The following is a 72,089-nucleotide window of genomic DNA, read 5'->3' on the forward strand; positions in this document are numbered from 1 at the left end:
CAAAACAGAGAGCATCGTAACTTCCAAAGAGGTAGCAAAGTCTGATGTAGCAATAGTCTTGTGTCACCTTAATAGTCTTGTGTCACCTTAAAGACTAACAAATTTATTTATGGCAAGCGCTTTCATGGACTAGAGTTCGTTCCTCCAGATACATGAAGTGCTCTTTTCAGCTGGAAGGATTTTTTCCTTCCTCTTGTGGCCCATTGAGAATGTTTGGTTTCATTCCCATAAAAACTGAGCAAGCAGTAGCAATAATAAGCAACAGCTTATATGCAAAATTGATGGGCATCCTGAAGGAATTACTTTGAAGCCATGTCAAGAAATCTAAGCATTTAAACTTTCTATCATGCATCCTTTAAAATCAGTTGTGCACTTTTCCCCTACTTGGATGAATAAATTGTTTGCACACCTGTTACTCAAGGAGAAGTATTTGCTCTGACAATGTTGGTTTACGTGGCTATAAAGTGATGGGAATCACATCAAAGCAAGCTTGAAAGAGAATGTACTAGTTCTTAACTTGCTGTAAAAAAAGAAAGAAAATTGGCAGTTTAAATATCAAACAGTCAACATTACGTTAGATAGCATTATGATGTCTCCACACATGGGAGGAAAAGAGTTTTTCCTTTGTCAGGAAAAACTAAAATAAAAATCAGACTGGGGGCAATCCAAGATTACATAATTATATCTGTGTGGGAAAGTGGATAATTTTCCAGGCAAGATGGCAGCAATTTGATAGGTCTGTAGGGGGGTTTGAGGGGAAGGCAATCGAATTGCAAGCCCCAAAAGAAATAAGTCTCTCATCTAAAATAAAGTAGTAGGCAGGTCCTATGAAAGAGAACTTATATTGGCTACCCAACTTGAGCTTGGAAGAACATCTGTATTTGCACAGACCTGAATGCTATTGGTATGCACCCCTTGATGTGTGTGGGGGATAGAAGGCTGTTTCCAGGAGCAGATCGCTCTGGTTGAACTGGGGTGCATGAGGATGATTTGGAAGCCTTCAAAAAAGGACTGTCAAAGCAGCATTCACATACATGTCAGAATGTCTGTCTTTGTGTTCTAGCATTCATACAAGTTCACAACTTCAATATTTTGACCACTGGGGTGCTGGTGGCTCCAATTCCGGTGGGGCTGTTAATCCATTCCAGGTTTCAGCCAGAACTCTAAAGGAGCTATCCAAGGTGCTAAACACTGTCCTCAAAATAGGTTCAAAACCTTGGATAGCTCCTTTACAGTTCTGGCTGGTTCTGACTGAAACCCAGAATAGATCTACAGCCCCACAAAATCAGAGCCACCAGCCTTCACTGATTTTGACAGAACGGCTGCCCTGATTAATAGCATCCAGACAAATTTCAGATGGTTCACTGAGTCCTGGGCAATCATCCACCCATGTTTATTTTTGTTTTGATTTATTCTTGCTGCTGTTTGCTCGATTGCTTTCCGAGTTATTGTTCTTCTGTCTTCTCGTGTACCCTGTGAAATTATCCTGTTCTTCTGCCCATGTTTCCTCAGGTCATTTGACATACTCGGCTCTATTTTCTTCAAAGCCATTGTATAAACTGAAACTGGAAATAAGGGGAAAACACATGGAACAGATTAGATGACTGTCAGATTTAAGATTTCAGCAGAGCAAAAGCTGACTGACATATCCTAGCCTTCTTAAACAATTTTTGCAATTCTAGACCAAATTATTTCATTTCCTTTTTAGAGTGATGGACTTTTTCTGCCTGCCACATGTTGTTTATTGATAATACATGTACATATGATGGTTTACTTAAGCTTGTTTGCAGCCAGAAAATATCTAATGAAACGTTCTTAACAGGGGCTAAAGTAGTGTGTGCATATATTTTTCTCCTGTTCTTTTTTTTATTGCTCACTCCAAATAAAGTTCATGTGTGCCACTTGTGTGAAACATGAATGTAACATTCTTCTACATTAGTGCCATTAAATTCCAAGTTCTGAGGATTTTCTGCTGCTCTGTGTAAGCTTCTAAATGTCATGTATTGTGACTCTAAGCAACAATATGTACTCATATTTATGTATTTCGTTTTAAAGGTTGCCATTTAGGGTACAAAACCCTCCCAAGGTGACTCACAAGATAAAAATATTGCAACAATAATATCAGAATTAATAAAAGCCAGTGACAATAATAAAACAGACACCCCCCAAAAAAATAATGCAACCAAAAAAACAACTACATCAGCAAGTGTCATAAACACACACACACGCACACAACTCAGAAGAAGGGCATGAAAAGTAAATGAGTCTTGAGGGCTTTCCTGAAGGCCATATAGTAGTGATGGGGTTTGATGGGTTTCCATTGTTAGCACATTCCTGAGATACAGTATGTGGCCACTGCAGAAAAGGCCCTCTCTCTGTACCTACCAATCTGAGTGATCTCAGAGGTGGCCAGGTTAGAAGGTCTCTTAAGGTGCAGGCAGGCTGCGGTGAAGGCATTCTTTCAAGCACCTTGGTCCCACTGGGAGGCTGTGCAATGTAGGTGTTACATGAACTGACCACCTAGCCAGCCCTACCAATACTTGGATGGCCACATTGTGCACTAGCTGGAGTCAGTGAACCATCTTCAAAGGCAGCACCACACAGAGTGCATAACAACAGACCAACCTCAATATCATTTGTTTATGGGTTACAGAACCAAGGACCTGTTTATACACATGAAGAAAATGCACACGTGTGCTGCTGCAGCACCTACTACACATGTGTGCATTGCAATCACATACCAGTGCACAATTCAAAAATTTCCTTTAAAAAAATCCCTACTGCATAGCAAGGGGAATGGGTCGGCCACTGTATGTTCCACACTGTGGAAGGCCTCAGGGCAGTTTCTTCAGCTCCATCTGCACTAAGTGTCCAACCATATGCACGCATGCATGTGCATTTTTTCCAAAAATAGTCTGCTCTGGCAGAATTTATTGGCCCACCAAGAGAAATTTCCTGGATACAGGAAATTTAATTTGAATTTAATTTAATTTTAACTTGGTCCCAAGTAAATGTGCATAGGATTGCAGCCTTAGTGGTGCTTTATCAGAATCATCCTATAAACGGGGAGTTGCAGCCAAGCAAAACTCACCTATACAGTCCATTTGAAGGAGGAGTTAACACTGGATCTTTTTTGACTATTTTGTTTTTAAAACTACAGCTTCAACAAATCCAATAGAAAAGCTTTTTAAAAAAAAATCAGGAGCAACTAAATAAATAGATCTGGTGCAGATTTGTTTATTTGCTGTCCATGGTGCTGAATGTCTGTGTGCTTTGGATTGTATTTCTCCTAAATAAGAAGCAGAAAATAATTGATAGCGATTTTTGCAACTATTGGAAAACAAATAATCTTTTATTACATAAAGATAAAAATCTGTGTTTTACTGAATATATACTTACTCTGTTATAGGAGAGGTCTTCCATTCCAGAGCAGGGGAGGAGATGGGGGAAATGACTTGCCAAGCTGAGAAGAAAATCAGCCACAACTTTATTGCCAAGAAAGAACTTCACAAAACATAACAAAAAGATGAGGTCCAACAGTCATGAGACAGCAACAGACCTGCATGTCAGGATCAGGTCACCACCAAATCCCTACAAAGCAGAGGGGTCAAAGTGCAGGATGGGGAAACAGCAGCAGGACTGGATCCTTCTCTTGTCTGCACTTGACTTCCTCTGATGAAGCTATCTTTATTTAGCTAGCTTTTCTATCAGTGGGGCTCCATTTAATCCCATATCTTTTAAAAAGAGGCTTTAGGTGAGAAAATCATGGATAGGGGAGAGTTCAACCATACCTCCTCTCAACCACCCCCCAATGTTGGACCTTAAATCTCTCCACCACAAAACACTCTGTTGGGATTTGCCATCTCTCAGCTGCTAGGTGCCTGAGAGGAGAATGGTATGACACAGGTGCTGATGCATTGATGTTTAGTGCCCTTAACCAACCCTGGAGGCTTTCAACTCCTCCCTGCCAGAAGGCCATTTTGGCCATGGGGCTTCTGAAAGAGTTTCAACTGTGACTGCAAATTCCATCCACAGGGGTGGCCAACCTGCAGCCATATAGACCATGCTGGGCTCCAGCTCCCATCAGCCTCATTCAGCATGGCCAGTGGTCAGGGATGGTGCTAGTTGAAGTTCAACAGCTGGAAGGGCCTCAGGACACCCACCTCTCCCATACAGCAAAAAATTAACGTGAAAGACCTTGGCCACAAATGTTGCTTGGGGACGGGGGTGCTCTATTAATCAACAACCCATTTCAGTCCAAGCAGAAAAGGCTCTAGATACAGTTAACAGGAAAAAATGTGCGTGGAAAGATGCCCACTGGTCTGTCCAAAGGCCAGCGTTGCCTTCCTTCCATCTCCTGGAAGCAGTCCTGTGTGAGGCAGCTCTGGTTCAGATTTTCCCAGGTCATATCCTCCTCAACCTTCCCCTCAGCAGATACTATTCTCTACTTCCCCTCCTGTACATAGCACAATTATGTCCCTGAGCAATGGTATAAGGCAGATGTAGAACCTCTTGCCATCCAACTTCCACTTTGGAGACGCTCACGCGGGCTGCATTCCCATAGTGGGAAGAGCTGAAGGCAAGAGGCCAACCTACCAAAAAGACCAGCCTATTGTAGCTTAAAGTCTTGCTGCCAGGAACTAAGCTGTAGGAGAGGCATTTCAACCTTTTAGAATGGGGCAAAAACTGCACAAAGGCTGGGAAACTACCAGACAACTGGTGCTTGGGGAAAAGTGGCAGGGCCTTTTGGAGAACCCCAGAGGGCTGGATTTGGCCCTCAGGCCTGAGCTTCTGCATTCAAGGTATAAGGGGCTGTGGCCACATGGAATTGGGGAGGAGAGCGCAAGACCAGCTCATGGGAGCAGCTAATCCATCTTAACAAATGAAGCACTTCGAATAAGAACTTCAGCTCCACCTAACAGGCCAGTCTATATCCCATGTGGCCGCTGGCATACTTGGTTGACTTCAGCAAAAGTCCTTTGTCTTATTTATGGTTTGTAGATCATCACATTGGCTCTCCAGTTGCACAGATGTCCTGGGGGGAAATTGTCTTCTTTTTTATCCAAATGGTGGGGCAGTCTTTTCCTCAGCATGTGGTGCTAGCACCTTGCAAAAGAAAGTATGGACATTGCTGAGTAGTGGTGAGAGATTTACTGTCTGGATATTTGTAATCAGTCACATTTTTAATATATTTAATGGCCTGGATCCAAAGTTAGTGACATTGAATTTCCATGAAAATCAGTGTGTAAAGTTAGTAATGATGAGTGGAGGCAGGTGGCTCTGATTTTGGTGGGGCTGTGTATCAATTCTGGGTTTCAATTAGAACCAACCAGAACTCTAAAGGAGCTATACAAGGTACTGAACTGATTTGGGGCCCTGGGTAGCTCCTTTAGAGTTCTGGCTGGTTCTGACTGAAATCCGGAATGGATTCACAGCCCTACCAAAAACAGAGCCACCAGCCTCTATTGGTAATGACTTAAGTCCTATTGGGGAAGATCCCAGTCGGGAAGGCCTCTGTTGGATCCTGCCCATTGATCTGAATGGAAACCAGGTGCAACCAATGGGCACATAAGGATCAGGAAGAGAATGATGAGGCAGATGGACAGCTTCATCGGCAGCCCTGCCAGCTATGGTTTTCTTCTTCATTGTCTCCAGCAGAGTAGGGGAAGCAATGGAGGGGGGATTTCACCATGGCAGCTCCAGATCAGCATAGCTGAGGGGCCTGATCCTGGGGCCCCTTGAAAGATCTGTGAGTCTTTGGATCCAGCTCCCAAAACACTCTATTTCAGGGTCTTACACTTGCTACAGCTGGCAGGAGAACTGCCATTGGCAGCTTTCTGCCTGCAGACCTGTCTGGGGCAGCTGGTGGCTCTGATGTCAGTGGGGCTGTGAATCCGCTCCGGGTTTCAGCCAGAACCAGTCAGAACTCTGAAGGAGCTATCCCAAGTGCTGAATCCTAGCCCCAAAATAGTCAGAACTCTGAAGGAGCTATCCAAGGTACCAAACTCAGCCCCCAACATGGGTTCAGTTACTTGGATAGCTCCTCTAGAGTTTTGGCTGGTTTGGACTTAAATCCGAGTGGATTCACAGCCCCACTGCCATGGGAACCACCAGCCTCCACTGGTCTGGGGTGGACATAGCGTGCCCTGCTGGCAAAGTTCCTTTCTGCAGGCAGAGACCAGCAGAGGGCCTCCTCCACCTGCACCTAATCCCCTCTAGTGAGCTAACACACCAGGGGTTCAGATCACACTGTTAGTCTGGATCCAATATGATATATACAGTGGGTAGTATCCAAAGTTGTACTGTCGCTAGCACTAACAATGTTGCACCAGCACAAACTAATGTTATTGCATATGTATCTAATGCAGTGGGGAGAAAGAGTGATTTGCTGTGCTCTGAAGAAAAATCACGCCCTTTAGCTGCCCTGCTGCCAAATTTCAGCAGCAAATCAACACATTTCCCCACTGCAGTATTTAAGTTGTGCGAACATTAGTTTATGCTAGCACCACAAAGCCATTAATTCTAGTGCGGGTACAAAATTGGACACTACCCAGTATATATTTGCAACTTGTTCATTCCCGTTTCTCTTCTTTTGCAACTACTTTAGGGTCTGCCTGTTGTCATTTTGCTTTTTGTGTGTGTGTAATATAAGCTGTGATATCTTGAAAGGCCACATGTAGAAGTCCAATATTCAAGCATCTGTTTTTAATGGAAAGGCAACAATAAAACAATAAAATGAAACAAATGAAAACACAGATTCAGGACAATATTCCATAAATGTCCAGGACAATTGTCTACCAACTTGCAGCCTATGGACTGGATCCAGTCCCAAAGCAATTTTATCTGGCCCCTGGGACCCCTCCCAAATTCTGACCAAGGTGTGATTTTAAAAAATGCTGACTGGAAGAAATTTGATTTCAAAATTTGTAATACATACACATACTGTATTCCACATTTTCATGTTACATCTCCCTTTGGGCATTAGGCTGAAAACAGTGAAACCTTTATTAGATAAGATAAGATTGGATTACAGTGGATTAGATATTTGTGTGCTTCTTTTCCAGCAACAAAGTTGATCTCAAAGCAGCTCACAACAATAACAAAGCATCAAAATATAGAAATAAAAATTCGCTTGACATTTCCATAACAACATAAAACCAAAAGTGTAATAAAATATCAATAATACAAAAAACATAATGCAGAATACTAATCCAATAACACAAAATAATTCAAATACAGTTGAATACAAAAACATAACCATAATTCAAAAATAACTGCGCAAAAACTTAATATAATTATTAATTATATTTATTTTGTTATATAATGAGAACTTAATATAAACATTTCCAGTTAAATCACCCTGAAAACAAGAGATTCTAATAATCTGAGGGAGCAATCCTATGGCCACTAGACGCTGTCTAGACGGCCATAGGATATGCTCATTTCCGGGAGGTCGGTTCCCAGAAAACTGACCCCCCGCCCATCTGCACTGCCTCGGAGGCAGCGTGGAGAAGCCCTGTCCTCCATGCTCGGAAGAGGAGAGCAGAGCTACTGAAAAGGGGCATTCCGGGGGGCATTCCAGGGCAGGGAAAGCGGAGCTGCGTGTACAACACATCCAATGTCATACAGCAGCTTCCTCTCCTGGTCGGCCCACCTGCAGCCAGACAGCTGAAAACACCTGTCTAGTGAAAAATAGCAGGGCAAGAGAGGTGCAGAGGAAAAAATCCCCCCCCCCCCCGGTGCCTCTCCTGCCTTGCTTTGGATAGGCAGTTGCCTCCAAGTTCAGAGGCAGCCGCCTATCTTGATAGGATTGCGCCCTGAATATTGTAATTACAATATTCAACAAAAAGATACCAACATACAAAATAGAAAGTGTATGTACAGGTAAATGCAGAGGAACACAACAAAAATATTAACAGAGCTAGACAGTGGCTACTTTATTCTAAATCCTGATATACATCTGAAGCCCCTGGATCACAGTATGCAGAGCAAAATGGCTACCAAACATACTGCAAATGGCTACCTAAATGATCCTTGCCAGTTCCATGGAGCGCTTTCAGGGAGGGGCAAAAAAGAATATTTGTCCATAGAATATAAAATGAAAATTAAGTATCAGGAAACATCTGCAGTGTTTCTAGGACTAACCTTTCGGGTTATAATCTTGCTTCTGAATGAAGGAACAGCGCCAAGACCAGATTGAAGAAAGGCTTCTCCTAGGAGTGGAGCATAAACAACACACAAAAAGGAGAGAGCCATTGCTATGCAAAAAAACTGTATGAGAATCCTTGTGGTGGCTAGGGAACTTGCATTTATTTATTTGTTTACATGTTATACTTTTAATAACAAGTGTTCTCTGGGCAGATTACAAACAGTTAAAAGAACAAAATACAATACAAATAAATATATTATATATACACAATATTGCGTATATTGTGCATTCACATTATATACAATATTGTGCATTGTGTATGCACATTATACACAGTGTTGTGAACAATTTGTGTACACAATAAAGATGCCCATGACGTGAATCATGAATGGAGGAAGAAACCTGATTTGACTTTTACTTTGCTAAGTTTCCTTAAATATTAGCTGATATTAGCCTATCAAGTTCTCATAGGTTTTATGTCATCTATTTGAATCACACAAGATCCCCCCATCTTTTCTCATTAGGTCTAACAACTTTGTATGATGATTTAGCGTTCATAGTTTCTGTGTCTACCTAATAAATTATGAAACACTTCTGAAAGATGGTTTTCTAAAAAAAACAAAAAAAGATTACAGGGGAGAGAAAAAATCATACTGTTTCCATTTAATTTGTTTTCATTTACAAAAGCAGAAGCTGCAACAATTCCTGTATAATAAATCTGTAGCACCCTGGCAGTACTAAAAAGCCACTTTATGAAACTAGACTAATTTATTGCTTTTCTGCCTCACCTTTTTACGGGCACTTCTGTGCCTTTTAGTCGCTGTCTGAAACGAATGCAACTGTACAAGCTCCAGAAGCTGTGTGAATCAAGTCAAGAGCCAGTATTGCATACCCCTGTTACAGGGCCAGCCCAAGTCATTTTGCTTCCTGAAGGACAAGATGGCACCCCCATCAGCGGTCTATATTCAATGTCAGTACGTCATGAGCATTGATCAGCTGTCTACTTTTTATACAGTCAGATTCCCCTTACAACCAGATACCATCTAGAGCCAGTTCAATGTTTCACTCAGATATCGGTAATACAGAATTCTAGTTCTTAAGAAACGCTCTCTTAGACAAGATTTTGTCTTTTGTCTTTTACTTCAAAGTATTAGTATAACAATACTAAAATACAAGAGTTTATGCATGCATAAATTCAAACACATGAAAACATCTAACTGACATCATTCTTAAACAAGGCTTCTAAGCAGAGTCAAGTACATTTGCTAGCTCTCAACAATAATCAATGTCATGCTTACCAGGTTGATTCTACAGGCAACACGTTGGGGAAAGCTGTTCCTAAAGGATAGCTTCCACTGTTGCGTGTTCTGAGTCTCCTTTATATACTTTTTGGATGCTATAAAATATGTCTAAACTATTTTTACTACAGCTTATGTTTCTTATCCAAGAATTCCAAAGATAACCTTTCTACTCTAAATCTTCATATGTCTAAATAAAAGTATCAAATTTTGAAGCTTCTTATCTAGATTAATGTGCATACCAACATACTTATCTAAACATCTTAACTTTCCTTGGCATGTTACAGGTATGTCTTGTGGCCTTGTTTTTCTTACATATTTACGGTCTCTAATGAGACCTCTTGGTCGCTTATCTGATGGCCTATCTGGCCTAATGATTTTACAAGACTCTACTAATTGAAAGTCATAAACCTAAATCTAACATTGCCACCTCCTTAACTGGATTCCTTTCTAAGCAATAAAAGGATCTATTTCTAATTGCCTGGTACATCTGGCAAACCTCAGAGCTAAGACGTTTTTATAACTCTTGGGTCAGAAGCCCATATTGAGTGATATTAGGCTTTGGGATTCCATTTTTAATCCCAGAATTCTCTTGGAGGCATTTAATTATAGAATTTCCTAATCGAGCAGCAGGGGTTAGGTCATGCAAATGTGAAAGATTTGCTTGATCGGCTATGGTATACAAGGTTCCTTCCTTCCTTCCCCCAGGCATACAGGTATGTCATTCAGCAATGTGGATAGCTGGCCTACAGGAACCTTGTGTGATTCTACCATGATGTCAACAGACCTACAAAAGCATCACCTGGATAGGCTTTGAGTATAGTTATGCCATATGGCTGGTCTACAGATAAGAAAAAGAGAAATGTATGTTGCTGTGGCAGCTAGTTAAAATCAGGCATCAATTCCATCTTGGCATCTGGCTTAAGCCTTCCATCAGGTAAGGAGTGAGATGTCAGTGAGGTAAATGAGCTCCCATTATGTGGCCCTCTGCATCATAGCTGCCTCCTGAAAATGCACGTGTTCACTCTGGCTTGTAATTCATTGCAATTAATCATATGCTGCTTCATCTTACTGTTGTTTGTATTGCTTTTTATTGTTATTGTAGTTTAAATTGTTTTAATAGTGTATTTTCAGCAGTAATTTTAATATATATATATATATGTAAATCACAGTGATTTTATATTAAGTGCCATATATAATTAATAAAATAAGAAATAAATAATTAAGGGCGCAATCCTATGCATGTTAAGACAGAAAAAAGTTCCATTCTGGCTGGGGAATGCTGGGAATGGTCAGACTTTTCCCTGTCTAAACATGCATAGGATTGTGCCCTCAAAAGCAGAGGCTTTTAGACAAGAAGACCTGCTGGGCAAGCATCATAAGGTATGTGTGTAAAGTGGCATGCCCTGACATCTCCAGTGCATCGCCCACCTTTTCTAGATCACACTTCAGAAAACTTTTTCTGGATCAGACAAGGGTCTATCTGGTCCAACATCTGTTTCCAACGGTGGTCAGTCAGATACTTCTAGGAAGCCCACATGAATGGTGTGATGACATCGACCTTTTGCTGTTGTTTGTCTTCCAGGAACTGGTGTCCAGAGAGGTGCACATCCTCTGAACATGGAGGTTTCATTTAGCTATTACAGCTCATAGCCATTGACCAATCCACCACGAATTCTCTCATCCTCATTGAAAGCCATCTAAGCATGACTGCCGGGGCTTCCATATTGATGGCTCCTAGTGATACCAGTCCAAAGACTTTGGGTTGGATCCAGGATCTGCCTTCTCTGGACAGAAGGGCCCTACTCACAGAAGGTGCCTTTGCCCAATTTCCAGGCACCCCCCTTCCCCCTGCAGCTCAGTCCATTCAGCAGGATCCCCCGACCCTATGTGTAGCATTTTCAGGGAGCTGGAGTATGGCTGCCATGCAGTGCCAGAACCAAGTTTTTGAGGGCCCTTGGGCAAAACACCCTCCATGGGCCCCCTCTCTCACTAAGCCTGGCTTCTCACAACCATGGTCACTAGCTGCTATTGCTCCTCTTTCTCATCATTGCTATCACTTGCTTATGTGACAGGTAGAAAGCCAGTGAGTAAGTAGACAGTCCTCCTTCTCACCACCACCATTGTTTGGGCCAGAAAAAGAAAGAGGCATATGAATAAGCAGGTTGCAATGGCAAAGAGGAGGAGCAACTCCACGGGTTATAGCCAGTGGGCTCTTGCTGGGCTATGGGCCTTGGCAGGTGCCCAAACAAGCCTACCCTTCATGTCAGCCCTGCTGCCATTGGGAGGAGGGGTGAGGAAGCCCACTTCCACCAGCTGAGTTCACATGCCTAAAAATGGATCTAATCCACTATGCAGGTAGTCTGCCTTTTTCTCCTTGACCATTTTTTTATGGCAGGGGTGGGGGGAGGAAAAAGATGGAAGAAGCAGTGGGAAACATAGGAGAGTCACGAGTGGATGATAATATTGTCTGGACCCCTGTAAAATTCTTTTTCAGGGCAATTGTACTGTAAAAGCCTCAACTGGAAGCAACTTAACTCTGGACCCAAGCCTACGTGAAGAAGTGCTATCATGAATCCACTGCCAGTTTCATTGGATGATCCCAAGTTCTAGTAGAAATAAAAAGGGAGGAAAAGAATTCTTAACCAGAGCTTTCTCTTAGGATGACATTTCCAATCTAGCCAAGTTTAAAACCTATAATATTTTTTTCTCCTGAGGCAGAGGGGAAAGAAAAAGAAAAGAATTTACAACTGAATTGTTTAAAATCAACAGATAAATAAACAACCATCGCCTATAGACTAAAATTGTGACTTTTGAGATGCCACTCATCATGAATGTCCCACTACAATTTCATTTAGTAACTATGGAGTCCCTGAAGAAATTATTCATCTATTGCTTAGGGGAAAAAAAACCTGTGTGGGATTGGGGCTGGGGGGAAAAGATGGGTACAGATTAGGAAATATATCTGCAAAAAATCAGCAGTTGCTGATTACTTTGTGGGACAATGTGGCTACAGTGTCACTCTTGAAGTCCCAGGTAGTCTATATATTATAGTGATGAGATTCTTGGTCATAAACTCACAGATAGCAGATAATATTTGCTTTGCTCTTATCATTTGGATAATAGTATTATACTCCATATGAAAACCATATACTTCAAAGCCCTATGAAGAGAGACAGAAAGAACTGGGCATGTTTAGCCTTGAGAAGAGAGGACTGAGGGGAGATATGATAGCGCTCTTCAAGTACTTGAAAGGTTGTCACAGAGAGGAAGGCCAGGATCTCTTGGTCATCCCAGAGTGCAGGACACAGAATCATGGGTTCAAGTGACAGGAAGCCAGATTCTGGCTGAACATCAGGAGAAACTTCCTGACTGAGGCAAGGACTTCCATGCCTCTCTCAGCACAGAGGAAGGGACTTGCCCAGGGCTTGGAAGCTTTTCCCAGCACTGGCCAACTCACTGGCTTCATGCACCATGTGTCTTCCCCATGGAGGTGCTCCATATCCCCACTGTTATCTCCAATCTGTGAGAATACATAACAGCAGGGATTTCCCTGTGCACTGCTTGACCTCCCTATTGGGAGGGGAATGGAGTGCAGGGGAAATCCCACTGTTATCTCCAGTCACAGATCGGAGATAACAGAAAGGATTCCTCCAGGGATGTGGCTTTGAGGCCAAGCCCTACCACCTGGTGGAATCAAAGGAGGTTCTGCAAGGCCAATGGAGAACTTCTGCTGGCCAGATTAGGACCGTCAACCAGGGGCTGCCTATTTCTGCTTTACGTGATCAGTCACTGTTCGCTCCTACCACTATATAGTTTTCACTTGCTGCCTACAACCTTTGCTTGCTCAGCAGTGTACTTCACACAAGCAAAGACTGCAGGTGAAAAAACAACAAGTTGCCTAAGCATAGTTATAAATCAACAACCTGAACCACGAGTGCCTATTCATATAGAAGTAGCTTACCACACAGAGAAATGTGCTCACATAATCTGGAACTGTAGGAGAAACCATTTGTGACAGCATCATTAATACACAGTCCATTTCAAACAATGGCCAGGGGGAAAACCAAGAAGTCAAGGGAAGCTTCACGACGACCACTTAATATAGAGAATGCTGGCAAGAATCAGAAGCCTTTTACCAAACACATTCTTTTCTTACAATCTGCCCTTCACTGCATAGCCATCAGCTGATCCACTGTCAACCACTTCTTCCTTTGGTGAGCTGTTGCATATGTGCTGAATGAATTTTTGCATCTGTTTTCACTGCAGAAGGTGTAAAGCAGATATGTATGCCTGAAATGATATTTTCAGGAAGGAAGTCTGAGGAAATGAGGCAAATGGTGACAAGAGATGAGTTCTAAACTTTAAATACAAATTGAAAACACCAAATCACCTCAGATGGTATCCACCTGAGAGCTCTTAAAGAACTCAAATGTGAAATTGCTGATCTTCCAACAAAGATATGTAATGTGTCCCTAAGTACCAAAACTGGGAAGTGGCCAATGTAATGCCAATTTTTAAGAAGGGATCAAGGGGGGATCCAGGAAATTACAGGCCGGTTAGCTTAATCTCTGTTCTTGGTAAATTGGTGGAAAGCACTATTAAAGATAAGCATTATCAGACATATAGAAGGACAAGTCTTGACGAAGAAGAATCAACATGGCTTTTACAAAGGTAAGTCCTGTCTCACATGTGTCCTGCTTGTGGCTTCCCACGTGCCTCTGTTTGGAACAAAATGCTGGACAAGCCTTGTGATCCAGCATGTCTCTGCTTATGTTCTTATGATACTCAGCGATGAGGCAGAATGATTCTGTGATGAAACTAAGCTGGAAGAAGGAGGGTGATAGCTCAACTTAAATGTGCCTCTTCCACCATCAATGACAACAATTACAAGCTCCAATGGAAAGCCAGCAGAGAAAGCTATAGCAGGAGCCTTGCCAAGTCAAGACTGTTACAACTGCTGGGGTCCTCCCAGGCAAACCAGTATGGGAAACAAGCACCAGGCATTTTTGCCATGCAGGGAAGAAAACAAACCCTAGATACCTATCCAGACAGCACCCTTCCATATGAGGACTGAATGTTCCACAGGATGCCCTGACCACAGGGAGGAGACATTCTTGAGCATTCTTGTTCCTATTTGTTGTTGTTGATTAACTTCAAAGTAAAAAAAATCCCCCAAAACCTAAGGCACCCTCGTGTTTCTTCAGTTATGCAAACCCTTGCATTCCTACATATGTAGCTGGCCCTATATGAAAACTGGGCCTTCATCTGTATGCTAAAAGTGATTGATGTTGTTCCATGTCCCTGTATCATTACTTTCTCTACAAGAAGGAGTCCATGGCTAAGAATTCTGGCAGATGGTGGAGACATTTCAGCCACAGCATGAGGGGCCCAAGGTTTGGAGGTGGCTTTTGGAGTTGGGGGTGCACAACTGTATTTCACTGTCAGAAATATCTCACTTCAGCAGCTTGTGAGGACAGCTTGGAAGAGTAATGCCTTTTTTCCTATGTTACATTTAATCATTTATTGGACACACTCCTTTGGTGTAAGCATGCAACATAGGTTAAGTCCACTAAGAGCCTGGGTAAAATTTCCATCTCCTGGGGCTCTTTCATGGGTCTGTGTAGCAAATGTAACTGCAGATAAGAAGAGACGAGTTATGAGATCCTGTAGGAAGAAGCAGAAGAGTTCATGGAGGAGAAGGCTATCAATGGGTACTAATCATGATGGCTCTATGCTATCTCCAGTATCAGACGCAGTATGTCTATGTACACCCGTTGCTGGGAAGCATGGGTGGGAGGGTGCTGTTGCACTCATGTCCTGCTTGTGGGTTTCCCACAGAGGGCTGGTTGCCCATTCTGTAAACACACTGCTGGACTAGATAGGCCTTTGGGCTGATCCACTGGGGTGGTTCTTATGTCGCACTGCAGGAACAATTCACAGAAAGAATGGCTAAGAAGATGGCAGTGCTTTCCCAGAAAACTAGGAAACAGAAGCTGGCTCAGCCAGGCAAAGGACTCAAAAGTCAGAAGAGCAATGAGGTCTCGCAAAATTGCTCCTTCCCTTCCATGCACTGGAAAACGACTCGTTGTGATTTTCTAGAAGGGATGTCAGAGAATTCCGCGACAGATCTCAGTGAGGCCAAATGCCAGTGCATTCGGCCCCCCGAAAACTGTCGCGGAATGAAGCCCCCGCCCCCCCAACCCACGAAAGGCACATGGGACGAAGTGCCCGCCACCCCCACCCCACGAAAGGCATGCGAAACGAGTACTTACCTGCTCCCATCCGTGCTGCTGTGCGAATGGCAGCCGTCCTGCGGCCGCCATTCGCTTCCTCCTTCTTCAGCCATGATAGGCTACATAAATACTTACGTAGCCTATCACGGCTAACGCAGGGACACCATTTGCGTCCCTGTGGAGGCCGTGATAGGCTACATAAGTATTTACGTAGCCTATCACGGCGGGGGGGGGGGGAACCCCAGCATACGCAAATGGCAGCAGCCGCCGCCATTTGCGTATGCTGGGGTTTTTTCCCCTGCCGTGATAGGCTACATAAATATTTACGTAGCCTATCGTGGCTCACTACAGGGATGCAAATGACAGTGGCTACAACAGCCACCATTTGCGTCCTTGCAGGGCTTCCCAGCGGCTGGATGTCCGGCTGTGGGCGGCTGGAGCAGGCCGGCGGCTCCACAGCTTGGCCGCGGAGCGGAGGCAGCCGGCCAGGATTCTGGGGGGAGGCACGGAGCGCCTCCCCCCCAGCGAGGATTCCAGGGGGAGGGACGGAGCGCCTCCCCCCACCTGCGGAACCCGGCGGAGCCAGGTAAGCGGGGTTTCATACACCCCTATTTTCTAGTTTGTGGAAGAGATGCCTCAAACTTGAATGAGTTTGTTGCTCCAGTTACACTGCCTGTGCAAGTAGGTTGCCCATTTGAGCTAATTTTAGAGCCAAGGAGCTGGGCTTTCACTGCCTGTATTATCATGGAACGTGATCATGCCAGAGCTCATTTAGCCTGTACAATGTTCCTGGCTTCCCGCCTCTTCGAAGATGACCAGGGGCAAATGGCAGGCAACAGCTGCGCTATGGAAGCTGCCAGAATGTGCTTGCCACCTGCATCCCCACCATGCAGCAGATACAAACAGCTCTTACCTGATCTACAGTCCAGTGTTTACTCTCTCAGTCTGAAGCAAGTCCCATGATGCTTAAGGGAACTTACTCCCAGAGCTGTCTCAAGCTTTTGGTGCCCTAGGTGAGGTACCATTTTGCTGCTCACTCCCCCCACCCGCCCCATCACACAGCAGCAGGAAGGGAACGAATGGGCCCCTTCCTTTAAAAAAAAAAAATTTCACAGAGGTTGCTGGAGCAGAGCTCCAGTGCACCCAACAACAACCTCTGTAGAAGGGGGGGCAGGGGATGTGGGGGGAGGAGTTAGGAATGGAGAACCATCTGTTCCCTTCTTCCCCAAGACTTCTGCCCCCTTACAAGCAGTCAGAGCAGGTCTTGATGGCTGTGGTGGTGGTGCCCCATCCCCCAAAAGACCCCCAGGAAGGCAGCAATAGTGGCCAGGCAAGGTCTGGTACACAGTAAAGGAAGGTGCGCCATCGATCAATCCAGGCTGCAACTAGGCACCATTTTAAATTGCAGTATTTTCCCTGGTGTGAGAGTGTCAGTGACCTGAACTAACCAGATGTAGCTTTGGAGACACGCAGCCAATAAGGTCCCTGGAGCAATGAGGGGGCAGTGCCCTCATTAGCTGTGAGGGCCCCAATGTCCTCATTAGCTGTGCACCTCCCAAAGTTAGCAAGCTGATTGGTTCAGCTCACTGCCTCTCACAGTAGGGAACACATTGTGATTCGAAATGGCACGTGACAGCAGCCTGGACTGGCCAATGCAGTGCTTTCCTCTACTGTGTGCGAAGCCTTGCCCAGCCACCATTGCTGCTGCCTGTCTGGTGGTCATTTGGCACTCTGGATTGCTTGGCATGCTAGGCAACCACCCATGGTGTGCCCCCGCCCCCCTAGAAATGACCCTGCTTTCTCCCAGGTAAGTATTCATAGGGCTGCAGCCTCTGTATCTGCACATCAGCACAGCTGTGGTACAACTCACTGGAAGAGAATTGGATTGTGTAGTAAATATTCCACATTTTGAATGGGGAATGGAAGAAAATTATGGGAGGCAGTTTAGAGTGAAAAGGTTAAAATATCATGAGAATATAGTGACCAAGACAATACAGAATTCTGTGGTAATGTTAAGAATGCTAAAAAATGCTCCCAAATAAATGCCCAGTGGATTGAACAAAAACATTGTGTTGGATCCAGATTTCAGATGGATCAACAGCGCTGTCAGAACAGGATTTCCCCACTCCATCCTTCCCATAGCAGCCTCTGCACCCCCCTGAAAATGCTACACACAGAGGCAGGAGACCCTGTTTAATTAGGGAGAGCTGTGGGGGAGGGGAACCCCCAAAACTGGGTGGAGGGACTTTCCACAAGTGGACCCCTTCCTCTCATGCAGTGGTGCAGCTAGGGTTGGACCTTGGGGCTAAAGTCCAGAACCCTACAGCCTGGGGAAGGGGCCAAGTGACCACCCAAAGAGAGGCATGTATTGAGGGCATCAGGGCAGCAGAAGCAACCTCCATTTTATTCCTGTACTCATGGTGGTGCTGTGATTTAAGTGAGTTTAAAATGTAAAACTGCACACATCTAGAGTGGTGGTGGTGTTACATCAGGAAGGATTTGCAAAGAGTTTTGTTGTTGTTCTAATGTATCAGGAAAGCAGAAACAGTTGGAAAGCATGGAATGGCAGTTAGGGGATAGAGAAGAGAAAGGCTAGTCATGTGTTTTACAACCAGAGTAATACTCACGGGCATCTCAAAGGATCCCCCATGAGTTCATGAAGCCCATGGTCTAAAATTAATTAGCTGCACTGCTGGTCTTGCAGAAGTCCAATCCTGGTTCCAACTGAATTTCTGTTAAGCTGCTTGAACCTTTTGGAACAATTCCAAGTCAAGCTGTTCTGTAGAACTGAACCCAAATTCCACTACTGATAAATGTTGGCTGTTGTCCTGATCTCCCACCTTCCCCTTCCCGCTGCCCAGTATACATACATCCCTGGACATCAAGCTCTCTTGCTCTCATACTTACCCTTAGCTGTTGGTCTCATTTTTCATTCTCTACATCATTTCCTTCTATTCCCCTTCACACACACCCCCGCCTCTCCCACACAGATGGTCATGCTCTGTTGAGTCATCTCTGCCCCACAGCCCCTCCTGGCCCTGTGCTGTGACGTGCGTCTCCCAGCTCTGATGGATATGGTCTCCTCAGTCCTCACCCTGCTCCTTTATAATGGACTCTCTTTTAATCCAATAACTGCTCACAGGCCCCAAAATGAGCAGAAGCTGGACAGCAGGGGAAGGGAAGGAAGAGAGAGGCATCTTTCCCACACATGTGGCTGTGGGCTAGCGAAGCCAGAACAGCCAGGCCAAAGGCCTTCTGTTCGGCTGCTCCTGGTTGCTGCCAGAGGAAAGTGCTGCTCCCTTGGGAGTGCAGCCCTAGATAATTTTCCCACTAGGAATGGTTGACTGCCTGCCTGCCTGCCTGCCTGCATAGCTACAGTCTCCAAAGAGCAATTGTGAATGAGGCAAAATGGAAGGGAAAGCAGCCGTTCCCGACATGGGGGCAGGAATTCAGCCTCTTAGCGGGTGTGGGGTGCGCAGAAACCTTTCTGTGCTGCACAGGACCCTACATGCGTCCCCATGAGTCCATGTGATGCTCTTGCAAGGCTGGAGCTCTTTGCAGATGTGCCTGTCCCTTTAAAGAAAGGGAAATCTGCTTTGCACACTCTGCCTCTGTGGGTGAACACAAGGAGCTGGGATTGAGCCGCTTGATGCCAGATCAAGGGAAAGTAGAGACGGAGCACAGTGGAAGAAAGGAGAAGAGGCAATCTGCTGAAAAAAGAGGTGAATTGGGGCAGGAATGGGGATAAGTGAAACAAAGGGGAGGAGGGCATGAAAGGCAGGGGAGGGGAAGGGAAGAATGATTATTTTTGCCGGGTGCGAGTAATAAAATAACCCAACTTGTTACTGAAGCTAGTCTAAGAGTTTAGGAATCGCCTGCATAACTCAAATGTTACCTCCAGCAGCCTGCTTTTGCTTGAACTTTAAAAACTGTTCATGAATTTCTAGGAATAATTTCATTAAAGATGGGGTGGGAGAGAGAAAATGCAGATCCTAGCTTGAATGCCAGCACTTTGGGTAGCTAATTGGATCCTACTTTACTTTGATTCCTATGGAAACGTGAGTGTTTATGCCATGCAGAACCCACCCTTCCCATGTACATAACTGTTTGATTGAAAACATACTTTTCGACATCTCCTAGTACAATAATGTAGGTTGTCTGTGAAACTAAAAGTAAATTCCGAAGGGACAGGGGAAACCAGATTAAGATGCATCAAATGGTCATAATAGTTCTACTCTTTCATTTATGGATGCTATTGATTGTGGGAGTTTCTGTTCACATTTTAAATGTTTTGATGATGAGTTTTTCCTCTGTAAAAGCAATGGCAAACTTGAGCTAGTTCTTCTCAAGGGAGAGAAATGTCATGCTTATCAAATGAAAAGTACACATGCAGAAGTGGCAGGCTCCACTTCTGCATTTCTGGTCTTCATTCTTTAACAGTGTTTTAATTTTTTTAGCATCACTTGTTTAATTAAAGGGTTTGGTTTTTTACCCCCTCCCCCAAATGAAGAAGTGTTATCCGCAGGGGAAGGTTAAAGCTTTTCTATATTGTTTGAGGTTGATGATTAAATCTATGATTCTGAGCCCGAATTTAGATTTGTACATTTAGATTTGTAGATTTTAATGCACTTGTTTTGTTTAAACTGAGTAAAGCTAGAAAATGACCAATACCTTGATTTTCTAGAATGAAATATTTGTTCAGAGGTGATGTGACCTTTGTGAACCGCATGTGAATTGTCTGAAACATAGAAAAGGTTATATCTGAAATAAGGCATTCTGATCTAGATAAACTATACAAGTAAACAACGTGGAATTTTTTATGTTCAAGTTTTATTTGGACTCCAGTTTTTCCCACTGATGTACAACAAATGCGTAATACAGTACTACCTTTTATCTAGCTCTCATGTTCATGAAATAGCAGTCCAGAGAACTGTTGTGACTTCAAAATGGCTTTCCACGTGGAGGGGCTGATAGCTATCATTGTGTTCTACTTGGCCATCCTGTTTGTTGGAATATGGGCGTCTTGGAAAACCAGAAACAGTGGCAGTGATGGAGATCGCGGCGAAGCCATTATAGTTGGTGGAAGAGATATTGGCTTGCTGGTTGGTGGATTTACCATGACTGGTATGTTCCTCGCTTTTTACCCATTCTTTCATGTGCATGTAAATGTATCTGTTTCAAAAGTACAACTTCACAGATCATACAAAATGCTACTTAACATCCAGTGAAACTGTATGCCACAAAAATAGTTCTGCCAGAAAGCCTTCAACAAGTTGCTTCTGAGTATTCACACTGAGAACAGAACTTGTGTGTGTTTTGCTTTTGGCTTTGAAAAATACACCCACTAGGCTTGCTGAATAATGCAGTATGAACAAATCGATGTCGATATACAACCCTAATTTCCCTAGTACATCCCTCTAATATTTATTATAAAAAGCTATCTAATGGATGAACCACACATTTCCCATTCTTTCAATGTCCTTGGTAAAATTCAAAGAAATGCTGTTTAATTTCCCTGTCCTTTCACTGGGCTATAAAATGGGTGAATAAAGAAAGGGCAATTATCAACCATTCACACAGAGTAGGAAATCATAAGCATTTGTCAATGAAGGATGTACCTTTTTGTTTAGCTTTTAAAACCAATTTCATAATATTACACTGAATGAGACAAGAGTTGCTTATATAAAGGGAAGAATCAAAATATCATGCAACAAAGACCATTTTAGGTGTGCCTACTTAAAGCTGAACCAACTTCAATATGGTTACATGAGGAATTGACTGGACCTGCCATGGTACAATTTAGCCAGATAATTCAGCATCTCACATGGTGATCCACAAAGCAATTTAGGCCAGATGTTTGCAGTTAAGCCAGTACAGTTGGGTAGATCATATGATGTGTTCCTATACATGTTTACTCTCTGTAATGGGGCTTTTTCCTGTGTGTAATGGGGCTTCCTCCCTGCATAGGATTGGAGCCTTAATGTTATTGCATACACCTGATGTCAGAAGAAAGCTACAGATAGATATAGAGGTCTTTTTTTTATCACATCAGGCTGCTTTGACTCCATGGTGACATCAGAGGGGGCAAGGGGGCCAAATGATGAGTCATAATGCACCAAAATGCTTAAAGCGTTTATGGCTAGGTCTTCAGTTGCAGGTGTTGCCAAACTGATGTTTAGGATCTGTGCAATATGCCATTAGCTATGAAATGACTCCACTCTACTTATTATAAAGGGCTTCACTCTTGAGGTAGGCTACATTTAGTCAAGAGAAAAACCGTTTCAGCCCCAAATTTGGTTATATTCTATCAGTGCTACCTTCCCCTTTTCAGTAGTATTTTCAGCGTTGAAATTAAAATTATTCATGAATTACTTGTGATTAAGGATAGAACTTCATTCTAATCCATTCCCTTTGATTTCAATAACATTTTCATTCCGTTACAGGCAAGCCTATATGAGGTGTAGATGTATGGGGAATTGCAATCCAGTGAACAACATCTAGATTCATAGTTCCTGTGATTTTAACATCCTAGGTTCTAAAGCTGTATTCACAAACAAAAGAGGGGCCATTATTTGATAGGGCCCCAATCCTGCAAACATTTAGGTCACTTAATATTAGCTATAATCCTGATTTTTGGTAAGCACATATTAAAATATGGAAAATGTTTGCTGATTGGTGTTTTGTCAGACAAGAAGAATAGGTTCTATCATCTGAAGGGCAAATTGCATTTAACTCTGTCAATAGAACTGAATTTTGCAGACAGTTTTATTGGGCGAAGTGCCAGCTGTCTACTGTGATTAGCTATGTTAATAAATATTTAGAGAGGGGCAAAATATGGTCCTTACCACTGATATCTAAAGGAAAAATAATTAGACTGTTGATGAGCATCCATCTATCTAGTCTTATTATTTTTCATAGATAGATAGATACACACACACACACACACACACACACATGAACATGTACACCACAGAAAACAATTCAAAGCTAAATGCATCTGTTCTCAAAATGCAAATAAACACTGCTGACAGAACTAGGAAGAAATGACAGGATTCATTTCGACACAGAAACAGATGTATAGCTCAATCCTATGCATGTCAGAGGTAATTCTCACTGAGTTCCATGGGAATTACTCCCAGGTAGGATTACAGACTTAGACACTTGGAGCAGCAAAATATATTTTAACTGACACTGCATATATAACCATTTTTCTGAATGGGTTGAGATCTGATCACATTCCAATCAAATACAGATATAGATACAGATACATGTCTGACTATGATTCATCCACATAACATATACATCCAAACTCAGTACTGAATGAGCTTCTCTTTAGGCTGTTATACTCTAAATGTCCCACAACCATACCCATGTCATACTAAAGACTTTAACAAGTGAGTTCCTTTTTTGTTCTGAATTAGTGATGTTGTTGAATTGTTATGTGTGATATTCCTTTCCGTTGTCTCTGTTTTTAACTTTATTTAGATTAAATTTCATATTTTAAAAAAGATATTGGCAAGATTATCCCTATACACACACACAATTTCATTGAAATTAAAATCAAAATATTGCCATCAACAGCCTTTCAGAAATGGTCTTAAAACCAGAAGAAAAGGAGTTGGAGGTACTTTTTTTAATTTACCAAGCTTATGTAAAGCATCCCAAACACCAACTCTGGATGCAAACCAGGATCTAATACATGAGATATAAAATTAGTCTGTATATCGAATAATTAAAGCTGACATCCCTTTTGTGCCTTTAGCAATACCTGCAACAGTGTTGCATGAGAGACAGGCATTGAGCACTCTATGGAATCTTTCAGGTATGCATTGCAATGCATACATGTTAGAAATTATTTTTGTGCTTTTAGATCTCAGCATCATTTATCCTTTGCTGCTGGTTTTACTTTGGTTTTGTCCAAGGCTGCTTTAATTTTTCAAACATTTGTGATGTTTTGTATTTTATGTTGTTAATGTATTTATACACTGCCCAGAAAACTTCAGTTTTGGGGAGTTTTAACAATGTAAAAAATAAAGAAAAATAAAAGATCAGCAATTTGTTCAAGAGCTATAGAACAACAGAATGCATGGATTCCTGAAAAATGAATTGTGCAAATTTGTTTGAAGAGAAACTCAGGAGTCAATATCTGTCCGTTCAGTCATGCTAACAATGCTGCTTTCAGCAAAAACAACAACAGCCTTGTGGCACCTTATAGACTAATAAATGTATATGGCAGAAATGCATATGACCCAATCTACTTCATCAGATGCTTTCAGAAAGTCCTGAAAGTGGGTGTGAGGTGGATCTGCTGATCCTCTTATTGTTTAATGGATAATTTCCTGATACAGGTGAGACCTGCAGCACAGGAGTCTTCCTGTTCAGCCACACTTTCTTCCAGGATATTCTATTCCAGGAGCAGGCAGAAGGTAGATTGGACCTACTGGTAGATCCTTCGTTGGTTTGCAAAAGTTTAACAATAGCAAGTAAAACAGGGAAGTAAAAAAGAAATCTCTGCCGTGGCTGAGCTTGTGCTCACTTATCTCTTCACCTCAGTATGCCTCACCTGTAAAATATGAGTCTGTATTGGTTGCCTTTGGCCAGAGCTTTGTGCAGCTCTATTGGCCACTTTGACAGTTTTGGCTTAGAATCCCTGATCTACAGTAACTAGATTTAAATGTAGATTTGTTTTTGTACAGTGTATAGCTAATGGAATGCGCTATGTAGTCAACTCTACTGCCACCTCACACATGTGTACTATTTTGGCACCTGGCTCTGATGAGTGGACTTTGGGATTCCACTAAAAAACAAAAAACAAAGTAGAACCCACAAGCTCAAAGTCTTCCCACTCCTTATTCCATCCCCATCCTCACTCCTTATGGTTTTCATAGAATTGGAAGGGGCCATTTAGGCCATCAACACCAACTCCCTGCTCAGTAGAGGAATCCATTTTAAAGCATCCCCGACATATGGCTGTCCAGGTTTTGCATGAATACCTCCAACTCCCTAGGCAGTTGGTTCCATTGTCTGGCTGCTTGGACCATTAGGATGTTTTCCCTGACATTTCAACTAAAATCAGCCTTCCTGTAACTTAAGCCCATTATTTCATATCCTGAAGTCCTGGATGACAGAGAACAATTTGTGGCCCACTTTTGCTTGACTACCCTTTAAGTACTTTAGGAGTGCTATCATATCCCTCTTCAGTCTTCTTTTCTCAAGGCTAAACATATCCAGTTCCTTCCATCTTTCCTCATAGGACTCAGTTTCTAATCCCCGATCATCTTTGTTGCCCTTCTCTGAAGTCGTTCCAGTTTACCACCTTCTTAAAGTGTGCTGTCCAGTATTTGAGGTGAGGTCTGAGAAGGGAGGGAGGGAGGAAGGAAGGAAGGAAGGAAGGAAGGAAGGAAGAAGAGTAGAACTATTACTTCCCATGATTTTGAAACTATACTTCTTTTGATGCAACCTAAAATTGCATTTGTCCTTTTTTTGCAGCGACATCACAGTGCTAACTCCTATTCAGCTTGTGATCGACTGCAGCTCCAAGATGCTTTTCACACATACTATTGTCAAGCTAGATAACCCCCATCTAGATAACCTATACCTGTGCATTTGATTTCTTTTGCCTAAATAAATAACTTTGCGCTAGTCTCTGTTAAATTTAATTCTGTTATTTTCTGCCCAGTTTTCTAAGCTATCAAGATCATTTTGAATTTTGTTTCTGTCTTCTGTGTTAGCTGTTCCACCCAATTTTGTGCCATCTGCAAATTTTTTAAGCACCCCCACCTTCCTCCAAGTCATTAATAACAATGTTGAAAAGTACAGGACCCAGGACCGATATCTTCATCCAGTCTGATGAGGAACCATTGAGGAGCCTTCTTTGAGTAAGCTTTTCCACCCAGCCATGGACCCAAGTAGTAGTAATGCCATCCAGCCCACACTTAACTAGCTTGCTAAACAGAACACCATAGAACACTTTGTCAAATGCCTTGCTGAAATCACAGCATTATGTCCATGGCATTTCCACAATCTACTAAGGGAGTTACCCAATTGAAGAATTAAATAAGATTGTCATTTGTTCTTGAAATCCATGCTGGCTTCCAGTGATCACTGCATTCGTGTCAAGATGCCTATAGATCAAGTGCTTTTAGGATCTGCTCTAGAATCTTCCCAGGAGTTGAGCAGTCTTTGTCACCAAATAGGAGTTGAGCAGTCTTTGTCACCAGTCAGCATTTTGCTATCTTTGCTGAGTAGCTGATCTACCATTACTTTTGTCCTCCTTTTACTTAGAATATACCTGAAGATGCCCTTTTTGTTTCAGTTTTTCCCAGTGATGTGTCCACTGAGAATGTCCAGTCCTCATTGGACTGGGGGAGGGGTCCCTCCTGTAGTTTTTTTCCCTAAAAGATAGTGCAAATGTTTGGGTTCTTCCAAGCCTGCTGATACTTCCCTTTTGTGTATGGATGGAGCCATTTTGGCCATAGAAGCACCTAGAGAATTGAGATAGCTATTGGTATATATGATAAACTTGTATTTTGTTTTTGTTTTTAATGGATTTTAGTAATTGCCTTAATATGGGTAGAATGCCAATAAAATGAAGTTTGCCAGAAGACCCAACAACTCTATCTGAGCCTCTGAGTTTGGATAATGGGCACAATCCTTCAGCAGTTCATGCCCAGGCTTCTTGTTGCAAAGAAGATCAAGTATCCATCCATATATCTATCACACAATCAAACCAGCCCATATTCATGCCATCCCATTTCATCTTCCTTAAAAGCAATTAGATTATCCACACAACTAGCTTATCTGGTATCTACAGAAGCAGAGCAGGTAGCAATGGGAGTTTGGCCTTCATTCCTTTATTGCATCCAATAATTGTTTGTGGATTGGCAGCATGCTGCTGTTTTTGCATTACAATATTCTTTGGGGAGGACATAGTATTCGGCAACTCCTTTTCATCTCTGTTCATCACTAAGCTACCAGTAGCCGGACACTGGGATGAGTGCTTCATGGTGTCCCTCTTTGGCTCTGCTGGCATTATTCATCAGCTGAGTCAGGAACTAGGTGGTGGTGCATGTTTTGGTGACAGACCAGCCATTTTCATCAATACGTTCATAGGAAGAATAATTAGCCACACCCGTAAGTAGCACATCTTCTCTGGGATCCACTGCCCACAATGGTGTGACAGTTGGTTACCAAGGAAAAAGCCTTCTCTGTAGTGCCTCCCCATCTGTGGAATGCCCTTCCCAGGGAGATCCAACTGGCATCTTCACTGTATACATTTAGACACCAGGTTTCTAACACTTTAATTATTAATTTTATTTCTGGCTTTTTAATATTTTAATGTATTAATATTTTGATATTTTATTGTATGAATTATACAGTATCCAACTCTGCTGATCTGAGTTACACTATTGACATACTGCTAGCATAAGCTGGCATGACACATTTTCCAAAGAAACCCATCATGCCTGCATATGCTATTGGCATACTGCTAACATCACTTACACTAGCGGTATATCAGTAGCATAAGTGGACAGACAATGTTGGATACTATCCATTGTTGTAGTTGTAACTGTATTTTAGTTTTGGTTTGTTTTTTTTTTCATTATTGTAAACTGCCCTGAGAGCATTTGCCAGTTGGACAGTATATAAACATAACAAATAAATTTTTAAAAATCCTTTCTTCTTCCATTATTTCTTCTTGGTGGGATATAAACCAGCTAGTCTCTGTATTTATGAATTCTGGTCAGAGGTTTCCCTAAACTCTTAGGACAGTCATCAAAAATAAATGAAGTGTTGTTTATATTAAAGATATAAAGAATGATGTTATGCTGTCAGACAAATGATTCATTATAGTGTGGACTATGCATTGGCATGATTGAAGTCACAGCTGGGGTCATTGCCAGTGAACATAAGGAGCATTCTGCTGGGAAGACAAGTCTAAAGCTAAGCAGCGGTTCCACACAATGTGGGGATGATCCAGCACATACTTGTGCTCAAAGACATGGTTCCACCTCCAGGAGCTGGATGCCAGATGGGAAGATGAGATAGTAGGGAAGCAGGCAGGCTGCTGGAGGCAAATGAAAATGAGAAGAATGAGAACTGATTAGAGAGGGCCAAAATTAGCTGTTGCCCAGGGAAATGACCCTGGGACTTGTCTCTAGTCATCAGGCTAGGTCAGGACGGGCTAATACATGGTGTAGGGGTGAAGCTACGCTGAAGCCCAGAGAGGAGAATACAGTTCCCTCCTCCTGTCCATTCTGCAACCTGACCCACAATTCCCGATATGGAGTTTGAGACACTGTTGTCACGCAACATAGAGCTTGCCATTATTGTAAACCTTGAGGTTTCTTCAGACAATGACACAGATGCTCAGGGCCAAAGCATATCAGACAATGAAGATGTGTGATCTGACCTCCAGTCTCTTACATTTTTGTGAAATGCAGCTGGGGGGCAGGCAGCTCAGTGCAGGACCACAGTGCTGGGAGAGGATGGTTTAACTCTTTTCTTTGGAAAGATATCAGCTCTATGGCAAGTACAAGGACTACAAGATTCTTGGATGGCATTGCAATAGCACTGAACAAATATTGTAGCACACTATTTGCGATAGTTCGTCCTGTATTACTGTTATTGCCTGTCCGGAACACACGTTTTTCCTTGCTAAAAGGTTTGCTGAAATTCTTTGTGAAAAATGGGGGTGGGCAAAGCATGTCTTCTTAAAAATCACAAATGGGGACCCATTCACAACCGTTTTTTCAGTGCAAAGAAAAAAGAAAAAAATGATTTTTCAAGAGAAAATCACTGCCACAATATCCAAGAATTTCATAAAACCATAAACACTTGAAGATGAATTTCAACAGTCTTCAGAGAATGGGAGTGCAGGGGGGAATCACTCCATCAAACTGGCTCTATAGGAACATTTGCCCAGCTTGAATTATAATGTATCTGTATGTGAGATGCCTTAGAGTATTCACCATTGCCTGCTTGATGGAGACAACACTGAGAATCAGTTCATTAGCCTCTCAGGAGAGAGCTACAGCACAGATGCTACCATTTCTCATGTGAGGGAAGGCAAGACTTTTGTGTAAAGGCGTAGTTTAATTCAGAAATGAGTCTACACAGAAATAGAATCACAAAGACCATCAAGGCTAATATTGGGATGGGTATACAAGACTATTATGGGTGTGTGTGTGTGTGTCTTTAGTTCTCTCTAATACTTTAGAATGGCCAAATCTACCTCACCTTTAATGTGTAATATAAACAGGCATATTAAGGGCATGTCATCTAAGAAGGTAAGAAACCTTTAGCTGAGATGCAGTTGTGTACAGTGCCATTCTCTGTGGGTGCTTCCAGGCGGGCTTTTTATTGTGCAATTGCTCTGCCTTATTCATGGAATTTTACGGGGGGGGGGGAGCAGTGTTCCACATTACATCATCTTCAATTTCTCTCCCCACCCCCATGCTTTCCAACCACTTCTTCCATCTTTTTTTCTTACCAGAAAGGTCATCCATTCTGGAAGAAAAGAATGTATAGCTGCACGGTGCCTTTCGATGGTTGGTGCTAGGACCCCTCCATCCGGAAGCAGCCCACAATTCTGTATTAGTAGCAGGGATACGTTCTGTTGGATTTCTTTCCTTATCTGTTATATGCTTTAAAGTTCTCCATTTCTTCTTCAGCCACCTGGGTTGGAGGCGGTTACATCAACGGGACTGCTGAGGCTGTGTATCTGCCAGGCCGTGGGCTGGCCTGGGCACAAGCACCCATTGGATATGCTCTTAGCCTGGTCGTAGGTAAGCTCAAGCTATTGATGAAGCAAACGACACATTTCTCATTAAAGCAGCACAGTTAAAGCATAAACAAAGGTGCATTATTTCATTGAGCCCGCAGACCAGAACACAGCTAAGGCTACTCAACCCTTGCTCCTTTTTTCATGTAGATGAATTTCAGAAGAAAATGAGAACAGGGGAATCAGCATCAGAGATAGGGGCAGTCCCTTGCAGAGCTGTGCTCAACTGGCCTGCAGCAAGACATTAAGAACCAGCACTGTTCGACAGTTAGAAGCTCTCTTTTGTATTTTGATTGTTGCTTGTCCAAAGAGCAATGCAAAGAGCTTGGAGGAGGCAGGAATGTAATACAGTTGTAATATGATCTCTCTTAAATATATGGGGTTGGATCTAGACTTAGTTATACTGTGGGCTGTATCCAATGGTGTCATTCTGCCAGCGGAACCACCGATGGAATGGATTTCCCCTTCCTCACTGCAGCCCCGTCATGCCCACCAAATCTTCAGAGCACTGAGGAACTCTCTGGGGCAGATTTGAGGTATGCGAGAGGGGGCACTGCAGGGGGAGGAGAGGATGGGGAAGTCCCATTGTGCGAGCGGACTTCTGCTTGCATCAGGGGAAGCTGCTGGCTCCAATTTCAGTGGGGCTGTAAATCCATTCTGGGTTTTAGTCAGAACCAGCCAGAACTCTATAGGAGCTATCCAACATGCTGAAGCCCATCCCCAAAATAGATTCAGCACTTTGGATGGCTCCTTTAGAGTTCTGGCTGATTCTGAGTAAAACCCAGGGTGGATTCACAACCCCACTGAAATCGGAGTCACCAGCCTCTGCTGGCTCAGATTAGGGTTGGATCCAACCCTTAAATTACACCAACTGAAATTAATGGGACTTAGGTTAGTCATGACTAACATCCCACTGATGTCTTTGAGTCTGGATCCAATCCCTGGTGTGAATTCTTTTACTGCCACAGCGTTGCGCTGATGAGTAACACCCTTCCATTGATTGTTTATTGCCAGTAACAGTAACAATGATAGGACCAAGTCCCATGATCATATTTTCATTTCTTTGGCAGTAATTGGTAGTAATGGTTCAATGGACAGTTCATTATCTTATGGGCAAAAAGAAGCAGCAGCCTTGGTCTGTTCTCTGAGACATCAATTCTGTTACTCACAGGCGTAGTAATATTACAGTATATGAAAACGGCCAAGCATCATTATGATTTGGCTGGTTGCACTAAACAGAGAAATCCATGAGAATCCAGAATGTGTTCGATTTACTGCCATGCTTGCAATCCTCCACAGAATTCACATTTTTATTTAAAGTCCAGAGGCTATAGGTGTAGGGATATCAGAATTTAATGGTGATTTCTCCTCAAACCACCTTTGTTAAATTATGTCCAGTTCCCATTTCTTGTCTACTAAAATTTAGGACAAGCTAGAAGGGGCTGCCTTGATGCTGAGTAGGGATGTATGAATCCCTTACCTGGTTCCAGTCAGGCATGCGCTGGGGAGGGAGACAATCTGTCCCTCCCACCCTGGAATCCTCCCCAGCCACAGCCAGACTTCCGGCCGATGCTGCCACACTGCAGACGCAAATGGCGGCCGCTACACCAGCCGCCATTTTCATCCCTGCCTTATGCCATGATAGGCTACATAAGTATTTACATAGCCTATCACAGCAAAGAGCAGGGATGCAAATGGTGCCCATTATGCCATTTGCGCCCCTGCTCTTTTCATGATAGGCTACAGAAGTATTTACGTAGCCACTCACGGCCATGGGCAGGATGCAAACGGCAGCCGCTACAACGACCGCCATTTCGTTCCGCACCGCAGGCCAGCTGCGGAAGGAGGACAACCCGACCCGGAGCATCCACCGCCAGGTAGGGTCCATCCCGGGGGGATTTCAGGGGGTGGCGGTGGGGGGGTAGTCCATTCCGCCACAGACTCCAGGGGTCAGGATTCCAAAGAATCTGACCTCACTGGAGTCCGTGGTGGATTTCTCCAACATCCCTAATGCTGAGATGCCCTGACTTCCACACACAGAGGCAACCATTTAAAACAGAATAGAATGCTTTTATTCGAAAACAGTAATATGCACACACCTCTCTCAAACTCAATACAGAAATAGAAAAAGAACAGAATTAACTTACTACATTCACCAGTGAAGAATATGTCTTACTTCAAAGACCCTTTGTATGGGGTTGGAAAAGACCCCAGGGATCTTGAATGAAGGCAGAACATGGCTTCTGGGGTGAGACTCTGCTATATAGCCTTTCATAAAGGGTATAGGCCAATTTCCATGCCTATTTCCATACTTGGTAACTGTTATGTTTTAAGCTTGTTGATTGGTTATCATAAGGCGGTCTAGCTCCTTCTAAGCCTCTTACTCTAAAATTGGGTATTAATGTCACCTCTGATGTCTTTGTTTATTCTGAACAAACTTGAAAAGTCCCCAACTTCTCCTTAAGCATCCTGACTCTGTACCTTGCAGTTGTCAGCTTGTCTAAAAAAGGTGCATCAACCACAAGCTTTTCCCATAGACATCTCTCTTTTACAAAGTCAAAATGACTTTGCCACTCAACAGTCACTTCCAGAAATTCACTCTGGTTCAAACTAGTCCCATAGAACCAATCTTCAATCAGGCCCATCGAACCAATCTTCAGTCAGGCCTCTAGAACCAATCTTCAACCAGGCCCATAGAACCAATCTTTGGCTCTCTTAACTACCCCTCCTAAACATATCTATACTATATTATGCTGTCTTATGCTATCTGTGCTGCTCTTGTTTATAAGCAAAAACCCTATGGCAGGTTCATATGGCCTTCTGCATTAAATAAGCTCAGTTGCATTGCCTTTTAAGCTTCTTACATATGCAACAATTGGACATAATCTGGATTTTAGAGGTTCTCTGTTTACTGCGTTCAAGACAGCAGTAATGGTCCTTATCAAAGGGAATGTTCCAGAGCCTTGAACATGTAAGGGATTTATTCTCATCAGCGTGAAGAACCTTCCCAAGCAAACAGGCATTTCCTACTGTATGAACAGAATGTTTTGTTGCATTTATTTATTTTATTTTATTTATTTCACTTCTATTTCACCCAATAGCTGAAGCTTTCTCAGCAGCATAGAATAGAGAAGGAAGCATCTGGCTCTGGTGGATTCAGTAGCATGCTCCATGTGTTCAAGGTGTTACATGAAATTAAAATTTCATGCTCCAAGGAATGTTTGCAGTGTTTTAAGAAATGAAAATGTATTTCTACAGAAAAATGCAGAACCAGAGATTTAGATTGATTATTGGAGAAGGAGCAACCTTGGACTAGACAGCCCCTGAGATCACTGCCTTCCAGATTTTTCTGTCTATGATCTTTCTGGTATTTGATGTTCCAGGAGGCTTGTTTTTTGCAAAGCCCATGCGTTCCAAAGGCTACGTGACAATGTTGGACCCATTTCAGCAAATTTATGGGAAACGGATGGGAGGGCTTATCTTCATACCTGCCCTGATGGGAGAAATGTTCTGGGCCGCAGCCATCTTCTCTGCATTAGGTAAGGAACACCATGGATAATGTCATTGTATGAAGCAAAGACAACCAACAGGTGGTCCCTGGCCAACTGTTTGGGAAAGAGAATCGCTTTGACCAATACAGATGCTGGTTGTCCATGGTACAGAGGAAACATACAAAATGAGAAGTGTGCATGTAAATAGTCATAATGTCACAAACCCCAATAAAACACTAACTGGTATGCTCCAAGACCCAAGTTAACAGCAATGAGTTGATGCTGTTTTGTCAGGAAACAGATAATATAATATTGTGTAGAAATGTCAGGTGTCCTTTTATTTATAGTAATATTTGAAGAGATTCATCATAGAAGGCCTTTGGCTCTACAACTCGCTTTAACTTTAAAGAGATTTGGAGTGATTATGCTGCAGTTGAAAGTGGACTTGTTAAAGTCATCTTAGTACCTGTGTGTTGTAGTTTGATTACCATAAAAGACCTAGCTAGAAAATACTTTTTCATTACTCTACATTCAGTGAAGTGTATGATGAAATAATGTAGAAGATTTATTCTTATATAATATAAAAGAATATATAGAATATATGTAAAATATATAAGATTTACATGCATGCATCCTCATAAATGTTTAGTTTTTGCTAAAGGTTTAGGCCACAATCCCACACATGTGTAGACAGCAAAAAGGTCCTACAACTCCCAGCATTCCTCAGCCAGTTGTAGGATAAACATGCATAGGATTGCCCCCTCAGAGATCTAGGATCTGGTGGAGGAGCAAGCAGAATGTCTCACACATGTAAAAGTTAACATGCAATATGGTTACCATTGGCCATGCTGCCTTGGGCTGATGGGATTAGTAAATGTCTGGAAGGCATCAAGTTAGAGCAGGCTGACCTAGACTTTGTAGTTTGATATTTCTGCACATCAGTCCATGATGGAATTTTGTTTCCAAATGTTTTCCATTCTGTTGCAAAAATAAAGTTCAATAGCTTTTTAGCATTGGGGTGGGGGGAAATCTTTCATATGAACTCCTGTAAGTCATCTTTGTGACATTTGCTAGTTAAAAACAAAACAATCCCAACCGCACATATAAAGCTGGTTGGCAGTGAAGTCTTTTAAAAATAAAATAATCAAGCTTATTTCCTGCTGTGCTCTGATTAGCTGGAAAGCCACTGGGAGCTTTTAAACCATAATTCTATTGCAAGTGCTCAAGAGACAAAGAATAAACTGCATGCTGAGGTGGTGGAAACTGAGTGGCTTAAACAACTTTCAGGGAATTTAAAATAGGTGCTCTTCTAACACAGCTCAATCTAAGTGAAGGCTTTCTGTGGAGTTTCACAATGAGGCAGCAAACACTGTAAATGCCTTTTAAGTTTGTTACACTCACAAAAGGATTACTTGCAGACTAAGAGCTAAGTGAGGTTTCTCAGTTATAGGTGCTAGAGGAACACAATGAGTGGCCAAAATACTCTGAGCCAGGACTATAGAGAGCGACTTATTTGGGCATTAGCTCCTTGCTTCCTCTGTGGTCTTTCTGATACAGGGCCAGTTGTGAAGTTAATTTTCGATTCTGTACTTAACGATCCAATGGGAGGATCCCTCCTTTAATGGAAATGCGTATTAATTCAATTATTTCAAATGTGCTAAGCCAGCCGTGCTGCATTTGGGGGCCCTCCCGCCCATTCTTCTGAGTGGGGCCCTGGATGTTTTCTTCAGAGCCCTGCCCTGACAGCAATGCTACATCAGGCTGGTTCACTCATACATATACGTGCATAAATATTCAGAATGGTCATCACAGATCTAGCCCCACTGACAGAACTTACACAGCACCTCAAATGCAACTCTCACACATACACCTGCTAGTCATCAAGTGTACAGTCATCAAGTGCAGAGAAATCAAGATATGCACCACGTTATATTTGCAAAACAGCCCATAGTGCCAAACCAAGTGAAAAGAAAGCTGTCATGTGAGGCCTGCAGCAGCAGTATGTTGTTGTTCAGTTGTTAAATCGTGTCCGACTCTTCGTGACCCCATGGACCATAGCATGCCAGGCCTTCCTGTCCTCCGCTCTCTCCCGGAGTGTGCTCAGGTTCATATTCATTGCTATCTAGCTAGGTGATGCTATCTAGCCATCTCATCCTCTGCCGCTCCCTTCTCCTTTTGCCTTCATCATTCTTTCCCAGCATCAGGGTCTTTTCCAGTGAGTTTTCTTTTCGCATTAGGTGGCCAAAATATTTGAGCTTCAGCTTCAGTATCTGTCGTTCCAATGAGCAGTCAGGGTTGATTTCCTTTAGGATGGACTGATTTGATCTCCTTGCAGTCCAGGGGACTCGTAAGAGTCTTCTCCAGCACCACAGTTCGAAAGCATCAATTCTTCGGCGCTCAGCCTTCCTTATAGTCCAGCTCTCACAGCCATACGTTACTACTGGGAAAACCATAGCTTTGATTAGATGGACCTTTGTCGGCAAGGTGATGTTCTGGTTCTCACTATGCAGTCTAGGTTTGCCATAGCTTTCCTCCCAAGGAGCAAGCGTCTTTTAATTTCATGGCTACAGTCACCATCTGCGGTGATCTTGGAGCGCAAGAAAATAAAATCTGTCACAGCTTCCATTTCTTCCCCTTCTAGATGCCAGGAAGTGATGGGGCCAGATGCCATGATCTGAGTTTTTTGAATGTTGAGTTTCAAACCAGCTTTTGCACTCTCCACTTTCACCCTCAACAAGAGGCTCTTTAGATCCTCTTCACTTTCTGCCATTAGGGTGGTATCGTCTGCGTATCTGAGGTTGTTGATTATTCTCCCAGCAATCTTAATTCTGACCTGTGATTCATCCAACCCGGCGTTTCTCATGATGTACTCTGCATATAAGTTAAATAAGCAGGGCAACAATATACAGCCTTGTCGTACTCCTTTCCCAATTTTGAACCAATCAGTTGTTCCATGTCTGGTTCTTACTGTTGCTTCTTGGCCCTCGTACAGGTTTCTCAGGAGACAGGTAAGGTGGTCTGGTACTCCAATCTCTTTAAGAATTTGCCACAGTTTGTTGTGATCCACACAATCAAAGGCTTTGGCGTAGTCAATGAAGCAGAAATAGACGTTTTTCTGGAATTCTCTTGCTTTCTCCAATTCAAGAAGTCCTGCTTCTCTTTTGCTTTCTCTCTGTCTCTGTCTCTGTCTCTGCCTCTGTCTCTCTATGTTCCAAGATAATGCCAGCCCTTTCATTCACCATCCTTCTTCCACCCTACCAGTACCACCTACTGTAGGAAGAGGGCTCCAGTTTTACGCCATCGTTTGTGAGGGAGAAGTCTGGGCAAGGGGGCAAGTGAGGAATGGGGCAAGAAGTGCAGGGGCTTCTTAATATCCTGCTGCTTCAGCAGCCTTACAGCAATGGGTGGGATTCTCGGCCTGCAACCCTATGCATTTCAGGGCCTACCTCTATGAGTATGTCTTTAACATGTTATCCCAAAGGCTGGAGTTGCCCGTAAAGTTACAGTAAGGTATTTCAGTGTAAATTGATCACTTCAGCATCATAATGACATCGTGCCAATTTGGAAAGTTGTGTTGCCACATCATTTCACTCACGGCTCATCAGATTTTTCTTTCCCCTTTTCTTTCTTTCAACCATCCTACATGTTGCCTTTATTGTGCAGATATGACTCCAAACAGTTTGACATGGTACTTCTCGCATGCCATCCTGATGGTTCACGATGGTGATGCCTCAGATAGTTCTTTTGCCTGGCAAAGAGACAGTTCACACCAGCATTGAATGTTCCAAGTAGTGGCCGGTGCAGGCTTGGAAACGCTGTGTGATGTGGAAGAACAAGATGTTGCCCTGCACTTCACATCAGAGTGGCACACTGGAGAATATACCACATGGAGGTCTTTTCAAGGGGTGTCCACTTTGTAAGGAGATCATGTAGATCAGACCAGAAAAGACACAGTATAGATTAGACAGTTTAATTAATCTGTCTTATCAGCAAATAATGAGCTTGTTTTAGAAACTAAGACCAAATCTGAGCTGATTGCATTGAAAAGATCATGAATTGCTAAGGTTGGCTGATTTTTGTTGCCCTCCCCAAACCCACACCCCTCTTGCAGGTGCCACCATAAGTGTAATCATTGATGTCAGTATCAATATTTCAGTTGTAATTTCTGCCCTAATTGCAATTCTGTACACCGTGGTGGGAGGCCTTTACTCAGTAGCCTATACTGACGTGGTCCAGCTGTTCTGCATTTTCCTAGGACTGGTGAGTTTCTATATATCTTTCTGTGTCTGAAACTGTGGCAACCTTGCCCTGTGCAGAATTCTGGAAGCTTTGTTTAGACCTAAATTATGGGAAAGATGCTGAATAGCTGTGTTGAAAGGGGTGAGGGAAGAAGGAATGTTCTCCTCAGTCAAATATTACAGGTCCTGCTGTGCTTTATATTATCTGTAGTATGTAGAGAGGCAACATGTTCTTGTCCATTACAGACTCCACATATTTAACCCATGCCTATTGGTCAGAGAAGAACTAGAGGCACAGTTGCTCTATGCCCACTTCTCTACAACAGCAAAATACCTCTGCCGCAATAGCAACGCTTCCAGATTTCACACTAGTACGGCTCCCACCAGGTGCTAAAGGGCAGCGTTCCGTTTAAGTTATTCGTAATTACTGAGTATCTCACAGCTTTCCACGGGTTGCCTTTTCTCTTATGAGTTGGCTGAAGCTATGTGCACACAGTGGCACACATAGCCTAACCTTCTCCCATGCTGACCACACAGTTAACAGTGAAGGCTTCCCCCATGACCCATGGATCCTGCCAACTTATGGTACTTCACCTTCTCATTTGATTCTCTTAAGAATATGCAAGCTTGCCAAGCATTTCAACAAGACATAATGATCTACCGACAGTAGAATTTCAGGGCAGATTTTTGAAAATTACATTTCAAAGCAGATTGTGTCCACGCAATGTGGGAGTCGCTGAAACACTCACACATGTCTTTTTATATTGTAATTTCTACTCTCATTTGAGCTGTCATATAATTTATCGTTTTCTGACCAATTTTCCAGGACAACCAGATGAAAGATTGAAAATGCATTGTCTATCAGATAAGGTCCCACCTATTACTGAACAGGTGGCTATTTTTTTTTCTAACCACCATGTGTTTAAGAACTCAGCTGACTGTACTGTACTGGCTGAATTGGAAAAATAGTATCTTTGTGTTTAGTTATTTATGCTTTGTATTTTAACCTGAACAGCTGTTATAACTGTGTGTTGCCCTGGCCATGGGCGTTGAACTCTTAGGTTAGAAGTGCCAAGATAGTGATGAATCAGACTCAAAGGTTTACTTACAAGGAGTACTTTATTGGGTAACTTACAGCACACAGGCACACCCAATGGTCAGCTCAGACAGCTTCTCTGAACCCCGAGCCACTGGGTCAAATGGGTTTTATACAATACCTGTTAGCCATGAGGCAGCACGACACTAGCAAGCACCCCTCGCGTTCATTCTCAGCATAGGCTAGAAGTGTTTGGTTCTCAGTCACAGCCACCTGTAAACAGACTTTGCTTCCCAGGCACGTCAGAGATAAAGACCCTCCTCATTAGCAAGGAATGCACCAAGAAGGCTGTGATTGGCCTTTTGACTCATCTGCACATGCTCAGAGGCTTACTAGCATGGGAATTGCACCAATAATGAACTTAAGCAAGCATTATGGATCTCTAGGCCCCTCTAACACTGCGAATGACTTGGCTACATTCCTGGGGCCAATACAAACCGTAATAAAGAGACCAGCCAGCATACAATTAAGGGATAAGTTGGCTCTGACCTTAACTGTGGTTACTGCTAATTATGGTTCATCTTAACCATGATTTGAAACCAACATGAAACTATAATTTCAAACCTTGGGTGTACATGAACACTGATTAGCACTCGTAATGCTGAGTGCCTCTTTAACATAGTTAACAAAACTAGGAGCCAGCTATAGGGTAATTCTCCCTCCCCCCCCCCCCGCTTTCCTCCTCTCGTATCCCGGGGGCAAAAAGCCTTCTCTCACTTTGGCTGCAGTTTAGAGATACATTAGCACCACCTGTAGCCATAGCCCTATTCAGGTGTTCAAATACTGCCAACGACACATGAAGAGGGAGAGCAAACATGAGTACATTCGATCTATCCTCCCTCCCTCCCTCTGTCCCCATTCTCATCAGGTTGAGGGTGAACTTCTGAAGCAGAGAGCATCTCCTTTTCATGAAGGCTCTCCATGAGACATAGAACCCTCTTTTCCAGGGTTCTATCTTGTGTGGAGAGCCTCCATGGATAGAAAAGACTCTCTGCTTCAAAGATTCACTCTCAACATGATGAAGGCTATGGGAACAGGGAGGGACAGGAGGCAGATCTAATGTGCTCATGCTCACCTTCCCTCCTTGCAGCAGCAACCAAAAAAGAAGCATTGGGAAAGAAGTAAGAAGCTGCGCAACTGCCACCACTAATGGCGACCCCCCCCCCCCGCGCAGCAAACTATTAGAGGGTTTCTCCTCCCTCTGGAGAAATTTGGTGAAATGGTCCTCCAAATTTCCCTGCCCACAGATCCACTGGAAAATTGCAAGGAGCCATTTGCAAATAGGAATAAGCAGGACTCCTTTTCAGAAATCTCCCCTGACTGAAACACTTTCCTTTGGGTTCACAGCGTGTGGCTATTATTTCTTTGTGACCTTAAGGCTGCGGTACTAATGAGCTGTGCTCATCATTACTGTGGTCACTGCAGCAGACTACTGTCTTGGCTTGGTTGGGACCTAATGAAGCAGCTGGTCTCAGTGTGCTCATGGAAGCTCTGCTATAGTCTGTTGGGCAAGGCAAGGGTCATATCCAGTAGGCCAAGTCATGTTTAGTACAGCAAGGCACAGCAACCTTGGACAGCACTCTGCAGGAGCTGCTTATCTGGAGTAGCCCCTCATAAAGGAACCGTTGCTGTCCAAGCAAGGGACTCTCAGCAACTGAGGGCTTAAGTAGGCTGGCCACCTCAGCTCCTTCAGAAGCTCCACACCCACTGGGAATTGACAGAAAACCTTAAAGGACCCATGCTCATTTTCGTAGCCTCAAGCTCTTATGTGGCTGAGGGACATGAGAGGCTTTGGGAGGCCCACCTGTCAAGAGCGCCCTGGCAGCCTCTTTCAGTAGACTGACTCCAATAGCCAACTCAAGACACAGATGTTTCTTTTCAAGGCTTTAATCCTTTTACAACTTAATGACTCTTTCAGATGCTAATCACCAGGGACTAAGCAAGGAACAGCAGAGTGGCCTATGCGCCAAGGTAGGCAGTTGATCCCTATTCGAAGGAGAGTCTCTTGAAGACCCCGAACTTATGGGCTAGTGAGATATCCTCCCTCTTTCCCTTGGGTCCATGGAAGGCAGCCATTGCTTGCGCGCCAAACGGGCGCTACACCTCCTTTCTGCGCCCTCCATCGCTCATCGCTCCCTGTGTCTGCGTCGAGTGTCCAGCAAGGGCCCCCCCCCCCCGCACTTGCTCACTGCCAGGGTCACTATCTCAGGAATGCCGGCAGGAGAAATCTCGGCCAGCTGCTGTGCCTGTGAGGGATGAGCTGGCTGCTCTCCCACAGACTGCTGATCCTCCTCAGAATCAGAACTGCTCTGGGGTTCTATCAGCTCAGTTTCCACCCTGACATCACCCTTGGAGGCTGAAGTTAAGGGGAGCACTTTGGCCCAGAGGGTGCATGACAGGGTGCTAAGGGTTATTCCTGGAGTATGGGGATTGGTGCCTCATCAGGCTCAGAGTCCTCTCCAGGGTGATGCCCAGCCTCTGAGCCTGTGACAACTACCTCTTTGTCTTCTGACAGGAATCGCACATTAAGAACACATTGCACTGTTGCTCTAGATCTTTCTTGGATCCCTACTGTCTTTCATGCACAATTCAAGATGCTGGCTTGGGCCTTATGTATTTTATAGATCTTTATTTATCTATTTTACCATAATAATATCCAAAATTAAGCAGAGCAACCCCGTAACTATACCATATGAAGACAATGGGATAAATTTCACATATATGTTTGCAAGTCTTTGTCAACCTGACTGAAAACTCAGCAATTTCCCAAGAAACACAGCTTGCAAAATGCAGAAAATATTATGTCTATGTTTATGATATATTCATTTGATGTTCCTATATGCATCTTATGTTTACCTATGTTTTGTGCCTAATTGCGGGTGGCAGTGTTGAAAGAAACCCTGGTAATCAGAACAAGCAATTACTGTATTTTATTGGCTGCAGAAACTTTTATTTCGAATTGAAGAACTGCTAAAAAGAAATTACAGAATCAAATATTGATTCTAATTCTTCACAATCTGTTTAGCACCCAATTTTGAATCATTTCTCTTTTGTTATAGTGGATCAGTGTTCCATTTGCCTTGTCCCATCCTGCAGTAACAGACATTGGGTACACAGCTGTACATAGAGTGTTCCAAGACCCTTGGCTTGGATCCATTAATACACTGGACATCTACACCTGGCTTGACAATTTCTTCTTACTGGTGAGCCTTCCTGTGAGAGGCTATGTCTTATATCCACTGACAGATTCATGTTGCGAACTCTAAAATTTCAAAACGGCTAAGCACAAGATACTTGATGAACTATACAGAGAAGTTTTTCTAACTGTCTAACCATATGCTGAACATACATGACTACAGGTATCTGACATTAATGAAGTAGCTTTGGGAAAGCAGAAAGAAGCCTCTGTTGCAGGTGACTTAGGAAAATCTTAGATAATAATGGAGTGTGATTGTATTGAGAGGATATGCTGAATGAGGAGACAAGCAGATACTGTAGAGGGAGGCATGCAGGCAGTAGTAAGTCCAGTTACAAACAATGAAGAAGAGACTGTGTGTCAGTAGCCAGCTAGATTTTTCACCAAAAGTGGGCTGTAGACCAGGCAGACATGTACATTAGGGCAGGGGTGGGCAGAAGGTAGATCTCCAGATGTTTAGGACTTCAACCCCCAGAAGATCTTGCCAGCATGGCCAATGGTCAGGAATTCTGGAAGTTGAAGTCCAAAACATCTGGAGATCTACTTTCTGCCCACCCCTGCATTAAGGAGCAGTCTGAGAGCTACTTCATGGAAAATTAATTTCCAGTACCATTTCCATGGCATCTTGTGTGAAGAGTAGTGCAAGATAGAATGGAAAGATGATGATTGAACAAGGGGAGCAGGCTGGTTGACAGGTTATGCCAGAAAATATATATAAAGCTAACCAAGACTGCCTCCCCAAGTCCTTCCAATTCTGGGGCTAAGCAGCTTAACAAGAAGCTGCCATAGGGCACAATCCTACATATGTGGAGAGGTGGCTGCCTCCAAACTCAGAGACAACTGCCTATCCAATGCACGGCGGGTGAAGTGTGGAAGGGAGCGTCTGCTCCACACTAGGGATGGTTGAGAAATCCACCACAGACTCCAATTTATTTATTTATTTATTTATTTATTTATTGCATTTATACCCCGCCTTTCTCCCTCTCGCAAGGAACTCAAGGCGGCTTACATTATCCTCCTCCTCACCGTTGTATCCTCACAACAACAACCCTGTGAGGTAGGTTGGGCTGAGAGTCTGTGACTGGCCCAAAGTCACCCAGTGAGCTTCCATGGCCAAGTGGGGACTAGAACCCGGATCTCCCGGCTCCCAGTCCGTCACTCTCACCACTACACTACACTGGCTCTCCCCACTACACTACACTGGCTCTCAATGAGGCCAGTTTCTTTAGAATCCGGTCCCCCGGAGTCCATGGAGGAACAGACTGCTCCCCCCACCACCACCATCCCTAAAGTCGGGATGGACCCTACCTGCTGCCGCCCAGTCCGGGTCCATCTGCTGCCATCCATCCACTGCCCCAGACTGCACATCGGGCGTAGCCGATGCCATTTGCGTTGCATCCCTGCTGTTTTCGGTGATAGGCTACGTAAATATTTACGTAGCCTATCATGGCAAAGAGCAGGGACGCAAATGGTGTAGCAGACACCATTTGCATTGCTACTACACTTTTTGGTGATAGGCTACGTAAATATTTACAAAGCCTATCATGAAAAGAGCAGGGACACATTTGCATCCGCAGCCCTGCTGCGGACAGAAGTCCGGCTACAGACAGGCCCAGCCAGTGGCTCTGCAGACTCGCCATGGAGCGGAACCGGCCAGGGAGGATTCCGGGGGGAGGGACGGATCACCTCCCCTGCCTCAGTGGACCAGAGAGCAGACTGATAAGTGGGGTTCGTACACCCCTACTTCACACTCCAGCCACCCTGCATTTACAGCTAGACAGCCAATTTTGGCTGTCTAGCTGCAGGACTTTAGAGCATGGGGTGTGTAGGCCAGACAACTCATAGGAAGTGTCATACCACAACTTATGCACTCCCCACCCCTCCCCACCCCAGGGAGCACCCCCTTTTGCCCCACTCTGCACTGCTTTTACAAGCACAGAGCACAGGGACAATCCACAATGCCTACCAGGCAGCAGGGGAGAGGGCAGAGAGGTGGTTCTCCAAGTACTGCACTCTGAGGTCAGTTCCTGGAAACCAACCAATCCTATGGCCATCTACCTGCTGACTAGTGGCCGTAGGATTGCGTCCTTAAAGAAGGAGCTTTCTACACTCCGTAACAGGGTGTGCTGTGTTTCTTGAGACTCGTCATGTCATTCATGGGGGAGCCCCTCTCTGGGATGACTCTCTGCCCCGAAGGAAAATATTAAGTCAATTATTACAGATTGTTCCTGGGTGAAATTGTTTTGATAAGAGTAAAATGTTGCCTCAAAGGAAATTCAAGTGAACTCAAATGAGCCCCTCTTGGCCAGGAATGACAGGAGGTTTGCTTACTGTTATTTTCAGATGTTAGGAGGAATCCCGTGGCAAGCCTATTTCCAGCGAGTCCTCTCTTCTTCATCTGCTACATATGCTCAAGTGCTCTCCTTTCTGGCAGCTTTTGGGTGTCTTGTAATGGCATTACCTGCAATACTCATCGGTGCAATAGGAGCATCAACAGGTACATTGAGTGTTACGTAAAACAGCAGATGCCAACAGAATTACACTAAAGCAAGCAATTCTTCTATCAGACTGTGACGTTCCTGTCTCTGGGTTATTCTCCTTCCTGTATCTCATGCTTGAAAATGAAAAATAACCCCAAGATACTGGCACACAACACAGATTATTGTATAAAAGATAAGTAAAGTTCAGACCTGTCTATATTCTGTAACGTATCATGCAAATGTGACATTTGTTATTGGTCACAGAACACAGCACATTGGGAAACTCAGCTTGCTGTTATTTAAAAGCATGTTTCTAGCCCTTAAGCTACAAAATTAGGCTTGAAAGTATGTGGCCAATGCCAGGTGAAGTTTCAGGAGCTGGGGTCAGGAGCTGGACAAGATTTCCACCAGCAAAGTAGAAAGGCTCTCTTTTTCTCTATTGTGCTTTCCCTCTCCACTTGACTAGCAGGAGAATATGTTATACAAATTTATGTACATTTGTTAGTTTACACAAATTATCCAAGTTTCAGACTTCAGGATCACCTTGGTACAAAGGTTTGGATTTCCTTCTGTGCAGATCCTGTAATAATCCATGAATGTTTGCATTACAGATTGGAACAAGACCGGCTATGGTGATTTAGACCCCAAGATAAAAGATGAAGCTGACATGATTTTACCAATTGTCCTTCAGTATCTTTGCCCAGTGTATATCTCCTTCTTTGGCCTTGGGGCAGTGTCTGCTGCTGTCATGTCCTCTGCTGACTCTTCCATCTTATCAGCAAGTTCCATGTTTGCACGGAATATTTACCAACTTTCATTTCGGCAAAGTGTAAGTGTAGGATCAAATGATCGATGCAATTTCATTGTGTGTTATGACAGCAATGCTTCAGTTGGCAGCTGATGATACATTTACCATATAAAGCAGAGGCGTTGAAATTGGGGGGGGGGACCCCCAGCCACACAGCCCTCAATGGGCCAAATTATGTGAAAGAGGCATTATTCCTTGTTGTCAGGCACATCTGGCACAATTCCTTTTGTTAATCCCTGCTGTCTGCTCAGTGACACATCATGATTTGAACAAGGTGGGTTAAACGGAAAATGAGCCTCTTTTAGGGCAGAGGTTGGACTAACTGACTGCCCAGTCCCACAACTTTCAATATAAAAGTTATGTTGACAGCTTATTGAAATGGCCTGTCCGTATGAACCACTGTCCCAACTCTGAGACATAGCACTGTGGTTCTTCTTCAGCAGCTAGCTTAAATTGATCCCAAAGATCCTTGATCCAGAATATTCAAGTGCCGAGTGTATCATTTTTTTTGTGGGCTCAGAGCATACAACCCGTTTCTCCCTTTCTCGTTCCTTGTGGGTGGAATTTAGGAAGGCCTTTTGCTCACAGCCCAGAGTTTTGAGGCACCAGAAGCCCACCAGTGTATATAAAATTACTCCATTTCTTGGTACTTCGCGTGCCTCAAAAACAACAGAGTGTTTTCTTTATTTTTCCACAGATGACATGCTGGAGCAGGCATGTACCTTGGAACCTGGGGGCACTTTTTTCTCCTTCCATGCTGCATGAATGCTGCAGGGAGTGTTCATCCCAGGCAATCAGGGGAAGTTTCAGAATTGATCTCTTTTTTAAATACCATCTGGCACATCCTGCATAGGATTATACCACTTCAGACAGCTGGGGGTGGGGGGTGTTATGGAATTATTGAATACTCTCCAAACTTTCTTACAATTAAAAGGTAGCATTTGGGGAGAAGTATCCTACCCTAATCATCTCCCTGGTGTGCTAGTTTTCTATATGCAGCTGGGATTGTTGTTTTACATGGGGAAAGTTTCAAACATGCTATCTCCCCACCTTCACTGAGCTGTAGTTCTCCACTAGGAAGGCTGTACCATACATCTGATGATGTATGGACATAGATGTATGTCCATACATCTGGACATGTTGCTTGACTTTTAGTTATCATGGACCAATAGCATTAAGTATCAGTTCCTGTAATGGCATGGATCCTGCATCTCTAAGGCTCTATATTTGCTGGATGTTTGCAGAGTGGACCCATCACATGTCAGAATGAATATCCTAGATCTTTTTCCTAATCTTCAGTCTGTAGATTAATAGCAGAAAACCAACACTGCCCCTATTATCTTACAGGCCTCAGACAAAGAAATAGTTTGGGTCATGAGAATAACCATTTTCGTGTTTGGAGCATCAGCAACAGCAATGGCCCTCCTTGCTCAATCAATTTATGGACTCTGGTACCTCAGCTCTGACCTGGTTTACATCATCATCTTCCCTCAGCTCCTGTGTGTCCTTTTTATCAAGGGAACTAACACCTATGGTGCCATTGCGGGATATATATTTGGCCTTTTACTCCGAATTACAGGAGGAGAACCCTATCTACACTTGCAGCCCTTGATTTTCTATCCTGGTTGGTATAAAGATAATTACGGGTACGTCCAGAGATTCCCTTTTAAGACATTAGCCATGCTTACCTCCTTCTTCACTAATATTGGAATATCCTATCTAGCAAAATACTTGTTCGAAAGTGGCACTTTGCAGCCAAAACTAGACTTCCTTGATGCTGTTGTTGCAAAGTACAGTAAGGAGAACATGGACAAGACAACCCTTGTGAAAAATGACAATATTGTTCTAAATGAGCTGACGCCTGTGAACCCTCAACACAGTTTGACGCTGAGTTCCACCTTCACAAATAAAGAGGCCTTCAGCGATATTGATTCAAGCCCAGAGGTATCCATTGCAGAAGATAATTGACCATAACCCAGCTGAAGAGAAATACTGCTTTCACATCCCCCACAATGCAACAGGGTATGCCACAGGGGGTGATAGGAGGCATTTTAGTTGAGGAAAAAATGGATAGGGAACAAAAAGCCATGGCACAATTCACTTAGTTCATTTCTAGGAACAAGAATAGTCTGTGGAATAAACACTTCTGTATTCATATAAATTGTGTTGGGCGGGATTATAAAGTATCTCGCTATTCCAGCATTTGAATGTAGCAGAATACTAAAGATTGGGGAGGGGGAGGGGGGTCCACTTGCCCACTGCCAAAAAAGAGGAAATACATCACCAGAAAAAGAGGACAAGGATTCTCTTAAAATCTGCATATTTAGAAATGATGGCTATAATTTAAATGAAAATATAATACATCTGTCCGGGGGGGGGGGGGACTGTGACCAGGTGACCTGTGTGCTGTTCAGTCTGCTGCCCAGGTGCTAACAGTTGATGGCAACTGCAAGGCCCCTCCGTGATCTCCCTTTTTATGCTCCTTTACCTTTAAACTGGACTTGGATGGGACAGACCTTCAAATAGAGGACAAATGGAACACATGGGCACCTTAGGAGAGGAGAGAAGTTTCTGAAAAGATGCTGTTAAGTCACACTGGTGGCGTTTGGGGGGGGGATGCTGGCATTCAGGCATCTGAAAGATTAAACTGTAGCCATAATGTATGGTCAACATCTGGTTGGAATGAAAAGAAAAACCATTAATCCCTGCTGCAGAGGAACAAAAGCACCACGTGATTCCTCTGTTGCTGCTTTGTACCATTTCAGACAGTAGGACAGTACTGAATGTTTCAATGAAGCATGCAATTTTGAATTGGATGGGCATCTGGAATGCAAGCTCCCTTGGGTGACAAGCTTCACTCCATTGAGTTTGCGTCAAGCTCAACATTGGCTTTACTCAGCACCCCTGGAGCTGGCCAGCCTTTTCCTAGCATTCCCCTCCTTCCCAAGCAGTAAAAAAAACAATCTTGTCTTTGCAAAGGGGGAAGGGGTAATCAACATCATTGAGGACTTGCTAGAAAAGAAGGAGCCTTGTGGACTTGCTAAAAAAAAGGAGAAGCCTTGTGGGCTTGTCTTTGGCTGAAACTAGTGCTCAGGAGCATCATTCACTGCTGAGTATTATGGGGTATGTAGTTTTCTCTGCCTCTGAATTGGAAGGCAGAGAAAACAACAGCCAGTTGGCCCTTAGCCAGTATTTCCTGCCCAGGAGCAATTTTTGTCCTGAAATATGCAATTCAGGACAAAACCCATGATCTCCTGCAGGAAATGGTGCTCCTGCCTACCATTTCCAGGTAAGAACAGTCCTGCAAGGGACCTGCTTTGTCTAGTGTGCCTTTCTTCTCACCACTTACTCCTTTCCCTTTGCAAAGGCAAGGGTTTTCTACTTGGGAAGGAGGGGCCATGCTTCACCCTGTGGTTTTTTTTTCCTTCCAAGTATTTCTGACAAATGCTCATAAAACCCCTTGAGGGTTAAAAAAAAAAATTCAACAGGTAGCATGGCCACCTAAGAATCATCCCAAAAGAGATCAAAATAGAGTTCAATAGAAATGCAGCACATCTCACACTAGTGAGGAAGACTGTGACCAGGTGACCTGTGTCCCTGCTCAGTCTGCTGTCCAGGTGCTGTTGATGGGCAACTTCAAGGCCCGGCTCGCCCTTCTGATGGTTCTTTCACTTTAAACTGGACTTGGACTGGACAGCCTTCGAATAAGGGACTGTCCTCTGGCAGCCCTACAAATAGAGGACTGTTGTCTAGAAGGCCACCCTGTAAAGAGGGCCTCTCAAAATACCCAAGCAGTTTTTGAGCTACGCAGGGGGAGGGGGTTTGCTCATCAATACTTCAAATGTCTGCCCTTTTCAACAACATAAGAAGAGCCCCACTGGATCAGACCAAAGACTTTTCTAGTCCAACATTCTAGTTCCTGCAGTGGCCAACCAGATGCCCATGGGAAGCCCGCAAGCGTGGCATGAGCACAACAGCACCCTCCCATACATTATCCTGCAGGTATAGCCATTATTCATGACTAGTAGCCATTGACAGCCCCATCTGCCATGAATTTGTCCAATCCCCTTTTACAATGCTAGCATGACAGGGAAAAGTCTAGCTTAAAATCACCTTCCTGGCATGCTGGTCTTGTATGTATTGTGAGTATAGCATACGTGGGAGAGCGTTCAGACTTTTAATCTCCCCAGTTACCATCTGAAGCGGTACACATCAGCAACAGATACATCATCCAGGACTTTGGCTCATCTTGTTTCCAATGTGACGTATCACCAATTAATTATCTGCTTGACTATAGAGTATGGTATGAAATGCTTTATCCAAACCATAGCTTTGTATAAACACCTAGCGCTGTGCGGATTCAGTGTGCATCTCTCATGTAACCCGTCGTGTAGCCAGTGTCGACGTAAGTCTCAGTAAATTGCTGTCATTTAAGCATTTGTCCGACTAACTTCATGTTGTGCGCATGTGTCCACCCCAAGGCAATCCACATTTGGATAGATTCGGTTTTACTGTACTCGGAGCTGGGCCAGACTGTATCGAGTATGTGCACATCCTCTTGAAACTCATGACATGGGCACTTGCGATGTGGTAAGACTCTGTGGCTCGATTCATGCATTCTCCCTGGCAGGGGCTTCTGGGAGCTGAAGTCCAAAATATCTGGACATCTGTCTCCTGCCTATCCCTACTCTTAAAGATCTGGGTAGGGCTGTTGGCATTCTGAGGAAGGACAAGAGTGTGAAATTATTAGGACTGAGCTGAAGTCACACACACACACACACACACTTTTCACCACCCCATTCACAGATGGTAAGAATGCAGGGAGGAGAGATCTGATGGTTTTTCAGGAGTGGGTGAGAGGTCATAAAATGGGGGGGAGGGGTGATTGAAAAGTACCAGCTCACTTCCAAGTGACCACCATTTCCAGTGCCAGCTCCTGGTTTTTGACAGCCCTTGGGCAAGACACCCGCAATGGGCCCTCTCCCTTGGTGAATCTATAATAGCTCCCGCTTGCCTGACGGGCAGAGAGCCAGTGAGCAAATCAGCAGGGGCATCTCCTGCTGCTCCTTCTCACCACCACTGGTGCTGTCTGGGCCAGAGCGAGAGGCAGGTTGCAAGGGTGACAAGGAGGAGCAACTCCACAGGGCTCTTGTCAGTGGGCCCCTGCTGGGGTGTGGACCCCAGCAGGTGTCCCATTAAGTCTACCCTTGATGCCTGCCCTGGCCATTTCTCCCCAACAATGCTGTAGCATTGTTCCAAGGAGGATTCTGTGAGAAAATGGTGGCTGCCAGCTATAGTGCCATTTTTTTTACCAGAATCCTTGTATGTGATGACATAGGATCACTCAAAGAGGGCATTGTGGGGTGGAATGGCAGCTGCCACCAGCGGGAGCACTGCTGCCATTGCTGCAAAAGAGGCAGCAGCAGCAATGGTTTTTTAAAAAAACTGTCAGTTTTTTCACTTTATTTATTTATTTATGTATGTATGTATGTATTTATGTATTTATTACATTTATATCCCACCTTTTTTCCTCCTTAAGGAACCCAAGGCAGTGTACATAATCCTCCTCCTCCGTTGTATCCTCACAACAACAACCCTGTGAGGTGGGTTGGTCTGAGAGTCTGTGACTGGCCCAAAGTCACCCAGTGGCCGAGTGGGGACTAGAACCCGGATTTCCCAACACCCAGTCCAACACTCTAGCCACTACATCGCACTGGCTGTCAGACCCATTTTGCCACGCAAGTGCCCCAAAACTCAAGCCCCAAAATTTTTATGGGAGGCCTTTCAGCTCAGCCTCAGAAATTACATATTTCTCTTCACTAGCAAAGCAAATGCTGGACATCAATAGCCTCACTATGCAGAGATGTCTGACAGCTTTTACTAACAGTCAAAGGAAAGCAAAGGAGGGTAGCGGCATGGCTTTATCTTGGTGAAATGTTGCTCTTTGACCTTTCATATACCAAAATGAATACTTACTATCAAATGGAACAGTATCAGATCAAACACCAAAGCAAAATACAGCCCCTTTTGCTAGTCACAAGGATTGCCTCGAAGGTAACACTCTTAAGGTGCAACCATACGCATGTTTAGACAGAAAAGGTCCTACTACTTCCAGCATTCCCCAGCCAACAGGGCTGGCTGGAGAATGCTGGGAGTTGTAGGACTTTTTTCTGTTTAAACACGTATAGGGCTGTGCCCTTAAAGAGGGTGACTGATGGCTTCAACCATGGTTGGTTGAATATTGGCTAAACCTTGATGTGTAATTAAGTTGCTTGGGATCCACACAGCTGCATTTTGGGTTCAAGTCAGTTCCTTCAGTGCTTCCTCACTGAAGTGAGTTCCTCACTGTCCAAATACGTGGGGGTACTTCACCTAGTTCATAATCTGACTGTGCATCTGCTTGTACAAACCACTGGCTTTCCATGCTCACTCTTGAGTGAATTAGGCAAAGAGAAAAACACATTATTGCCTTTCCCCAGGATAGTACCTCTAGTACCACTTGTGCCCAAAACTGGAAGGCAAGTGTCTCCGCATTCTCTAGTGGCCAAACTACACAGTGAGTAAAAAGTACATGATTCAACCCTTCTAGGACTATAGGGCATGAGGGGGAAATCACATGTCTGAACACTCCACCGTATCAAGAACTTCCTGCTCATAGAAAGCTAGCCCCTCAGGGTCTTAGTGTTCTCCCAGATGTGCTAGTTTTCTATGTGTGGAAACATTCATACCTGCTATGGTCATAGGAAGTCTGCGTCAAGTGCTTTTTTGAAATATGTTGGAGGGGGAGATACAGCCAACATTAAACATTTTTCAATGACAGAGATTTCAACACACATTTAACTTATATTTGCCTTTAGAAGGACTGTGTCCTAAGTCTTCTGTTCTTGGAACCCACCTTTAAAAGCTCTAAAACTGGGTTGGGGGGAGTGTAGTGGATTACTTTTTTTTTAATTAAGGTTTGCAAAGTTATGATCTATGCCAGAAGTTTTAGCAAGCAAGTATAGGTTTTGGTACTAAAGGAAGAAACCATCAGAGGTTTTGTTGGTGTTGTTGTTTGTACTCATTCTCGCAACACAACTTTTACAAAGGTGATTCCTTATCTGTTCTCATTATATATGTATGTATTTGTGTGTGTGTGTGTGTGTGTATGCATGCTTTTGTTGAGTTCTAATCTGATATATGCATATTAGACTTTAGATTTTAATAATTTTAAAAGTTAAATTTAACATAAAAACTGTTTTATCTTGGGAGGGGGGGTTGTAAACCACACCATTAAAGGCAATTAATCTACCTCTCTGCCCTCCCTTCCACCATATGGAGTAAGTTAACTTAAAGCACAGCGCTGGCTGGGAAATGCTGAGAGTTGTAGGACTTTTTTCAGTCTAAACATTTATTTAATATTTATTTCTAGGATTGGGCCCTTAGAGAATTGTAGTTTGAATTTCATTCTCCCCATATTACAAGCTTCCCTCTCAGTGTCAGAATTAAAGGAATTCAATCACAGAATCCAGTTAATCAAAACATTCCATTGCTTTGCCTTAGCTTTGCATGCACTTTTGCTGGGCCGTGGAAAAAAGTATGCTGCAAAGAAGTGAGATGTAACAAGTAAGGGCCTAACTAGATGTTATATGGGAGAGCAGTAAGTGGATGTCCTTATGTTGTTTTGTTCTTCTAAAAACAGCGACAGTGGCTTGGGAAGAGTGATGTAACCCTCCTACCCTGACACACACATGCATACACTCCACAGCTCTGTAATCACTCACACCCAGCTGCTAATAGCCACAGAGGGGGAAAGAAACTGCCCCTTCCATTATGTTTGTATGTTTCCCCTTCTGTGCCTAATCACAGCTCTGGGGGATGATGTGGATTGGGGATGCAGTGCAAGGGGTACAGGTTAGATCTCCTCTTCCTGCAGCTCATAGCCACTCCTTTTAGGATCAGAAAATTACATTGGGAAATCCTATCACAGATCTTCCACATAACACGTGGCTTGGCCCTAAGTAGATCCAATAATGGGGTGATGAAGTTTATAAGTCAGCCTTCCTCCAACCTGGTGCCCTACAACTCCTATCATCCCCAGCCAGCATGGCCAATAGTAATTGTTCCCTTTCTATATTAAAGGGTGAACATTGCCATCCCCAGATTTTCCAGATTTCCTTTTTTATGTTCATTTCTATTTGGAGAGTTCCGGAAGTGCACTCTGAAAGCTATTCTGATTCTGACCCACCCTCTATGAGAGTGGAAAATCTAAGATGAATTGCTGCAAATGTGCTTTTCCAGGAGCCAGAGTGAAACTGTGGATATGTTCATGCATATATATTTTTCATACATTCATATTTTGCCACCTTTGCACATTTTCTAAGAGCACTTCTTCGTCAATAGCAGATTCACACATTCCTGCTCAAGTTACCATGGCTCAGCTATTATGGATCACTTTCTTGTGTTATATCAGGGAATGTCTTAACAGCAGGAAGAAAGTTCAAATGTGTTAAGCCTGACACACATTCATTTCACAGCAGAATGGCTCAGACAAGTCGGATGGGAAGCAAGCAATGCTATGCAGTGCCTTCTAGATGTTTTCTATATGGGATCCTGCTGGGTGAGTGGTCAATAGTTATTGGGCCTCCTTATTGCATCATATCGCCTATGGCTATCACTTAAAACGACTGTATAAGCATACACCATTACACTATAGCATGGCTCTTTGAGGATGAGGAGAAATATCTCATCATAGCACTGTTTGGAGCATCACCGAAAGCGGACCAAGAATCAGTCACCATTCTGATCTGTAGGCCAAATGTCAAGTCTTTGTGCCAATGATTTATGCATGTGTTTTCATAACCTAAATCCAGAGATATAGAAAGACCTGTAGTGTAAAACACTGAAACGGAATGCTTGATCTGAGTTAGATTTTCACGTGTTGGAAATTTCCAGACCTTGTGCTGAAACTGACAGTTGTTTCATCTGTGAAGTTTTCATATGTAAACATAAAACAGTTAATGAAATACCTTAAATGGTTAATGTATATCAATTAAAACTGTGGCCATGGTCCAGTCCCACCTAGGGAATAAGGGTTCCTCTAAGCTCAACAGAGATCTGTTTTCTCCTCTCCCCTCTGCCTATGTGCTTGCAGGCGGGGGGAAGTGGGGACAGGACTGGGCTTACTGAGCCTAGGACAATCCTCCATCTGTGCAGAGTGCAGACTGGATCATGTCTTCCTTAATTTTATCTATTGTTGTTTTGTTTTGTGTTTTCCCCATATGTGTGCAAGAGGGAGATTCCCTATGACTTTTGATATCTACCTATGGTTATTTCAACCAGCCTTCCCCAACCTGGCAGCCTCCAGATGTGCTGGACTGCGACTAGAATTGCAGTCCAACACATCTGGAGGCTGCCAGGTTGAGGAAGGCTGATTTCACCTATAATTCTGGTCCAAGGTGACTCCCATCTTTGGTCCAGCACTGCAGCCACCCATTGGTATTGCTGATTTATTCAGCACAAGAACACAGCAGTGTGGAAGCCCAGTTAATGGGGCAGGAAAGGGTTAGAGATAGGGAGTACAGCCCACTATAAAGCCCATAAAACAGGCCCTCCACTGCTACTGGCAGTTGCACAGTCTTGCATGGCAACTGCAGCTGAAGAGGATAGGATCAGGTGGCAAGCCTGTCCCGTACATCTTCCATGCTCAGACACCCGAGTCCAAGCCACAATCTTATTTTTGCTCTCTTTGCCCATAAGGGCTGATTATATGTGTGTGTATATTCTGAACATTATGAGAGACTGAACTGAATGTAAACTTGAAAAAAAGTTAATCAAATACTGCAACCATCAGATTTTAGCCTTTTATTTTCATAGAGTGTGAAACTATTTAATATTTGAAATATATTTAAAATAGTTGAAGTCACGGGAATAAAATGGTCAGTTATCTGTCTACTCTTCAAGCTGGTTTGATGGAGTAAAATGTTCAGCTAGTCAGTATATCATTGTAAGTCTGCTGTTTAAACAGGGTAGTAGCTCAGGATATTCTTTGTTAACAGATGTATATTTTTGTCTGTGTCAGAAATATATTTAAAAATGCTTGAATCATAAGAATCATGCTGTTGATGTATATGTTTTTTCTCTGCATGTGTAATCTGTTAACTAGTGCCCAAGGAATTCAGGGGGGGAAAGTGTCAAGTATTGTCTAGTTTTGGCTTTGTTTTTGTCCAGCTATTTAAAATATATATACATTTATTTTATTATCAAGTAATGTGTGTTGTGTATGATATATAATAGTTGGTATTGTAGAAATGAATAATTCTGCTTTGAAATATTTACAATCATCAACAGCACAGAAACAAGATATCTGCACATAGGATTCATGAGGTTAAGTATTTCATAAGTGTAAACTAACCCCACTCAGTGGTACCCTACCTTTGCCTCAACTAATAAACAGATTTCTCTTTGCTTTGGTTACTAATTCCTACAGACACTGCCTCTCTAATAGATGCCAAATATGTCAGAAGCAAGAGGCTAGCCAGTGGTAAAGGGGTTTGCTGTCAATGTTCAATTAGGATTCCACATCACTTTGAAGGAAGTGAATCTTTTGCTAATATGCTGTTCTCACCTGCCATGCACTGTAAAGAGAGAAATCTAATCAGCACGACTGACATGAGACGACCACTGTCATTAATAAGGAAGCCTGTAATAAGCTGCTCATGCCAACCAACCAATAACTTTCTGCTGGCTTTGCCTCCTGACTCTTAGACTTATACACACATACCATCCACATACCATCCAATGTATATATCCTGATATAAAGGTTAGGAAAAGGTGAGAATTGGAATCGGGGCTAGCTTAAGAGGCACGGGCCTCACATATCTCTCAGGTGGCCACCTATGAATCATCAAAAAGAGGAAATACATCACCAAAAAAGAGGACACTAATTTGCATAAAATGTACATATGCTAATTGATATGTAGAGATACAATTTGGAAATGATTATTATAATTTAAATAGAAATGGAGAGCACATCTCCTCATGGAAGGCTGTGTGACCTGTGTGCCTTGCTCGGTCTGCTGTCCAGGTGCTGCTGATAGACAACTTCAAGGCCCGGTTCTCCCTTCTGATGGTTCTTTATCTTAAACCGGAGATGGGCTGGACAGCACTTCAAATACAAGTCACCTTCAAACTGGAGGTCTTCTGGCAGCCCATCAAATACAGCACTGTGAAAGAGGGCACATGCCCACCCTACGCCATGTTTTTCTACAGACAAAAATACCCCACATCACACAAGCACCCCTTCAGTCTTCCTGCTAAGCTTTTCTGCAGGGCCAGCTCCACGTTAGAGGGGAGCATGTCCTCTGGTGGGCCCCGCTCCTCTTCCAGTCCACCCTGGCAGGCTTACTGGCAATAGTTGCAGTGCTCCATGCAGCCCTGTGTCGCTATCTCTAGTCATCCTTTTAATTTCCCATAGTGCCCCAGAGTGACACTAGCTTGAGGGCATGGCAGGAAACTAAAAGGGTGGCTAGATCCAACTTCCTGGTGCAATTTGGAGGGCCAGGCCAGGGGAGGAAATTAAGAAGGGCCAAGGCTGGCATCAGTGGGGGGTCCCTGCCAGGGTCCTGGGGCCCAAGAGTGGCAGGTGCTGATGCTGGCCCTGCTTTTCTGTCTTACCCAGAAAGCCTACATATTCCTCATACAGGCCAGGTTACTGGGAACTTGGGCTGTGGCAAAAGAACAGCCTTTAGAAAAAGAACTGCAAGGAATTTCCCTCTATAAGGAAAGATATAGGCATATATAGGCATATGTTCCCCATTGGGGGAAATCAAGATACTTATGCCATGGGGAAGCCTTACCTCAGTGGGCTTGTACTGTTGTGTTTAGTTAGCATAACACTTAATACAGCCCCAGGTAAGATGTTAGGCAGGATGCTCTCGTGCCTGATAGAGGACATGGCAATCTTTCTCTCGCAGAGGCTCCATCATAGAGTTGTCTCTGCTTTTAACTGGCTGGAATATCGCACAGTTTGTTTGCAGCCATATAGCATAAATGACAGGACTATCACATACTACATTTCTGTCCTGCCCAGTTTGTTGCTCTCACAGAAAAGTGGGCTGTGGGGAGGAGAGAGAAATAAAACCATCAAAATAAATAAATACTGTGCAATAGGTTAGGCCAAAATACAGTGACTTGTCCAAGACCATATGTATCACCTTCATAACTAAGTACAGGTTTGAAGCTGGGAGTCCCATGCCCTTGATCAACACCCTCTAACCATTGTCCCATATTGGTTCTCCTCCTTTCCTCTTCGGGGGTTATATTAGTAGAGATAGTGGTGTGCCAAACCCATCACAAGAAGGCCCTGTTTATCTTATTTCATAACCTTTCTTTATTACATGCCCTGCAAAAGTAATGTAAATTTGTAGTGCAGTTCAAACAGAGAGTAACGAACGTGCCTCCTGCATTTGGACAGAGGGTGTTATCCAGCCAATATTTAGAAAACACTCAAGTTAATATAGAAGACCTGACAGCTGAAGCGTAGCCTGAAATATCAGGAGTCTGCTGAGGGTTTCCTGTTCTGAGTGAAGTAATGAAGATAAACAGGTAAGACTGATGGCTTGATGAATGCCAGAGATGGTGGGGTGATAAACAGCAGGTTTCCAATTAGCTGAGGTAGGGATGAAGCATGATTTGATTTTGAAAAATTAAAGTCAGTTTAGAAATACATTTTTCTTGATCACACAGTCTGGTGGTATGCTGACAAATATTGCCACTGCAGGGTACTATCTTCCTTTCCATGTTCCTTCCTAGAACAGCTTGAATATATCTTACGGCATGTAGAAGGAGGCCTCCACCACGAACAGAATGGAGAGCAGTCCTGCCACCTTCTCTTACCTGCTCCTTCTTCTTCACCCTCCTGCTCTGTTTATCAGAGAGAGGCAACAGATGTGAAAATGGTAGGGCCAAGAGGCCTCCACAGCACCCTGCAAAGGAAAGAGATAGAGCGGCAGGACTGTGGGAGCAGTAACAAGGGAACCAACAGTGAGGGGAAGGGCTTCCAGGCCACAGGTCCATGAAGATCGGTAATCTGATCTCAAAAGAGGAAGAGAGAGAATAGAAGAGAGAAAGGTTTAGGAGTCTATGATATTGTGACTGGAAGAAATAAATTAAACATGTCAAATCTTAAGTTTAGCTTAAATTAAGTTAAGCTTAATTTATGTTAAGCTTGAATTAAGCTTAATTTAGAGAGATATGGGCCTAGAGTCACCAGTGACAGGAACCCCAAAACACTTGATCAGATACCAATTCCACCATATTGCATTATATGTCTTTTATAGGGTGGCCACTTATGCATCACCAAAATAGAGAGCAAATTTACATAATATTTGCATATGCAAATTTAGAATAATAACTGTTATTTAAATAGAAATACAGTACATCTCACCATAGTGTGGAAGACTGTGACCAGGTGACCTTTGTGCCTTGCTCAGTCTGCTGTCCAGGAGCTCAGTGTTGATGGGCCACTTCAAGGTCCCGGCTGCTCTCTCTCCAGATGGTTCTTGGACTGGACACCTCTTCAGATGGTGGATACTTTCAAATAGAGAGCTGTCCTCTGCCAGCTCTCCAAAATAGAGGCCTGTCCTCTGTAAAGTCAGACACCTGGCCATCCTAGTCCCAGAATCTCACCTTTCAAATTCATTGTCATTTCTCCAAAATCCACAGTTGGGCAATGCCTTTATTAGGATCAAGTGGAAGTCAGACATTGCTTCTTTGTCCCAGAATGCTAGGTGTAATTTGATACCGGCAACACCTACCAGTGCCTATTTCATTTAGGCTGCAATCTCTATCTTGAGAATGCACCTAAACTGCAGACCTCATGGACTTTATTGGACACAGTCTTTTTTTCTCATGGGCCAGGCCAGCAGGGACCATTTTTGTTTTTTATTGGAATGTATAGTATTGAAGAAACGTTGGTTTGGGGGCAGGGGGAAATATTTGTTGTGGCCGCAGCTAAGGGGGCCCATACAAATAGAGGCATTTCATGTAAATGTACCATCCTACATTTGTCCTGTTTTTTAATTCTAATTCTAGCTGAGTGCCAGATCAGTCTATTGATGGATGAGAGGCTTATCCTGTGACCTGAACCTTACTTGTCTTACTTCTTGTTTCTGTTTGCCAATCTGCCTACATTTCCCATATCATGGCATGTCATTTTTATTTTATTTTTTTGCAATTGCAGTATAAGCAAATTAACTGCAGGTAATATGACTTTGATTAAAGAAGACTAGATCACTTTGAGCCCTGACAATGGAGAATTTTAGTCTTAAATACTGATGCAGGCATGAATCCAGCAGTGCTGTTTGACAGTGAAGATGATTTTGTAGTTCCTGTACAAAATCAAAACCATTCCATGAAGGTGGGAATCTTATACTCAGGTGCTCATTGTTAATCGTTCCAAAGGCTGGAGAACTTGATGCATCAGTAACAGACAAGGACATGTTTGAATGTGTATATTAGAAGCTTAGAGATAGGGATAGGGAGCACCAAGGCAAGGTCTGACATGCTACTGCCAATCAACCTAGGAGTGAAGCTAGATTCCTACATCATATCCTTACTGAAGCTGGGTCCAACAACTTCCCCACATAAGTTACGTATGTGTAGCCTACACCAGCACCCCCCCCCCCAGGACACATGCAAAAGATTATGACGTGAGCATGTGTCATGCAATCTACAAAGAAGAAGCAGTAATGTGGATGATGAGAACTTCCATGTCACATTGCATCTTCTTTTTTCAAGTACCTTTTCCTCATACTAAAGCAAAAAAATTGGATGCACATGAAGTTCCCATGTGGACATGCTCCCAGAATCCTTTGCAATCCGAACATATGAATGCTCAAAATTGTTAGCATTGTTATTATTAGATGCAGACTCCCTTTGTTTTCATTGGAGGCCTAGAAGTCTGGTCAGATGTTCATTGCTGCCCCCTTCACCACTAAAACCACAGTCTCTAGGGAAGAATGTTTCTTTGAGTCTTTCCAGCGCTGGTGCCACAATCATTCTTCTTTGCTTCAAGTCCCCTTTTTCTCATTTATCCTTTTGGTGGTAAAAACGATGTTAAGGTTGAAACAAATGAAATTATCTGATTGTTACTTCTTGAAGATCATGCAATTGAGCCTCAATGGAGAAACACTAAAAGCATGGGACTTCCCAATGCCAGGGTGGTTGTGTTACCATCCACTCTGCTTTCATTTTCCTCTCAAGTCACTGCTCATGTTTTCCTCATCCCACAACCTTCTGTAGATATGTGAAGTGCCTTGGCTAGCTCCTTTACAGTTCTGACTGGTTCTGACTGAAATCCAGAGCGGATTCACTGCCCCACTGACATCGGAGCCACCAGCCTCTACAGCTGCCAAGTTAGGAAAACACTTCATGTGTCTCATGACATGGGCTTTACTCCACAAAAGCTTGTGCCATTATCATTGTGTTGGTCTTTATGGTGCCACAAGACTCTTCGTTGTTTTTAATGCAATGGAGTAATATGGCTAGCCCTCTCTGGAAATTGCCAAAGGGTTTACATATCTCTGGATCATGTGGGGACAGGATTTTGAGGACCCGGTACAAGAGGGAAGTCAAGGCTGAAGGGGGCATGGCCAGGAGTGGGTGGGGAGAGATAAACATGAGCTGACAATGCAACCCAGAATCTGGAACAGATCCTTAGTTCACACAGGATGAGTGCCAGGCCATAACCATCACTACCTCTGTCTGGCATGCATCATAGGCAAAGTGACAATTCACCTCCAGCGTTCTCTATGATAGTGTGAATCGTAAAATAGTATGGCACACCAAATATTTCATTCACAGCCTTCCCCAAAGTGCTGCCCTCCAGATGTTTTGGGGGCGGTTACTTCTACATTCTCTGACAATTGGCTTGCTTTCTGCTTTCCTCCTTCCCTCTCTCCTCTCCTTCCAACAGATGGCCATGGTGCTGCTGGTGCAACTCTTATGCGTTCATTTTTTTTTCTTGCATGTGGCGAACATTCATGGGCATTTGCCTTCACAAGCAGCTCAGATATCACAGAATGAACCAGCTCTGATTTGCAGCAGCATTCTGTTAACTACTGTGCATGCAAAAAATGTTGTGTTGTAACCTGCAAGGTGCTAAGAAAGGAGGCATCACCATTTTTGCAGTTGCAAATATAGGATGGCAAACAGTCAGACAAATGTCTCCCTAGAGGGTCTGACAAGCAGAACCCTTAATAAGCTCATCACTTATGAAAGCTGAAAACCTGCCTAGAGACAGACTAGCAAATGACAAAGGCATCATGCGATTGCATTTTGCTTTGACTGTAACCTTCCAAAAATTACCTAAGATCATTTTGCAGCCGCACAATGGAATATGTACTAAACAACTGAGTGGCAGAGAAACTATGTGAGCCCAAAATAAAATTCTATTTTGCAGTGGTTTAGCAGGGAGGGGCCATTGCCTTCTGCTTTGTATGCAGAAAGTCCCAGGTTCAATCCCCAGCACCTCCAGATAGAGCTAGGAAAGAATCCTGCCTGAAACCCCGGAGAGCTGCTGCCAATCAGTGCCGATAATACTGGGCTAGATGGACCCAGGGTCTGACTCAGTATAAGGCAGTGCCTACCGGAAATGGAAACTCAGAACGTTCAGAGATGTATTGCTGCTGTTAAGGCTCTATCTATCTATCTATCTATCTCACACACATTTTTCCTTTATTCAGCAGCAGCAAAGGCCAAAACATTGCTGCACATATTCTATTGGGTATTTGTTACCCATTTGTTTGCCCTCCCAGGGTGCCTAATGCAGTCAAGCTCAGGGACCACAGCTTCAGCGACACTGTCAAAGAGTGGTACTTCCTCATCTGCTTCTCACACTGAATAAACACAGCTGTTATTCTTTCAGGCTTCAATGAAATTAATCTTGATATATTAGCTGAAAGGCATGCATCCCAAGGGCAGGTTTTCTTACTATTTTGTTGCCATATGTGTCAAACATGTTGCATGAAATGTGAAGAAGAATTACATATAAAGGTGAGGCTGATCCCAGACACAAGGTACTTTCCTCTTTCCTTCCTTCCTTCCTTCCTTCCTTCCTTCCTTCCTTCTTTTTGTCTAGGACTGTGTCTAGGACAAAGGCGCCCTTTTGTCTAGGACTCACAGTCTAGATTGCCGTGGGTAGTCACAGTCTGGTCTGTGCTTATGTCACTGTCTCACCCTTGGCCCTTCTGTTCTGGAGATGGGAAATTCCTGCTCCATTTCAGTCCTAAGTCTGAGGGTTGATTCACACATTATGTATATACTTGAGAAGGCAATGAATGTGGAAACTCTGTATGAAATAGGTATCATACAGAGACACTTCCTAGAGGAGCAAAATTGGCTGCCACTGCCTCTCGAGGGTATACTCAATTCCAAACTTTGGTTTGCCACCATATCTAGGTCTTTTCAGACATTCTGAGTGGGTACTTTGAATACACATGCAGGATGTGGCAGGCTCTTCTCTTAGCTGATATACAGAGTGGCCCAAAAGTAGGTATACAGTTGTTTAGAATGTTGATGGGAGGGGGGAGAGAATGTGTGAGTCAAAGATGTGTGGGTGGAGTCAGATGACAGTTGGGAGGGGTGAGTGACAGGGAGTGACAGTTAAATCAGTGAAGTGTATAGAGTGAGGGAAGTGAGGCCCTTAAGTAGGTATACAGTTGTTTAGTTTTTTAGTTATTTTTTTTACTGATATTGTGAATGATGGTAGCAAACTTGAGTCAAGAACAAAGAAAGTAGATTCTAAAGCAGTACTGGAAGACTGAAAATTCTCTCCCCCTCCCATCAACATTCTAAACAACTGTATACCTACTTTTGGGCCACTCTCTTTGTTCACTCTAGGGATGTACGAAAGTGACTTACCTTTCACGGATTATGTTGATGGTGGGGGGATAGGCGTTCCGTCCCTCCCCCCGGAATCCTGGCCGGGGGGGAGGCGCTCCATTCCTCCCCCTGGAATCCTCGAATGGCCGGCTGTGCTCCGCTATTTACGTTCCCCTTGATTTTCGCCGTCATAGTCTACATAAATATTTACGTAGATTAAGACGGCCAAAAAGAAGTAGCCGCCATTTGCGTATGCTTTTTTTGTTTTTTAACCCACCCCCAACCATGATAGGCTACGTAAAGATTTACGTAGCCTATCACATTGTGTTTTTTTTAAAAAAAACCTAGTCATGATAGGCTACGTAAATCTTTACGTTGCCTATCACGTCTTTCTTTTTCTTTCTTTCTTTCTTTCTTTCTTTCTTTCTTTCTTTCTTTTTTTTACAAGAGTGGAAATGGTGGCGGCGGCAGCCGGTCGGAAGACCAGCTGCCGCAGCCGCCGCCAGAGCCGCTGCCGCCCGGAAGATCCGTCCCACGTGAGTCTCGTCCCACGGGGGATCCACGGGGGGGCAGGGGGGGCAGGCCTTTCCATCATGGAGTTCGGGGGGCTGAATGCATTCGGCCTCACCATGATCCATGGCGGAATTCTCTACCATCCCTACCGAAAAGGGCTATGTGTGGAAAGGTATTCACATTCTGTCCCTACAGAATCCAAGCTTTGGAAAACAAACAGGTGGGACTAAAGGACAAAGTACCCACAGTTGAGGATGGAAGAAAGATTAGAAAAACTTTAAGGGCTTTTTTTCCAGACCTCAGCATAACAGAGGAGGAAGCATGCCTCTGAGATCCACTGCAACTTTAGGTGGGGAGCTGGCCATGCTAGAATAGACACACATAACACTGTCTTTATGTGCTGCAGGGCCGGCGTCAAGGGTAGGCATATTCAGGCACCTGCCAAGGGCCCACACCCCAGCAAGGGCCCACTGAGAAGCGCCCCCTACAGTGGCTCCTCCTCTTCACTATTGCAACCTGCTTGTTGACCTGCCTCTTGCTATGGCCCACACAACAGTGGTGGTGAGGAGGAGGAGCAGTAGATGCCACTGCTTACTTGCGTGGTGGCTCTCTGCCTGTCAGGCAAGGAAGTGGTGGCAGTAATGAGGAGAAAGAGGAGGAGGAGAAACAGTAGCTTATGACAATGTGGTAAGAAGGCAGACTCAATGAAGGAGGGGCTCCACGGAGGGTGTTTTGTCCAAGGACCCTCAAAAACCTGGAGCTGGCACTGATGTGCTGCCTCTGGGTGGTGAGCTCTCCTTGAATTGTGCTTCCCTTCACATAGCAGCCTGGTCTGCCTGTTGGTACAGCCAGTCCTGAGCCACACAGTGCCACAGCAACTGTGGACTGGCTGCTGCCTTTGAATAGAGCCAAATGAACCACTAAGCTGCCAGTTAGTGCTGTGATGGGTGGGGAAGTCATTAATTATCCCTGTGAAAAACAAAATAGAGTCAGGGCCAAAAATATTAGAACAAGGATAACTGTTTTGGCAGTTGGCCTCTGTACATCACCATATTGAAGTTGAAAGGAAACACACCCAGATGGGAGCGAAGTCAGGACTGTCAGCTATAATTCAAAGGGTTTGACAAAAGTGGAGCACCAACCATTCAGGAAGTACAGCCATTGGCATACACACACACCCATTGTTGGTGGCTCATAAGTAATGGAACAAATGGCTGACAAGCAGCTGCATGGCCAGGTGTGGCCTGTTTCCTGGGTACTCCATGACCAAGCAAGCAGATAAAAGGCCTGGAGGTGGTTCTGAGTGTTACATTTGCATTTGGTAGCTGTTCACTGGAACTCCCAACATGAGATCCAAAGAGGTGTCCATGCGAGTGAAGGAAGCCATCATTAGGCTGAGGAAACAAAATAAACCCATCAGAGAGATAGCAAAAACATTGGGAGTGGCCAACACAACAGTTTGGAACATCTTGAAAAAGAAGGAATTAATTGGCAAGCTCAGCAATAGCTAAAGGCCTGGAAGACCACGGAAGACAACTAAGGTAGATGACCGCAGAATTCTACTCATGGTGAAGAGGAACCCTTTCACAACATCGAGCCAGGTCAAGAATGCTCTTGCAGAGATAGGCATGTCATTGTCAACATCTACAGTCAAGAGATGGTTTTATGAATGTAAATACGGAGGCTTCACAACAAGGTGCAAACCACTGGGAACGCTCAAGAACAGACAGGCCAGATTAGCCTTTGCCAGCAAACACCTAAAAAACCTGCCCAGTTCTGGAATAAGATTCTTTGGACTGATGAAACCAAGATTAACTTGTACCAGAACAATGGGAAGAGTAAAGTATGGAGAAGAAAGGAGCAGCTCATGATCCAAAGCATACCACATCATCTGTCAAACCTGGTGGAGACAGTGTTATGGCATGGACATGTATGGCTGCCGAGTCACTGGTGTTTATTGATGACCTGAGTGATGATAAAAGCAGCAGGATGAATTCTGACGTGTATAGGGCTATACTTTCTGCTCAGATTCAGACAAATGCTGCCAAACTGATAGGACGCCGCTTCATATCATATTGCAGATGGATAATGACCCGAAACATACAGCAAAAGCTACCCAAGAGTTTCTCAAGGCAAAGAAGTGGGATGTTCTTCAATGGCCAAGTCAGTCACCTGACCTCAACCCAACAGAGCATGCTTTTCACTTACTGAAGACCAGACTGAAGGCAGAAAGACCCACAAACAAGCAGCAGCTGAAGGCAGCTGCAGGAAAGGCCTGGCAAAGCATCTCGAGGGAGGAAACTCAGCATTTGGTCATGTCCATGGGTTCCAGACTTCAGGCAGTCATTGACTGCAAAGGATTTTCATCCAGGTATTAAAGGAGATCCTTCAGTTTGAAATGATGTTGAATTGTCCCATTACTTATGAGCCACCAACGATGGGTGTGTGTGTATGCCACTGGCTGTCCTTCCTGAATGGTTAGTGCCCCACTTTTGTCAAACCCCTTGAATTACAGCTGAAAGTCCTGACTTCGCTCCCATCTGGGTGTGTTTCCTTTCAACTTCAATGTGGTGATGTACAGAGGCCAACTGCCAAAACAGTTATCCTTGTTCCAATATTTTTGGCCCTGACTGTAGATCATTCCGTTCAGTCAATTCATCTCCAAAGTCAGCCTTCCCCAACCTGGTGCCCTCCAGATGTTTTGGGCTTTAACACCCATCTGCCCCAGCCAGCATGGCCCATGGTTGAGGATGCTAAGAGGTGTGGTCCAAAACATCTGGAGGATACCAGGTCGATGAAGGCTAGTTTAGGGAACTGCTTCCTTCACTGCAGCAGGAAAATGCACACACGCACACACTGACTAATAATGATTGAAGTATACCTATATTAGGAATGTGAAATATTTTACTGTTGCATTGTTTTATGGATTGGCTGTACCGCATTTGGTGTGATTTTATTTTGTGAACTATTTGGGGAATCATTTATTTTTTAAAAAATATTAAAAGCAGTATATGATTTTTCTGAAATAAATAAACCATGTAAACTATTGGGGTAGCCTGTCCTAAATAGTAAGGCCAGCCACTGAAGAGACTCCACATTCTTCTTTTCTAACAGGACACCTAAAATGGAGCTATTAACATATGCAAGACATTATGTTTCCACTGTTTCTCCAAAGAAATAGTAAAGAAGGTCCATCTTGAAGCAGAACATTTCTTCTAATCCAACAAAATTTATGATCTTTCCTATTTACATCTCCTCTTCTTCTGGGCTAACATGGCAACAGCAATATTCGGAATCAAACTGTATCCTTCAATGACCATATTATGCAAGGTTCAGTTCTTCTCCATTGGCAACTGAACATCAGAATTGGCTATTATAGGCAAAGGATGTTTTAAAATGTGCTATAAAATATATTATCCTACTATCTGTTGATTGGAAAAAATTTAGAACACAATCTGAGGAGCTGCATGTTCCCTGTTAACAAAGCACTGCTTTCATGATAGGAGAGGAATCGCATGGTTTTTGCCTCTGCTTGGTTTTGTGTTTCCTGCAGAAAAGCAGACATGTGAAGCACTCAGTGCTGACAATCTGGTACTTTCATGGACAGTATGTTCTCTCTGAAGCAAAGATTCTGCTGCCTGAAACCATATATTTGGATGTATCTGTTCAATGAGTTTTAGGATCGTTCCCCAGAGAGCTTTAACAGCTTGGAGAAATGCATGTCACACAAACAGGCATAAAGTATTAAAATGAAGAACATTCTGACCAACGTATCCATCTCAAGTTAGCTTAAGAGAGTGATTTTGTGTTTTGTTTAAAAAAAAGACTGTGACCTTATTTGTGACTCTTCTATAGCTCATTGAAGTGCTTAAATCTGCAATTAAGGCTGTCACTTTAAATAAATAAAGTGGTCCTACGCACAAGACTTAGATCTATGTTTTTCTAAATATATGTACAAACTAAAATAAGGCATAAGAAATTGATGAACAGCATGCAGTCAACAACAGCTATTGAGAGAGCAATAACAAAATGTTCATTTAGGCTGCCATCCTATGGGAACTTCCCTTGGAGTGTGTAGTCTTGCACAATGGCCAAGAAGATGCCTATGGGAAGCCCACAAGCAGGACATGAGGACAATTATAGCAGCCTTTGAAACTGGAGGCAGTGTATAACCATCATGATGACTAGTAACCATTGATAGCCTTATCCTCCATGAATTTGTCTAATCCTTTTTTAAAGCCAGCCAAGTTGGTGGCCAACTCTGCATCTAGTGGTAGTGAATTCCATAGTTTCGCTATACTCATGCACTAGAAATGCACTATATCATGCACTATATTCATGCACTAGAAAGAATGCATGTTCTCCAAACCAAATGCATGATGTTCCTGGAAACCTCAGAACATGGAGATCCACTGCTCCATGAGCCTACCACCTCCAATCCTTGTCTGGATATATAAAAAGCCAGGGCTGGTGTCATGTATCTAAGGGTTCCCTCTAAAGCCCTGGCCCCAGAGGTCACCGAGTCCTGATTTTTCCCAGAACTCCCCAAAATACCATCTACCACCACCTGCTGATTTATAGAAAGCAGTAGGATTCTCCTCTTTATATACTTAGCACATGGGGTGAGATATGCCAATCTTCCAATCCATCCAGACCAGAACATAGATATTTAAACGTATAAACATTTATTTATTTATTTATTTATTTATTTAACAGGTCAACATTCAGGACAAACAATAACAGATAAATAATCATAATAATGTTCTAAAAACCGAATACCACGTATCTGCTTTCAATAGCTTCTCTCCCTCCCTTCTCATTCACACCATGCATCATGCATTAACCTAACTACCTCTGGCTCCTAATTCCTCTCTGTCCATCCTATCTCAACTCCCTCCTTCCCTGACCTCTCCCTAAGTGTCTCTGTCTTCCTTCTAACTAACTTTCTCCAACTGCCAGAGTAGCTCTACCTAGGGATGTCAGAGAATTCCGCCACGGATCTCGGGAAGGCCGAATGCCAGTGCATTCGGTCCCCCAAAATCGGTGGCGGAATGGCCTGCCCCCCCGCCCCCCCAGGACGAGACTTACCTGGGGTGGATCTTCTGGGCGGCGGCGGCTGCGGCAGTGGCTCCAGCGGTGGTGCGGCTGCGGCGGCTGCAGTGGCCAGTCTTCCGACCGGCTGCCGCCGCCTCCATTTCCAGTTTAAAAAAAAAAAAAGACGTGATAGGCTACGTAAAGATTTACGTAGCCTATCACGGCTAGGTTTTTTTTAAAAAAACGTGATAGGCTACGTAAATGTTTACGTAGCCTATCACGTCTGACTTAAAAAAAAAAAACCGCGCATTACGCAAATGGCGGCAGCCACGGCCGCCGCCATTTGCGATCCTTATTTTGGCACGTCTTAGTCTACGTCAAGATTTACATCCGCTATGCTATTTGCGTTCCCCTTATTTTCGCCGTCTTAGTCTACGTAAATCTTGACATAGACTAAGACGTGCCAAAATAAGGAACGCAAATGGCCGTGGCCGTGGCCGCCACCATTTGTGTACGCGCATTGTTGTTGTTTTTTAAGTCAGACGTGATAGGCTACGTAAATATTTACGTAGCCTATCACGGCTGACTGCAGGGACGCACATGGCGGCAGCTACGGCCGCCGCCATTTGTGTCCCTGCTAGCCAGCGGCTGGATGTCCGGCTGCTAGTGGAGCCGGCCGGCGGCTCTGCAGAATCCCTGCAGAGCGGAGCCGGCTGGCCAGGATTCCGGGGGGAGGGACGGAATGCCTCCCCCCACCACCACCATCAACATAATCCACGAACAGGTAAGTGACTTTCATACATCCCTAACTCCACCCAACATTCCATTCTGGTATTAGCTATCAATCATTCCTTCCACTCACTCTTCTGTTACCACTGGGAATCCGAATCTATGCTGACAGATGGCAAGCATGACAAAATTGCAGGTAGTGCACGCAGAAGCAATGAGCCTCCATGTTTTGTGATTTCAAAACGGGGCTTTCTTTGCTGTGGCTCCTTGGTTTTGGAATGCCCTCCCTTTGGAGGCCCAATTGGCCCAGACACTGGTTTCATTTTGGCACCAAGTTAAAACATGGCTCTTCACCAAAGCCTTTGAGGGCTAATTGAATTCCCTAAAGTTGCACACTGTTTCAACTGTTTTACTGTTTTAGACTGGTATTTGCTTGCTTGATGGTTGAATATGTTTTAGCTGTTTAAATTATTTATTGTTTTATACTGTTTAAATGTATTTTATCTGTACATTGCCATGAGGTCTTAATAATATAGGGCAGGAGACAAATGTTTTAAATAAATCAATAAATAAAAATTTTCCAGAACACCTTAGCATTGGGCTAGGATCAGGGAGACATCCTTGGGAGAATCTACATGGCAACAGTCACGGAAGCATTTTGTGGTTATTATAGCCAGATTTTCATGAAATCGTTTTGGTCCATCAGCAGCACATGAAGCCAGAAAATTGGAGTATACACTACCTAAAAACCTACTTTCACAGTTCACTCGGCACTTGACACACACAACCATACTTCAGGGTTGGGTGGGCAGAGACCAGTGAGTAGAACTGAATGTCATCAACCGCATAGGTGCTGCTCAGCCAATGAGAGAGGCTTGTTCCCCACCCGAGTCCATGCGCCCTTGGTCAGGGAAGTTTAATGGAAGTGCTGAATTACATCCCTGTTGAATTACGCCCCACACCTCTCCCTCTCATCCACCACTGGGATATTGTGAAAAGTTTAAAAAGCGCTACTGCAATATTGTGAAGGGTTAAACCATTCACGGCTACAGATTGTGAATGGGTAAAGGAGGCTACTGCAATATTGCGAATGGGAAAACAGCACTACTGCACTATTGTGAATTGTTAAAACAGGCTACCCATTGTGAACGGGTAAAGCAGACTACTGTGATATTGTGAATGGTTAAAACATTGCTACTGTAAAGTAGTAGGGAAAGGAAGCCCATATCCAAAAGCACCCTACTGCGAATGCGGGAATAGAGGGAATGGGGGGGGAGGGGTGGCCCCACCTCTTGACCATCACTGCCAGGTCACAGCCAGGCTGCAAAAACACCCCAAGACACATCCAGGATTAATGCCTGGGACAGGGCACATTGCAGCAGAACCATGTGGGAGCCGCATTTAAGGAAAACAACACATTAAAACGACTTTGCGATGCGCAGTTTCCAGAGGGAAGCTGCAGGGTTGCTGTGGATTGGCAAGGGCATCATCTGTCATGAATGACCCTGATGTGCTCTCACTCTGCACTAAATTGGCCATGTCGATTGGGTCCTTGTATCAACTTCAAGGCACAGTGACAGCACTTTGTAGGATCAAACCGTTAAGTGGCAAATTACTGTGACTTTATAAAATGGTTGATGCTGTGGCTTCAAGATGCATATGATATTTTGCCATGCAATGTAGCATCTTCATTACCATATCTTCTCCTTGCACCGCATTGTAGATGGATGATTAAATAAATTTCTAGGTAGCCGGGAATTCTCATTAGCTAGCTAAAAGGTCCTGCTGACTGATTAGCCATTTGTGTCACCAACATTGCACAGTAGTTGACCTGCCTAGAGGGAGGCTTTTAGGCTCCAGTAACAAATGTGCATTTTCATTAGAGCTAATGGCACTGAGAATCAGCCAAGCCCCTCCAGCTGGGTTTATTCAGTGGTTTCATGCTTTCTCTTGACCTTTTAATAATACAGTCTCATCTGTATGGTGGAATTCCAGCTTCCAGCATGAGTAATTCGAATAGGATGTAGCTGTGGCTCATCTTGTGGGAACTGGAAGTACACTCTTCAGCATCAGGGCATAAAGTCTCAGAAAAGACATTGGTGTCTGGATTATGAGCTACTGAGGATTTCTCCCCTCTTCTTGTCATTTCCTTCCTTTTGGTATTGTAAGTGGGAAGGCCAAATGTAGTTCCCTTTGTTCCAGATTACTTAATACAAAATTACACTGGCAATCCCTGGACAACACTATAAAGAAGAGCACATTTCATGAAATGAGCACATTTACTTACTAGTATTTAGTAGTTTATACCAAGTATTTAATCTACGTGTCTAAGATAGCATTTAGAATGGAACATTTTGTTGACTGATTCCCCGCATATGCCATTTACATAAGATAATGTATGTAATGGATATTCGGTGATCCCAGATGAAGGGCTCCAGATGCTACAGATCAAAAGTCATTTTGCAGCTATTTCATCTTTTCTTTCTTAAGAGATATTTTATGTAAATAAAAAAGATGTAAGAAGCAGTAAGAAAACACAGGAAGGTTACAAGTTGAATATTCAGGTTCTCTGTAAAACTCCATAAAAGAAGCAGGGCAACTGCATGATCCAAGCGACATCTTAAAGCACCCATTGTACCAGTAACTGCGAGTACAGAGCCTGAGGGCTGCAGCTCTTCTGGATTTCTTAATGTGGAGTACATTTGTGTGGTCTTTTATGTAAATGGCCTAACTGTGGAATTAGTCAACTAAGCATTCTAATCTAAATTACATCTCAGACACAAAGCATAAATACTTGATGTAAACTATTGAATACTCATAAGCAAATGTGCCCATTTCTTCTTTATAGTGCTGCCCAGGAATACTTTGAGCAAGCATGAACACCCGGAGTGAATGCCTGAGAGCAGGATCAGGGCAAATACACCCTGTAGCAGGCTTTCAGCTCACATTCCTGGGAGCTGCCTCCATCACCTCCCCCAGGATTCCCCCTTTGGCTGGGGGAAAGCCGAGGTGGTGGCTGGGTAGGATTGGTTGCTCCCAGTCCCTGAAGAGATGTGACTAGTTTGGTTTACTTTGCCTTGCCCCATGCTCCTAGAGAAGAGGAGGAACCCTGTCCTCATCCTCAGTAGGAGCAGCAGAAGCAGTTATAAATTTTCTTTAAAACTGTAGTACACTGC

The 72,089-nt window shown here is 43.6% G+C and overlaps 1 protein-coding gene across 1 annotated transcript; it reads left to right on the top strand.

Annotated features, from left to right (window-relative positions):
- Positions 1-20,629: 20,629 nt before the first annotated feature.
- Positions 20,630-46,743, top strand: SLC5A7 (solute carrier family 5 member 7). Its single transcript, XM_084841794.1, has 8 exons — positions 20,630-20,807; positions 29,357-29,470; positions 32,850-33,005; positions 37,069-37,217; positions 41,351-41,494; positions 43,831-43,984; positions 44,579-44,796; positions 46,123-46,743. The coding sequence occupies exons 1-8, from the start codon at positions 20,630-20,632 to the stop codon at positions 46,741-46,743; spliced, it is 1,734 nt and encodes a 577-aa protein (XP_084697920.1).
- The last annotated feature ends 25,346 nt before the right edge of the window (positions 46,744-72,089 follow it).

Source organism: Heloderma suspectum, chromosome 3, assembly GCF_057233095.1.
Source record: "Heloderma suspectum isolate Gila_16-S chromosome 3, 16-S_ref, whole genome shotgun sequence".
In the NCBI taxonomy this organism is placed as follows: domain Eukaryota; kingdom Metazoa; phylum Chordata; class Lepidosauria; order Squamata; family Helodermatidae; genus Heloderma; species Heloderma suspectum.

Bases quoted from the DNA above. Each gene is read 5' to 3' on its own strand.
- SLC5A7 (XM_084841794.1), top strand. From the start codon at position 20,630: ATGGCTTTCCACGTGGAGGGGCTGATAGCTATCATTGTGTTCTACTTG. The intron at 29,471-32,849 runs GTAAGCTCAAGC...TTGATGTTCCAG, and splicing joins TGCTCTTAGCCTGGTCGTAG to GAGGCTTGTTTTTTGCAAAG. The intron at 41,495-43,830 runs GTGAGCCTTCCT...TGTTATTTTCAG, and splicing joins TTGACAATTTCTTCTTACTG to ATGTTAGGAGGAATCCCGTG.